The sequence below is a fragment of the Gossypium raimondii genome, chromosome 7, assembly GCF_025698545.1.
Source record: "Gossypium raimondii isolate GPD5lz chromosome 7, ASM2569854v1, whole genome shotgun sequence".
In the NCBI taxonomy this organism is placed as follows: Eukaryota; Viridiplantae; Streptophyta; class Magnoliopsida; order Malvales; family Malvaceae; genus Gossypium; species Gossypium raimondii.
Genome location: NC_068571.1, coordinates 49922214 through 49994138, shown reverse-complemented (window position 1 = coordinate 49994138; position 71925 = coordinate 49922214). Strand labels below are relative to the sequence as shown.

General features: G+C 34.2%; 5 protein-coding genes and 1 long non-coding RNA gene across 11 annotated transcripts; 3 read left to right on the top strand and 3 right to left on the bottom strand.

The window, feature by feature from the left end:
* The first annotated feature begins 16807 nt into the window (after positions 1-16807).
* Positions 16808-18708, top strand: LOC105774343 (WRKY transcription factor 18). The gene is made up of 4 exons (XM_012596852.2): positions 16808-16944; positions 17088-17360; positions 17726-17842; positions 18070-18708. The coding sequence occupies exons 1-4, from the start codon at positions 16915-16917 to the stop codon at positions 18433-18435; spliced, it is 786 nt and encodes a 261-aa protein (XP_012452306.1). The 5' UTR covers positions 16808-16914; the 3' UTR covers positions 18436-18708.
* An 8263-nt stretch (positions 18709-26971) lies between these two features.
* On the top strand, positions 26972-32937 carry LOC105774427 (DNA-directed RNA polymerase D subunit 2b). Its single transcript, XM_012596947.2, has 8 exons — positions 26972-27228; positions 27462-27958; positions 28167-28379; positions 28503-29386; positions 29849-30152; positions 30597-31550; positions 31637-31908; positions 32316-32937. Exons 2-8 carry the CDS (start codon positions 27473-27475, stop codon positions 32815-32817), a joined length of 3615 nt encoding a protein of 1204 aa, XP_012452401.1. The 5' UTR covers positions 26972-27228; positions 27462-27472; the 3' UTR covers positions 32818-32937.
* Positions 32938-34263: 1326 nt separating this feature from the next.
* On the bottom strand, positions 34264-38331 carry LOC105774505 (3-hydroxyisobutyryl-CoA hydrolase-like protein 2, mitochondrial). The gene is made up of 14 exons (XM_012597050.2): positions 38068-38331; positions 37766-37846; positions 37591-37659; positions 37325-37388; positions 36926-37005; positions 36736-36819; positions 36094-36178; positions 35894-35979; positions 35684-35805; positions 35533-35593; positions 35026-35124; positions 34844-34945; positions 34725-34766; positions 34264-34573 (listed from the first exon to the last, which is right to left on the bottom strand). Exons 1-14 carry the CDS (start codon positions 38188-38190, stop codon positions 34454-34456), a joined length of 1218 nt encoding a protein of 405 aa, XP_012452504.1. The 5' UTR covers positions 38191-38331; the 3' UTR covers positions 34264-34453.
* A 2071-nt stretch (positions 38332-40402) lies between these two features.
* On the bottom strand, positions 40403-43043 carry LOC105774582 (uncharacterized). Its single transcript, XM_012597156.2, has 7 exons — positions 42630-43043; positions 42346-42550; positions 41992-42193; positions 41722-41915; positions 41460-41613; positions 41106-41270; positions 40403-41022 (listed from the first exon to the last, which is right to left on the bottom strand). Exons 1-7 carry the CDS (start codon positions 42793-42795, stop codon positions 40564-40566), a joined length of 1545 nt encoding a protein of 514 aa, XP_012452610.1. The 5' UTR covers positions 42796-43043; the 3' UTR covers positions 40403-40563.
* Positions 43044-44476: 1433 nt separating this feature from the next.
* Positions 44477-50464, top strand: LOC105774655 (uncharacterized). Of its 4 annotated transcripts, none has more exons than XR_008198109.1 (6): positions 44477-45140; positions 45291-45359; positions 45442-45804; positions 45928-46020; positions 49816-49986; positions 50070-50464. It is a non-coding gene; the product is annotated as an uncharacterized LOC105774655 (long non-coding RNA). The 4 variants fall into 4 exon arrangements; XR_008198107.1 differs by having other exon boundaries at positions 45928-46030; XR_008198108.1 differs by lacking the exon at positions 49816-49986 and having other exon boundaries at positions 44479-45140.
* Positions 50465-50977: 513 nt separating this feature from the next.
* LOC105774719 (BTB/POZ domain-containing protein NPY1) lies at positions 50978-55836 on the bottom strand. Of its 3 annotated transcripts, none has more exons than XM_052633548.1 (4): positions 55110-55836; positions 53871-53940; positions 52244-53407; positions 50978-51794 (listed from the first exon to the last, which is right to left on the bottom strand). In XM_052633548.1, the coding sequence occupies exons 1-4, from the start codon at positions 55169-55171 to the stop codon at positions 51219-51221; spliced, it is 1872 nt and encodes a 623-aa protein (XP_052489508.1). In that variant the 5' UTR covers positions 55172-55836; the 3' UTR covers positions 50978-51218. The 3 variants fall into 3 exon arrangements, with proteins under 3 accessions (XP_052489508.1, XP_012452765.1, XP_052489509.1); XM_012597311.2 differs by having other exon boundaries at positions 50978-51773; positions 55110-55832; XM_052633549.1 differs by lacking the exon at positions 55110-55836 and adding an exon at positions 54070-54703.
* Between the last annotated feature and the right edge of the window lie 16089 nt (positions 55837-71925).

Below are 71925 nucleotides of genomic sequence, written 5' to 3'. Positions count from 1 at the left end.
TCTGTACCTCCAGATAAAAATAATTTAGTGACTCTGACTCGGATAAACAGCTTTGAATATACATGTTAGTGAATATTGAAATTATGGTTAATGTTGTTTAAGTGTGTTATACACATTAAGGATGTGGAATGGAGAGGAGGAGGAGGAAAATTGGGAAATATATGAATGATTCGTGTATAAATGGTCATATGTTTGATTATAACTCATAAACGATGAAATATGAATGATGCTTATTTTGTGCATTATTGGTCATGGTTTAAGCTCATGTGTGAAAATAAAGTTTCATAGTATGTGTGTATGGTATATTCAGTATATGATTTGGCATGAAATAATACCATGAATGGTTTATGAATTAACACATGTTGGTAAGCCTGATATATGAATAAATGATCAAATTGAGCGGACGCCGGATTTGAGTACTTCGATCAAGTGACAAAGTGATAAGTGATAGCTTCACTACACTTATCCGATCAAGTGACAAGTGGAAAGTGGAAAGTGATAAGTGATAGCTTCGGCTACACTTATCTGATCAAGTGACAAGTGAAAAGTGATAAGTGATAGCTTCGGCTATACTTATCTGATCAAGAGACAAAGTGATAAGTAATAGCTTTAGCTACACTTATCTGATCAAGAGACAAAGTGATAAGTGGCTACACTTATCGATCAAGAAACAAAGTGATAAGTGGCTACACTTATCTGATCAAGAAACAAAGTGATAAGTGGCTACACTTATCCGATCAAGAAACAAAGTGATAAGTGGCTACACTTATCCGATCGTAAACAAAGTGATAGGTGGCTACACTTATCCGATCGGGGACAAGTGATAAGTGATCATACGTAAGACCATAGTTATACTATGGCAAAGTGAAAGTGAAGTACTCAATTTTCCGTGACTGCTCCCTAATTTGATTAAGGATGGTAAGTGACAAATGGGCCCGAAAGAATTAAAGTAAATGGATAAGTGGTAGTGTATTTATATCGGAGACGATGTTGTTATTCAAACTAAAGTGATATTTTCATTGCTAAATTGAGAATTTCATAAATGTGTTATTGAATGGTATAATCAATAAACATTGAGTTAAATGGTAAATACGTATTAGTTTTGAATTTGATGTCATTGAATTGTACGTGAATTAAATGGAAATTGCTAGTGATATGATTTAAATTATGAGCATGAGAAATTGCGAATTGAATGAAATGGAAATGAAGCATTAAATTGCATGAGTATGTATCGGGTCTCGCAGGCCCTAATTATTATGATTATAATATTTTGAGGATATATTGTGAAAAGTTATAGAAACATGTTAATTATTTTGAAAGTTTTAATTTTGATGAAATTTTATAACTCGGTTAAATACGTTTACAAGTGTATGTGTTTTGGTAATGCCTCGTACCCTATTCCGGTGTTGGATACGGTTAAGGGGTGTTACACACCGGCCACCGCGCCGGCCGCCGTTCTCCGGCGCCGGCACCACCCTCTGCGGTGGCCGAAAAAGGGAAAAATGACCCCTTTCGGCTTTCTAGACCTTCCCAAGCCCAGATCTGGGCTCAAAATACCCAAAATCCAGCAGAAAACGCGAAGAAATCGCGAAAACCTTTCGGCTTCCGGCCACCGATCCTCGGGGGTGGCTCCCTCGATCTTCCAACGGCGTTTCAAAGGAAAACGAAGGTAAGTTCCTCACTCTTCATTTTATCGTGCTTTAGTAAAGTAAAAAAATAATAAAAAATAGAAGAAAACGGAGAAGTAATCGATGCAAAAATAAAATAAAATATCAACCTTTCGAGTTTTGATTGATTCTCCCTTTGTGTTTAAAAAAATTGTGCTTTTTTATTGATTTCGAAAATCCAGATCCCTTTACAATATTGTCTATGGCTTTATATAGCCGAATGAAAAAGAATTAAAAGAGGAAACAATATCTGTTTTCTTTTGATTTGATTTGCAAATCTCTGACTTTATTTCCATATACTGTTTGTTTCCATTTTCGTGCAGGTATGAAGATTCGGCTCTTGGCTGCTTGGAGAGCATGGTTGCGGCGCAAAGATTTCTTCAGAAACCCTAGGATTTCTGCAACTGATTTGGGCCTCTGAGCTTTGGGCATTCATTTCATTTTGGTTTGGGCCCTTATGGGCTTGTTTATACTTTGGGCCTTTTACCCGGGCCAAAATCGGGTATTACAATATATATGTAAAAACTTTGGGTTTGATTAATGATATGTATATTGTAATTGTATAGGTAATTTTTAAATAAGGTGATTATATGTGAGATGGAACATTTATATATATATATATAAAATTAAGTATTGATTATATTATAAGATATGAATGTTAAGCATGTATGTATAGTTTTGAATATGCATGGATGTACATAAATATGTTTTCATATTGAGCTTAGATATAAAATTATATATATAAATATATATATATGTTATGTTCGAATAGGTGTGTATACATAAGTACATGTAAATTATTTGTATTAAATTTAGTTAAGTATATTTATATATACATGAATAAGTTGTGAACTTAGGTAAAGGCAAGAATGTGTATATATATAATTCATATAGGTTCGAATATAAATAAACATACTTGTATAGGCTTTAATTTTTATTTAAAGGTATGAATGTTAAATATGTATATGGGAGTTTGAATATATCTATATGTATATTTGTATACAAGTTCTTAGATTGAATTAAAGACATAAAAGCTTATGTTTTATAAGTGAGGTTCGAATATATATTTATATGATTATAAGCTTATAAGTACTTGAATTGGATTGAAAATATGATTTACAAACTCATTTATGTTTGAGCATGGACTACGGTGAATATGTGTTTGCTGTTAATAATATTTGAGAAATTATTCTGTATATGTGAAATTGAGATTTTCAGGCTTAGCGCTTAGCAGACTTAATGCCGGTGAAACAATTTCAGACTATATGTCTAGCAGGCTAAGTTCCAGTGTACTGAATCAGGCTTCAAGCCTAGCAGGCTAAGCGCCGGTGAATCTGTTTTTTTTTAGTATGTGATTAAGTATACAATTACATGATTTTGGTCATTCTTAATTGGTATATATATACATTCGGCTAAGTGTGTTTAATGAAGTTATATAGATATTCGATCTATGCAATAACAGAATATACATGCATGCTTTTGGATTATGTAGTTGATAAATGTGTATGTATGAGTATTTAGTATATAAATATATATTTGATAAGTAACTACATATGCACTCGAGATGTGTATATCTGTATGTATAAGAATTTGATGGAAATGGTTGCATTCTTTCATATACATCGATTTGTATTTGGTTTAAGTTTATTATGAGTATACTTATACAATCGGTTATGATATGTGTATGGCAAATATATATTTGCTCAATTATATATATTCATTTGTTTGCATTCGATAGGTACACATATTTGACCATAAATAAATGGTCCGAGTTCAAGAAATGTATGAATATTAGTTAATTGTGTTAATTGAAATCTTAGTGTAATAAACTAAAGAGTTATGTTCTTTTTATATAAATATTTAGTTATGCTATAGACTTACTAAGTTATAAAAGCTTACTTTATTTGTTTATGTCCTCTTGTTTTATAGATTTAAAGATCAAGCTACAAGCTCGGGGATCATCAGAAAAATCATCACTCTATCTACTATCTCGGTAATGAAATGTTTAGATTTTAGCTTATGGCATGTATAGGCTGGATAATATTTTGAAGGTTGTACTTTGATGTACAATATATGTAATGAATAGCTATACGAGAATCACTGATTTTCTTATGGTTTAGTTGGATTGAAATGTTATGCTTTGTTGTAAATGGTTAAAGTAGAATTTATAAATTATGCTTATATTAATATAGAATTTAGAATGTTAAATGTGACTGTTAAAAATTATTGATTTATACTGAATGTTTGTCCTGAGTTGTGTTTTGATTAGTAATGCCTCTTAACCCTAATCTGACGACGAACACGGGTTCGGGGTGTTACATTTTAATTGGTATCAGAGCTACGGTTTAATCGATTCTAGGACTATCGTAGTACGTGTGAGTCTAGCTATACATGTCATATTTTGTATTCCGATAGTGTAATGACTTCTGACATCTGAAAATATATTTTCGTATAGTAATGGATCCCGATCGAGCTGTAGCTGATGACGTTGAGAGTATAGCGCCTGCTCCTATGCAAGGGGCAGTGTCAGTTGATTCCCGGCCTACCTCGAGTAGCCAAGAGGGGGAGGCAAAGCAAGCCTTCTACCAAATGATGAATGATTGGTTTATGCAATATATTCAAACCAATCCGGCTGTACAATAACCCCCATTTCAGAATAATTCGTCCCCGATACCAGTGATACCTCCGATGGTTGATCCGATGAGATTAAGTAGGCCCCCTGTTGATAAAATTAGAAAATACGGGGCAGAAGAATTCAGGGCCACAGTTAATGATGAAGCTGAGCGGGCTGAATTTTGGCTCGATAACACTATCCGTGTATTTGAAGAATTGTCATGTACGCCCGACTAGTGTTTGAAATGTGCCATGTCTTTGTTACGCGATTCTGCCTATCATTGGTGGAACACTTTAGAGTCGGTTGTGCCGAAAAAACGGGTCACCTGGGAATTCTTTCAGATTAAGTTCCGCAAGAAATATATCAGTCAGAGATTCATTGATCAGAAACATAAAGAATTTCTTGAACTGAAACAGGGTCGCAAGACTGTCACTGAATACGAGCGGGAATTTGTGAGACTCAGCAAATATGCCCGAGAGTGTGTTTCGACTGAAGCTATAATGTGTAAACGATCTGAAGATGGGTTGAATGAGGACTAAATAATATGTTAATTTTTATTTTTAATTTTTTTAAAGTTGTAATGTGATATGGAACCAAAAGATTTTCTTTTTCTTTCAAATTGAGATTTATTAATGGATTATCATATGATGCATTAATAGTAGAATAATTTTAATTAGTTTTCTATCTAATGTGATCCACGAATTATTATTGTATTTTATAAAATTATTATTTAAATAACAGCATATTAATTAGAAATATCAATGTAATATTTAAAAATATATACTTAACTTTAAAGTATAAAATAATATTTAAAAAAATAAAATGTATGCAATAAATTTTAGTTGAGAATTTTAGTAAAATATAATCGAGAATGGTTGTTTTGTCAATCTAATTCAAAAATATTGTTACAACATTAATATAAAGTAGCATTCTAAAACTAATTATTCTGAATGTTTTAACTTAAATCTGAATTTATATTGTAAGAGGTAAATAATTTTTAAAAGATTACTATGTATTACATAGATTTCCCATACACGGATTTACTATATGTATAAATTATTTGAAACATAATATATAGCTTTCTTCCCTATCCATGCACGAATAGTTCATAATTTTAAAATTTGCGAGTATTTTTGTAGATATTAATATTTTTTAAAAGAAATATAATTAATAGTTGTATTTGATTTGAAATGTGATTACATGTTTCCATTACGTCTAACTAAAAGTTGAGTCAAACTAAGCCTTAGTTTGGATGGGTGGTGTGTTTACCTCCGGTGAAATTAAAAACAGCTGAGGCGGTGAGATTAGTTACAGTAGCAGTGAGATTGGATACTGTAGTGGTGAGATTAGAAACAATGGTGGAGTGTGTGTTTGGACCGGTGAGGTGAGAATAAAAAATGACTATTAATGACATCAGACTAGAATTGATATATAATAGAAATTTTTTAAACTATTTTACTTTTTTAAAATTATTAAAATATGTGAATTTATAAATTCATTTAATAAAATATTAAAATGTATCTTCCAATATTTTAATGAATTATATAATCAATTTAAATTATTTATTAGATAAAATGATAATTATTTTTAATTTTATAGTTAAATTTTTTTATAAAATGATAAATATTATTTTCACAAATAGTAACATTATACTTGGATCAAATTTTGAAGTATCTAAACGGATGATTTTAAATAAAAAAATATAGTAACATAAGACGTAGCAAGTTTTATTATTACTAGAAATTAGGTTATGATACAAAATGTTTTTAAAAATATGGATTCATTAAACTAGTTGCAATGGTTTCCCTTAACATCGTGATTTCAAGGTCACTTTCTCTGTTAGAAGAACTTGATTCACCTCTATCAAAATGGCTTGAAGAGACTGGAATGTCGGGTACATTATCAAATTCTCGAAAATCCTCATCATTTGACCAAGCATGTCTTCGAATGTAATTATGCAAAACCACTGTTGCAATAACTATTAAAACTTGCTTGTTGAATGAATAACTTGAAATATCTCTTAATATTGGCCATTTTTTTTCCACAATCCAAATATTCGTTCAATCACAGAGCGTAATGAAGAATGGGCATGATTAAAGATTTCTGTTTTTCCAAATACTTGATGATTACCTCGACGAAAATCATGTAAATGATATCGTTCCCCCCTATATAGACCTAGAAAATCTGCCATTTGTGGATATCCTGAATCCACAAGATAATATTTTCCTACAAAAAAGTAAAACATAATATCAAGTTTAAAAATAAATTAAAAATTTTAATATTTTTTATGTAAAAATTAATTAAAAAATTAAAGTTCAACCTGGTAGAGGGTGTGGAAACTTTAACTCTTGTTTTCTAAGTGCTTGCAAAAAAATTCTACTATCACGTGTTGTTTCTTCCCAACCAGGAAATGCAAAAATAAAACACATGTTGAAGTCACAAACTACCATAATATTTTGAGTTGGTTCACCTTTCCGTCCAATATAAAGTATTTGACAAGAAGGCGAAATGCGTGCTTTTATGTGTGTTCCATCTATGGCCCCAATACAATCCTTTAAAATAAATACAAGTAATGAGATAAAAGTTAGAAATAATTTATATTTTAAAAATATAAAGATTGTGTAAATTTTACCTTAAAGTAAGGTCAATATCTTGTATCATGTCGAATATGGTTCGGTACTTCCTCGAATTGACCTTCAGTGGGTTTAATCGTGTCTATTCCCATTCGAGCAAATATATGCAACATATCAGTAAAAATTCGACTAATAGTTTTCCCAGATCGTTGAAATTGTTCTGTTGCATTTGTATTTGATTCTCTATTTCCAAGAATGTACAATGATAATGCTAACTTCTCCATCGCCAATACTTTCCTATGCTTTAAGCCAAAATTTGTTTGCAAATCATGCAACAAGCTGTAAAATATATTTTTTGGCATCCTAAAACTATTCATGCAACGATCATCATGCTCATTTAATACTTTGTCCACCCACATTTGACCTGCATAATTTAAATCCATACGCAGTTGCATAGTGAAATAAGTTTCATGGTGTACCAATACACTGCTCAACACATATTCTTCCTCTTCATGATAATTGTTGTGCTCAACTTGGGTAACAATTGTGGCTATTCTTCGTTGAGCTTCTTCACTTAATTCAGGGGTATCATAATTCATATCAAAACTATTATACATATTGTTAAATTCATCCATAACCTGAAAAAGTAATCAATTGAAAATAAATTAATATTTCGTGACATTCTATACAACATAGAAACTTGATTAAAAGCATAACATAAAAACACCAATCATAAAAATATCATACATTAGTTTTACATATAAAAAAGTAGTATAGTTATATTACAATAATAATTCTAATGAGCTTATGGTGGAGGTGGTTGATGGTATAGTTGGAAGGGAAATGAGAATGTTGCTACCAAGGATGAAAATGATGCAATTAGATTTTGTTCAGCATACTCACGTCGAAGCCACCAAGCCCTATCATCTGGATCTAAGTTCAAAAACACTTCTCACCTCACCGGTATTTGGAACATTTTGATGGCAAAATAGTACAGTTCATCTTTTTTTGGAATTTCATCTCCTAACACACACAAAGCATCCATTGCATTTGAAATAGTATATTGAGAGTGAGGAAAAATAATTTCATTCACTGACTTCCTTGGACTAGCCATACTCTCACACAATTTCTCAATATGAATAGTTAATGTATTTCTTGATGATTTTTCTACTTGAACTTGATTTTTTTCCTTTACCATGTACAACCCTAAGTGTTTGCTTTCTTCGATTAGGAGTTTCATGAGAAGGGTTTGATGGCACCTCATTAGGAGGAATACCTTCATTCTCATTACTATGTTCATCTGAATCACCAAATCCCTCATTAGGTGTATCATCTCCCATATGAACCCAACTTGGAATAACACCAGATGAAGGTGCCCATGCATTCTCTCCAGTGGCTACAATGCCACCAAACATATGCCACATTAACTCATTCAATCATGGTTCAATTCATTTCTTCTTAAATCCTTTAAAATCAATATTTTCCTACATGACATGTTAAATGTTAAATGTTATACTAAGATTTTTATAATTGTAAATTATTAATTTCAATAAACTTTATGTATTAAAATAATGATAAATTTAACACTAACCTGTATTTTTTCAGCCCACCATTCTTCGGTAGCATCGACCGTCTTTTTAGATGGACACCATCCAATACCCGTAGATTCCTTAAGCAAGTTCCCCCATAACCTCCATTCCTTTTTCAATGTATCCTACTTATTTTTCAATTGAGGTTTTCCATAATTTTTTTGTGTTTTTGCTTGAAAAAGAGCAATGACATTTTCCCATCCTTTTGAGTTTAGATGAGTTGTCGGTCTATTACCAGCATTGACTTCATTCACGTAAAGTTCAAAAAATATCAACGTCAGCTCATCATCCCAAACAACTTTTGTTGCTAAGGTACTATCTCCCTCTACAAAATTTTGTGTCTTTACCATCTATTATTATTATTTTGATTTTAAATGTCAACTGACATAAAACCATAAATATATAATTAGATATAATAATATAGTTTCATAAAAAATAAGAATAATACATCATGAATGGATGAAAGCCATAAGATGAACACTAAAGAAAAAATTCTCAAAGATCCATGGTAAACAATAACGAGGATATAGAAAGGATAATTGAAACAAGAACTATCGAAAGAGAGAAAAGAATGATTACCAAAAAAAATGAAAAACAGAGAAAAGAATAAGGAATATACTTAGTAACATCATTACTTTTAGTTTGGAAAACAGACAGGGTCCTAGAAACATTCAGAATAAACATCCAAATAGAAGCTCGCAGGAATCAAACTTCTAGTTATTTTAATAATGACTCAGTCACAACTAGGATTTCTAATGCCAACTACCATAGGGCTATCTAGAGCATGGACTAATCTTAATGGAGCATGCATTGGAAAGAGCATGCATTGGAAAGCTATGGCAATGGAACACATATTACTGTGAAAATTTTGAAAGCTTAGGCTAAGGACGCACGATAAAGGCAATAGTAAAAGAAAACTCAGAATAACCACAAACGAAACTGCTATGTGGCTCTGCTATTAGTTTTCCCTAAAATTTTCATGTCAAGACACATATTTGACTCCTCAAAATGGACTCTGTTACTATTGAAAGCATAACCTTGTCTAAAGTTCGTACCACATCAGAGCATTATACGATGAAGTGACAATCAGAGCCCAGAAAATTAAACTACATGATTTTGCACAAAAATCCATCTCTGTAATAAGAATTAAGAATATGCTATAGTTTCAGTCATAGACAGAGATAAAATGGTTATTATGTTGACAAAGGAGGAAAAAGAACATGAATTCACCTAAAAGGATGTGTAACAAACAATATGAGATCCTACATATACATTAATCTGAAGCAACTGAGAAGTGAATAGAAAACACAGAATATCTTATTTGAATAGAAAACACATAATATGTTATAGTTTCAATCATAGCAAGAATACTTCTCAAACTTTGACTCCCATTTGGTAACTTGAGGAAAGCATCCAAACTTTGACTACCTTGCGGTTCCGGATAAACACGTCGTCAGGCTTGATTCTTCCAAAATTCCTAAACTCCTGCTCAATTTCAGTAGCAAAAAAGAGGGGAGAAACCAGCAAATGAAAAACAAAACGTCTGTGAAGTTCCCAAATCTGAAAACAAATAAGGTTGGAAAAGAAATTAGTTTAACTTTCAAGGATAAAATGGTAAAATAATAAATAAAAGTATGGGCATTTTTGTCTACTAAAAAAGCTTACTGCCCACTGTGGATAGACTAGAGCTTTTAGCTCCGGTCCAAAATCAAAACCAGCAATGAGATTGAAATTTTCAACTGCACCTCACCATTATTTATCCAAACATCAAAACAATGCAGTGGAAAAGAATATTCTCTCAACATTCCATCTCACCATGGCTTATTTTGCATCCTAAGCGAGCCTAAGCCTAAGACCTTATTATATAATATATGTAACAGCCCGATTTTGGGTCTAGTCGGAACAGTGGTTTTGGGACCACAAATCCGACGAGGAAAAATGAAATGGCCTGAATTTTCAGGGGTGTCGGAACGGTGATTTGAGATCACTAAATCCAAAAAATGAGTAGAAAATATTATAAATTTAGTGAGCATAAGTTAAATGTGAAGTTAAGAAAAATTTTTAAATAGTGAATAGTGCACTAGAAATAAATATTAAAATAATTAGAAAAAACGAGGTATCGAGACCTCAGAGATTTTAAACCGAGCCATAAATATTTAAAAAGTTAGTATTAAAGTTTTGTTAAGAAATTTTAAAGTTCCAATAATTAATTGAACAAAAAGGACTAAATTGTAACAAATGCAAAATTATGGGAAATGATTAAATAGCTTAAATGATAAAAGGAAGAGGGCTTAAAAGGCAAATAGACCCAATTTCTATTTGGGCTGGACGGCAAAGGCATGAAATCAACAAGAAAGTAAGGAGAATTAAGGGCAAAATTGGAATATTGCAAAATTACTTAATAAAGCTAGGATCCAAGTGGTTTTTATTTTTCTGCATTCTCATCAGCAAAAACACCATAGAAGGGTTTCCTTAAGCTGGTTTTTCATATTTTTACTGCAAGTAAGTTCAATTCTTGATTATTTCTTGAAATTTTTTGTATTTTTGTGACTTTTACAACTAGGCCCACTTGTTGAATTCATTAGTTTTTGATTCTATGAAAGAAGTTGAAAGTTGCTATGAATATGTGCTGGAAGTATATCATGATTTAGCATGAAATTAGAGCTTTAAACTGTTTATATGCTGATTTTATTGAAAGAATTGAATAGAAAATGAATGTTTGGGACTTAATAGTAAAATAAGTTAGGGTTTTATGAGGAAATTCTAAATTTCAATAATTATGAATAACTCATAATGTCTAGGTAAAGTACTAATTGAGGAAAATTAGCTTAATTTAGGGGTTAATTGAGCAAGGACTAAATTGTATGAACTGTGAAATTTAGGGCAAAATGGAAATCAACATTTTGTACTAAAACAATTTTGGACAGCAGCAGTAGTTTAACTTTGAAAAATCACCAAAAATTGTGGGAGTCGAATTAGAGAATGAATAAAATATGAAATTAAAGCTTATTGAGTCTAGTTTCTCATAGAAGTAAGTAATGGAATTGTAAATTATGAGATATAATAAATTTTGTGAGACAAGGTTAGAATGAATTCAGGTTCCCTTGTTCTGTTTTTTGGAAAATCATAAAAAATTGAAGAAAAATAATTATGTTCTTAAATTTATATATTTAAAATCCTGAATGAGTCTATTTTTAAGAGAAACAAACGGAAACATCATCCAAATCTCGTACGAGGGGATAATTAATTTTTAGTGAAGAAGGGTCAGAACTGTCTAGCAGTGAAACAGGGGAGAATTTAAAGAATAAACTGTACTTATTGGCTACGTCAAATATTCTGAAAATTTCATGGTAAGAAGATATGTGAGTCTAGTTTCAGATAAAATTAACGGATCTTAATTTGGAGTTTTGTAACTCAAGATATAAATAATTTAGTGACTCTGACTCAGATAGACAAATTTGAATTTACTTATAAGTAAATAGTGAAAATATAGTTAATGTTATTTAAGTGTGTTATATACATTAAGGATGTGGAATGGAGAGGATGAGGAGAAAATTGGAGAATATATAAATGACTTGTGTATAAATCGGTCATATATTCGATCATAACTGATAAATGTTGAATTAGAAATGATGTAATGTTTTATTTCAAATAGTTACTATGAGATTGATGATGATCGATTTTATCTAAATTAAAAGCTAAAGCGATGTTTTCATTGCAAAATTAAGAATTTCATAAATGTGTTAATGAATGACGTAATCGATAAACGTTGAGTTAAATGGTAAATACGTATTAGTATTGAACTTAATGATATTGAATTGTATGAGAAGTAAATGGAAATTTCTATTGCTAGTGATATGATTTAAATTAAAAGAATTCTTGTGATATTGAAATGTATATTGGATTGAGAAATTGATTTGAATTGTGAACATGAGAAATTATGAATTGAATGAAATGGAAATGAAGCATTGAATTGTTAAGACTTGTGAATTGCATGGATATAAATCGGGTTTCGTAGGCCCTATTTATTATGAATATAATATTTAGAGGATATATTGTGAAGAATTATAAAATCATGTTAAAAATTTAAAAGTTTTAATTTAGATGAAATTTTATAATACGGTTAAATACGTTTACAAGTGTATGTGTTCTGGTAATGCCTCGCACCCTATTCCGGCGACGGATACGGGTAAGGGGTGTTACAATATATGTATGATATAATATAAAAGACTTTTGTTTTAAAATTATAATCGCTAAATAAATTTATCATATGGTATAATTTAGACCGTATATAAGAATATATTAAATGTGTAAAAATTTAGTTGTAAATTTAATATATTTAAGAGTCTTAATCAAGGGGTATGTTTGAAAGAATTATTGACTGATGTTAGAAAATATCATAATTGTGCTGACTAAATTTAGTTTCAAAGATTCAATTTGATCAAAAGAACAAGTCGCCATAAAGGCTTAATATGAAACCAATAGCTTATGTGATATCAAACTTAATTTATACTTTTCTTAAACATAAAGTCTCTTTTTTTTTGCGCTTTCCGTAAAGAGTCCGGAAAAGGGGTTGTTTAAATATGAACACACACGAGATCTGATTAAATTCAATACAAAGCTTAATTTCATTATTTCATGAAGTTGCCTTTGTTATGATTTATATTCAGGGTTTGTGATTGTTTTTCGTAATAAAGTTGTCTGTAAGATTTAAATATGCATTAATTCTCTCCTTAAAAGTGCAATATATTTTACTATTTGCACGCAACACTTATTAAGATTTACGATTATTTTGTGATGAGGTTTACAATATCTTCCCTTGTTTCTAAGATGTGGAAAAAAATTTCGTACTTTACAACCTGATTTTCCGTCAATTAAATGAATGATGATTAACATATATATAAAATAAATTATTAATTTCCATAAATTTATATTATTATAAAATATTTTATTAAATTGGTGTCATGAGTTAACTGGACACCAATATAATTAGAGAAATGATAAAATAAAACATATAAAATCATAAGAATCTTTTAAGTTTTTATTTATTTATCATTTTAATAAAAAATTAAATAATTTTATTTGAAAAAAACAAACCATATATTGTTAAACCTATTTTTCTTTGTATTTATTTATAACCAGATAAAGAATGAAAATTAAGAAATATAAGAAGAAAAATGAAACATATATAAATATATTTCGAGATATTTTTGGGCTGGTAAAATTTATTGTGCTTAATTGTTGTTAAAAAGAAGGAAAAATAAAATACAAAGAAAGGAAAACTTGTTATTAAAATTATATAAAACATAAAATTATTAATAAAAGTTATTGTTTATTTTATGTAGTTAATTATATAAAATAGGTAAGGAAATTTATTTTTTAAAATCTATAAAATAATATAATTAATTATAAATATAAAATATTTTAATTAAAATTTAAAATTATTTATGAGAAAACAAAAGAACAAACACTAATATAAAAGGGGAAAAGAGAAATATGAAAAACATAAACATTAATGGAATGATTGGTAAGACTTGGCTAGAATAGTATTAATAATTTCAGGATATAATTGAAATATTTGAAAATTTTAAGATTAATTTATAATTTGAAAATATTTTATTACTGTCGAAACCTTTTCTGGAAATCAACTTTTATTTAAAAACAAAAATAGAGTCACCACCAATCTTTTTTAATTAAGTGTGATTGGACCACCTCAAGGCTTTGTCATTTTAATAAAATGTTAGACTTATTAAAATTATTTTTGGTATACAAAAACCCAGGAAATGGGTTCGGGAGTCGGTTACGTATGAGGAAGGATTAGCACTATCATAACGCCCAAAGTTGGTACCAATTTGATTACTTGATGTCTTAGTGTTAAAAGTTAAAAATTCGAAAAAAAATTAAAATGCGATCCCTCTTTGCGTGATGTTCTTTTTAAATTAAAATCACTTAGTTAAATTAAAACTTATGTAAAAGGCCTTCTTATCTCAAGATAACCAAAACGAAAAGGCTATGTCCCGTAAGTTAGGGCATGACATATCGAATCCTTGAAAATAAAATTGCTCATTATTTAATTATTATTTAAATTTCATGTGTTTTTAGTTTTAAAAAGGATGTTCGGTTATTTAAGTTCAAAGAGAAAGTCGAACCCCATAAGTTAGGGCAAAACTTCTCAAATCTCTAAATAAATAACGTTGCATCGGTTTTAAAATTTCTCTTTTTATGCATCGAGTAAAAATGAATGTAATTTTTAAAGCGATGTGCATTTAACTTATTTGGGCATAGTATGAAAATGGACAAATATATTTAAACATGATACATGACATGGAGATAGCAAAATAATATAAAATGGTCATGTGGGTAAAACATCTATATTTGAATGAGAAATAATAAATAAATACCATAATAATGTAACTATAAAAAATATTAATAGCAATAGTGATATCATTATCATAATACCAAAATAAATAAATCAATAAAAATATGTAATAACTAAAAATGCACAAAAGGAATATAAACAGCATAAAATTTTAAGTGCTAAAATAAAAAAAATGTAATTAGAGGGTAAAATTATATAAATGAATAATTAAATTGAAATTTAAATGGAATTTAAAGTATGAATTATATAAAATAAATGAATAAATAAAGCACTAAAATAGAACATGCGAAAAGGAATAGGGACCAAATGGGTAATTATTCTAAACCCAGTACTCATGTTGTTTTTAGGAGTGACTAATGGTCAGAGGACCAAAATGAAAATAAAATAAAATAAAATGGTAAATTTAAAAGAGAAAAGAAAAATCAAATCAGGACTATATCAAAACATACTCAAAAGCGGGAGGACCTGGGCAACAAATTTCCCACCCCTTTAAAAACACGCAGATCTTAAGGAGTTTGGGTCGTGCATTCAAGTCATGTCTTAAAACGACGCCGTTTTGGGACTTCTGGAACTTGGCTAAAATTAACAACGTCGTATCATGGTCCCTATATATACCCAAAATTTTTTTTTTAAATCATTTGTAAGCTCAATTTTTTAAAAACAAAACTTTAGGACCCACTTTTTTTTTCTCTCGTCCCTTCCCTTATCTGGCCTTGGTGCCGGCTTGTCTCCGCTGTGGCCACCAATCATCAACGACGAAGACTGCCGCCTTCGGTGGCTTGAGACCCCAAAAAAACTTTATTTTTATCCCTATTTTTTGCGGAAACCGAATTTGGGGTCAAAATCCCTAGGATCTGGTCAACGCTCAATAACAAAAAAGAAGACTTTTCGGCTTTTATCCTTTTTCGGCGTGGCTGTAGGCGAACCCCGAGGGATTCGGCAGCCTTCAAGGCCAAAAGGACCACCGACAATGGCGACGCATGTGAAAGCTTGAGTCTTTTGTATTTATATATATGTTTCGAAATAAATAAAAATAAAAATGAGAATACCTTCTTTCTTTTTTTTAAGCACTTGTAGTTTTTTGCTTTCTTGTATTCTATTTTTTGATTTTCTGTATTGAAAAATTTACATGGCTGTTGTGGCTTTTATAGCTGAATGTGTTATATTATACTACTATTTTTCTTTTTTCTTTTTTGTCGTTCTTTGCGTGTTGTGTTTCTATCCTTTTGTTTTTTTCTTTTTTGCAGGTTTCCATGGCAAGGTCAACTGTGTTGGGGAGTTGCACCTTGCCATTTCGGTGAAAGAGGCAGATAAGGCGTCAAACCTTGGGACGTGAGCATGCCGACGTGGTGGGAGAGCGGCGCTAGAGGCCTTAGGAAATCTAGGGTTTCTATTATTTTTTATGTTTTGAGCCTTTTAAGCTTTGATATTAGTTTAGGCTTGTAATTTGGGTTTAGGTAAATTGAGCTTTATTTATTTTGTTTTTGTTTTATCTTTGTTTAAATTTATGGGCAAAATTAGGCTACTACAATTACAATTAATTAATTTATAAAAAGGAAAACAAAACAAATTAAAGTGATGGATAGACGAGGGTAAATTGCTAGGTTGCTTCTAGACTGACGTTTCCGTTTGACTTTGTTATAATCATTCACTTGGTAGGCCATTCTTATGTAAGCACTACATGTTCCTATATTCGTCATGTTGATGCAATTATTATATATATATACGATTAATCTATATCAGTTTTTCTTTTTCGTTTTTTCTCGGGAAACAAACACCGGCGAAGACCCAAGTCCACGAATTTGTCTGAATCCACTGACACGTGACTCGTCACAGTAAACAGAATGGTGGCTGTGAAGATAATGAAGGTTGAACAAAAAGGGAAATTTTTAAAGACTCTTGCTGACCTCGTTTTGATGATGTCATCCGGATTACGAAACCCAGAGTTCGTGAGTCTCAATTCCAAATCCCACTGTATTAAATACCGATGACCATCATCATCATCATCATCATACATTACTTTGCTTTCTAAATTTGCCTGACTGAGAAAACTAAAAGGGAAGACCAAATACCCTTCTGCCAGCCTCCATTCATGGATGTTCCCAGCTCTGTTAAAGATAAGGTTAATATAAACAGTTTTCTAATTTGCATCTTCATTGTTTTTCATAGTGTTAGAGTATTCTATGGCCAAAACCAGCATGATGTTATAACATGTAGTGTTCCAAAAGGAGAGAATTTGAGACATTGAAAACTGAAATATTTCAGGTGGAAGGTGTTGAGGCGGAGCTGGAACAGTTGCAGAAAGAGAACGCAGCTCTTAGGTTAATGCTTCAAGTAATGAGCAACAAATACAAAATGCTTAGTGAAGCCTATTTCAGGGAATCAAACTCTCAGGTACCAACAATCTGCCGAGGCTTAACGCGATTTGATTTGTGCGAAGATCAGCACTCCCACAAAAATATTCTAATACCTCAACTTCAGTTAGCAGCAAATTCCTCACAAGTTTTTGTAGAAACTGACCCTAGGGACGAGAGCCATGTAAGCTACTGATCTTCTCTTTGCCCTACTATAACTTCTTTGCGTGTTTTAGTCATCGATTACTTGGCGTTGTTTAGGAATTGAGTCTACTCTCTTGTAAACCTTATTTAAGTTTGATCATGCCTTGTTAGCAAGGTTGAAGCTTTAGGTTACTAAGCATCTAGTTTCAGTACCACCGTGCGTGATTGCCATGTGGATTTTCTCTCATATTTACTCCGGGTTTAAGCACACCATGTGTGGACCTTATTTAGATGTATTCCAAATTTCAGTTTAATTGTACTTTGTATTGATTTCATTCTAGCTATAATTGTTACAATATTCATGTATATATAGTAACTAACTTGTAATGTAAATGGTGATTTCAGATAGTTAAAGATGGATTTCAATGGAGGAAATATGGCCAGAAAGTTACTAAACATAATCCTTTTCCCCGAGCTTATTTTAGGTGTTCAATGGCTCCCGGATGCCCTGTCAAAAAGAAGGTATACATACATACATACATACATACATACATACATACATACATACATACAGAGGGAGAGGATAATATTTTATGCTCAATCGCGTTTAGAAGATCCCATCTGAGTGTTAATTAGTGCGGCAAAGTTGAGGGGAAATTCATCTATATGTAAATTGGTGATTTGGATTTTCAAGACATGGAAAAATGAATAACAAGGAACCTCCGGATCTTTGTTTTTTTATTTTCCAGGTTCAGCGATGCATGGAAGACAAGAATTTCTTGATGGCAACATACGAAGGACGACACAACCATGAAGTTAATCCTTCAATAGGACAATCTTTGTGTTCCCCCACCAGCTCCGCCACGACATCCATCTCCGGCTTTCCCAATTCAGTTCTTGATAACCCGTTACGATCCGCCATCACTCTTGATCTCAATCTTTCAAGCGAAAACAGCAGCGGCAACGGCAACGGCAACGATGACGATTATAACAACAAGAGATCAATGGAAGACCATGTTGCAGCATCCTTAGCAAAAGATCCTAGCTTCACTCTAGCTTTAGCCGCAGCTGTTGCTCGCTCCATTACTGAGCACCCTAAACCACCAACAAACTAAAATAACATTTCTTTAAAGCATTAGGTTAAGGTGTGTATGTGTAGTTAATTCAAGTCGGTCTTAGTTGTCATTCATATTCTTGAAGCAATTGAGGGAGCAAATATAAAATAACTTCAGAAATAAAAGGGAGGGACTTAATTGAAAAGAAAACAAAACTTGCTTAAATGTCCAAAGGAGCAATAATACCAAGCATATACAATGAGAAGAACCATAGCCTAGCTTCTCTTATTTGGTTAAGGCTACATATTTATACGTACATACATTTTTTACTCATATTTTAATATATAAATTAGCAATAAATTAAGTGAATTGGAAATAAAAATATATTAAATAAAAACTAATTTATTAATAAAATATATATTAAAATGATTTGACATTAAATAAAACTAATAATTAATATTATGTTTATTTTAAAAATAATATAATTAAAATAAAAATTAAATTAGAAAATAAGTAGCAGTGAAAGGGGTAAAATAGAAATTACCCCCTTCCACTGGAGATTTGTATCTCCACTGATGGCCTTTAACTTTGAGGTTGAATTTGGATGGGCGGTGCGTTTATCTGCAATTAGTGTAAAAATAGTGGTGGTGGTGAGATTAAATACTATAGCGATACTGTAGCGTGAGACAAAAAGTAAGCTAAACACACCGCATCGCACCCAATCGCCCATCCAAACCAACCTTGAGTCACTACACCAAAACAGGCTTTTAGCGGCATCTTTTGTGGCGTTTGGACGACAAACGCCGCTAATAATCGCGCATTAGCAGCGCAAAAAATAAAACGCCGCTAAATATCATGCATTAGCGACGCTTCTTGCGAAACGCAGTAAAAGAACATCATTAGCGGCGTTTACCATAACACGCCGCAAAATCTCAAGACCAAAACACATCGTTTTGGTCTTGATGTATACTAGAATTAGTGGCGATTATGATAAAACGCCGCTAAAGGAAGTATTAACGGCGCATTGTCGAAAGCGCCGCAAAAATCTTAACGAAAACGCATCGTTTTGTCTTGCTGTATATTAGCATTAGTGGCGCTTACGAAAACCCGCCGTTAAAGCAAGTATTAGCGGCGCTTACAAAAAGCGCCGCAGTATATGTTAACCAAAACACAGAGTTTGGTCTAGAGGTATATTAGAATTTGTGGCGCTTATGGGAAAACGCCGCAAAATATCCTAACCAAAGCGCACCGTTTTGGTCTTGGTGTATGTTACAGTTAGTGGCGCTTAAGGGAACACGCCGCTAAAGCATAATATTAGCAGCGTTTTGTGAGAAGCGCCGCAAAATATCTTAACCAAAACGCAGAGTTTGGTCTTGAGGTATACTAGAATTAGTGGTGCAAAGGGAACACGCCGCTAAGGCATACTATTAGCGGCGCGTTTGGAGAAGCGCCGCAAAATTTCGTAACCAAAACGCAACGTTTTTGTCTTGATGTATACAGTAATTAGTGGCGCATAAGCGCCGCAAAATATGCTCACCAAAACGCAGAGTTTTGTCTTGAGGTATATTAGAATTAGTGACGCTTATGGGAGAACGCTGCTAAAGCATACTATTAGCGGCGCGTTTTGAGAAGCGCCGCAAAATATATTAACCAAAACACAGCGTTTAAGTCTTGATGTATACTGGAATTAGTGGCGTCCACGAGAAATCGCCGCTAAAGCATATTATTAGCGGCACTTTTTGAGAAGCGCCGGAAAATATCTTAACCAAAACGCAGAGTTTTGGTCTTAACCATGCATTATATAATGTAGGTTATTATATATTTAGTTTATCGTATTTGGTCTATGGTTTATGGTTTAAAGGTTGGGGTTTAAGGTTTAGAGGTTATGTGTTAAGGATTTATGGTTTACAGTTTAGATTAACTAGTGTTTTCTAATTTATATATTAATTAATTTCTTATATAATTGTAAAAGAGAAAATATTAATTTGGATCTTTAAAATTGTGTGAAGATTTGGTTCTTCAAAATCGATATAAGCTATATCCAAAAGGATATCCCCATCTTATCCCATCTCGGTTCAGTATTTTTAGTGCTCGGTTCATTATAATATATATGATTATTAATTTAAGATTTTAGCTAGGTCATATTTAGGGTCGGGTTACTATTTTAAGGTTATTGTAATTGATCAGGAGTGTATATATATGATGTAAGAGCTGATCAAATTTAATGTTTAGGGGTCAGGAGCTGGATTAGACGTTATGGGTTAGGAGTTAGGGATTTATGGTTTAGCCAGGGATTTAGGCGGGTCGGGTTAGGGTATTAGGTTTAGATCTTACATATGTAAATGGAATAACAAAGCTTGGTGGACACTTGTATGAATTTAGGGTTAGGGGTTAGAAGTTAACAGTTAGGGACTTAGGGTTTAGATCTTATTTAGTTTTTTTAATTTATATTTTAAATATGTTTCTTATATTTTTGAACATAAATAAAAATTATTAACCAACCAAATCTGAAATAATTAATAAAACACCACATTAAAGCACGATAAAACAATAATTCTTAAAGAAATAGAAAAAAAATCAATGGTGAACTTTGACCGATTGATTCACACAGGACAACAACTAATAGATGAGCCGTATGTATTCTCATATCAAGTCAAACAAGTTTTTTACTTAAAAGATCCAACTGATGAGGGTTGGTACGTTGTACTCCGTAACATCCCTAGAGACTTGTTTGACATGGGCAGTAGAAGTAGAGATAACATCGACGACAGATCAGAAACTTTGCCCTTTCCAGAACAAAACTTAAACGATAATATCCCTAGTACTAGTGCACAATTTCAATGGGTTCGCAGGATACGGATAAAGATATTTACGAATAATGATGTAGTAAGATTTTACGCTTGTTTAATTATATGTAATATCATAATTTAAATCTTGGTCTTATTATATATTTCAACTATTTTATATGTGCTGTTATTGTTGTAATTAGTTATTAAGTTTTCAACTATTTTATGTGTATTGCAGATAAAATGCCTAGAAGAAAAATTCTAAGGGGAAGCATTGTTCAAAACTATCCAAACTCGACAGAAACAAATAGTACTGAACAACAGACAGCAATTGGATCTTCGAATGTTCCGATTACACCTGAGGATCCTACAGAAGTTCAAAGTAAGTTTACATTTAATTTACATGTGTGTTGACTTATAATTGATTTATTTCTCAAATTCTTATATTATAATATACCATTTGTAGCTGAATATGGTGGGACGCGCAGAGGTCGAGGACGTACGCTACTTAGAGAGTTGTACAAGTTAGATCCAGTCGAGCGTGTCAAAGTTGGACGAAACAGTTTTGGTCAGCCTATTGGATCAGAAGCTCGACTTTTAGCAGGATACATGGGTATTTTAGCACGAAATGCGAATATGTTGCCTATCAACTACAAGTCATGGCATCAAATGCTCGATAGCAACAAAAACCAAGCCCTCGATAATATTAAGGTAACAAAATGTTAATGTCATCGTAATGCTTGGGAAATAGTTTCATTTATATTTACTTTATTGACTTGTGTTTTTTGTAGGCGAGGTTTGCTTTAGAGGTCTCGGATGCTTAAGTAAAGAAGGCATTGGGAAAAAGATAGAGAGACAATAAAAGTACTTTGAAGAAAAATTATTATAAGACAAAAACAACCCTCGATGAGAAATTGCAAAATGTCCCGCCGGGTATGTTGAGGTACCAATGGGAAGATGCGATTAGATTTTGGCATTCGAAGAAAGGCGAGGTATGACGTACTTCCAAACAAATGTAATTATTTTGTTTTATAGTATTTACTATTTACGTACTAAAAATTTCATAACGTAGGATCGTGAACAAGTTGGAAAAAGCAGCAGGCAGAAACAAAAATTCACTCACACAGCCGGGTCGAGAAGTTTTGCATGTGTAGCTGAGGCGAAGGTATTTTTAATTTTTTAATATTGTCAAATATGTATAACTTTCCATTAAATAATATTTTTACTACTATATTGTAGGAATCGTAAATGCGGTCAAAAGTTGGATGCCTTCAACTTTTGAAATTACATAGGAAGAAAGATAGATCTCCTATGACTTCTGAAGCTGGTGAAATAATGGTACGTTTACTTAATACGATTTGACTTGTTTTAGTTATTTATAGTGTTTATTTTCTAATGGTTTAATTCATTGCTTGTAATGCGACTATTGTTATGTTGCATATGTTTTTTAATATATATTGCGTTCCTAACTATGTGATTTATTTATTAGGAAAAACTAAAGGATAAAAAGGCCAAGTACGAAGGGATTGGTTCTAGTGATAGTTCTATTCATCTTGAAGACATTAATAACCGGATTATTACTGAAGTTTTGGGTCCTGAAAGGTATGGTCGGGTTCGATTTCAATGATCTTTTGTTAGCCCAACCCAATATTTTGGATCCAGCTCGTAGCAATACATGGCTTCGGGGAGTCAGGCTCAAGCTGAAGTTCAGAGGTTAAAAGACCAGATGACTCAGATGCAAGCGACCACAGCTGAGGTTCAAAGGAAATATGAAGAACTCCACTACAACTTAAAGCAGAGAGGCAATGAGGGAAGCAGAGGTGCAGCGAGAGAAGCAGAGGTTCAAAAGAAATATGAAGAACTCCACTCGACTTAAAGTCGATGCGGCATCAAGAGAAGCAGAGTGAAAGAGAAGTACGACGAACTCAAAGACAGCCTTCAGAGTATGATGAAGATGTTTCAGTCGCAACTTCTGCCGTCATAGTGTATTGCATAAATATTTTTATCATTTTAACTTTTAACATTTTTACAAAAATAATATGAATTCACTTTTATTTATTGATATTAATATTATTTTATTCGTTTAATTTGAAATATTATATAAATTTATTGCTTTTGGCTGGTTTAGATGTGGTACCTTTTGATTTGTTGCTACAGGAGAGCTGAAAAAATGAAAATTTTAATATAAAAAAACCCAAAAATAGTGGCGTTTTTGTAGTTCTTTAGCAGCGTTTATAAAAAAAGCGCCGCGAAAGATTATGATCTCTAGCGGCATTTTTATACAAAGTGTCGTTAAAGAACATGTTCTTTCGCGGCGCTTAATAAAAAACGCCACTAAAGATCATGTTCTTTAGCGGCGTTTTTTTTAAGCGCCACTAAAGAACATGGTCTTTAGCGGCGTTTTTGTTTGTAAACGCTGCAAACGTTTGCGACGATTTCGTTAGCGGCCTTTTTTGCGGCGCTTCCACAAGTGCCGCAAATACCTTTAGTGGTGTTAAAAAGCACCGCTAAAGGCCTAAAAAAACGCCGCTAAAGACCTGTTTTGGTGTAGTGAGTCCGAAATTGAGAACTAGTAAGATGCATTCCTTCAACTGTTGCTCTTCTAAACAGTTTCACTAGTGAAAATGCGGTGAGATAGAGAATAAATTGTATTGATGGCCTTAAATCCTGAGTCCAAAATTGAGAACTGGTGAGACACGTTCCCTCAACTGATGCTCTTCAAACAGTCTCACTAGTGAAAATAAGGTGAGATGGAGAATAAATTGTACTGATGCCCTTTAACCCTGAGTCCAAAATAAAAGTCAACACAAGAAATTAAATAAAAAACAAATACTTTGAAGAAAATATGCTAAGGTTAGAGGTATCAATCGGATAATCTAGTAATGTACATCTAATAATTAATCATATGAATCTATGAGCAAAGATAAGACCATCAAAAGAATGTCCAAAATGATTGTTCAATAAGTTCAAGAGTTTAGCAAATGAATCCATAATCAAAGGATGGTGTAATATGACAGTTTAACTGCTTGAGTTCAAGAAAAAATATAACATATAGTATTATAATCACTTGATAACTTCAAGACTTGTAAAAAGATTTCAAATATTTTATGCCAATTTTATGTCTACAACAAATCAAGGTTAATTTATCCAAGCATTCATTGTGTCATATATTGTCTATATCAAATAAAATATATTACTTTACAAGTATGATTATAATAAATGATTGATAATTAAATTTAGCTCAAATGATGAGTATGGAATTTACCTTAATATTTGCCAAGAGTTTCACCCTTTCACCTCACCATTGAAAACTTAACAAAATTAAACAACTCAAACTTATATAAAAAGACATATTAGATATAAGAAACTTGAGATTTTACAAGGATAAAACTATGAAGAAATACTAACAAGAAAATGATCTTGATCTCAACTTCAAGATGCCTCCTATTCTGAAATGAAAAGCTATTTATAGAGGTTTGTGAAGAGAAAAATGACAATGCAAATAACTTGCTAATAATAAATTTTTAGACCTATTTCTTTATCATCTTTTGAGTCATTTTTCACATGTTAAATGATGACTTATTTTGTCCAATTTAATGTCTCCCAATGGAAAATGTCTAAGAAAGTTCATTGATGGTCTTCATCTTGTCTATTTGTTGTAGAAATTTTAACTCCAAACTCCATGTATGTTAGGAGATATGATCCAAACACAAAAATGTGTCAAAATTATCCATCAATGTGAAACTTGTAACTTTATATTTACTTTTGGATTTCTTCCTAATGTATTTTGGTGTTGGTATTCCAATATTTGAAAAGATCTTCAAATTCCCTTTCCGACGATATAAAGTACACTGAAAACGGAGTCTTGAAGCTCGAGACATGATCGAAACACTAAGAAGTGTTCCGACTGGAAGTTCTAAATTCGTACAAATTATAAATTTTGAATCTTTGAGCATTGAACTTTCACTCATCATATTGGATCAACTTTAGGCTTAGTGCATTTAATCTCATGGTTCCATGTATTGACATTTTCTTCCCAAACTTGTTTTACTTGCTACTTCCACATAAAATATTTTATTCAAACTAAATGTGTGAAAACCACTAAAACATACAATATTTACAAACAAAATAAATTTAAAAATATAAAAATACTCAAGAAAATAAGCAAATGTGAGCAAAATATAATTCAAAATAAAGAACTCATCAAAGATTGAAAGAGAAATATGGAAATCTAATATAATGACAAAGATTACAAATAATGTCAAGCTAATTTCCTAATTTCTTAACTAATCTTAATTCCTCTCCTCTTTCAAATAATGTGGCCCAATTTAAAGGGATAAAGTTTTAGTTTTAAGAGAAGTTAAATTTTATCTATTCACCTGGTTATTTAATGTACGTACTAGATTAAAAGTTGATCATCATAAATTAATTCTCTCTCCACAAAAAAAATTATGGCTGCCATCACTTAAGGTTTGTGTGGTTAAGGAAAAAGGATTAAGAAGGGAAATCAAATTTATATGGTATTCTTCTTCGTGTTCTTCGTCAAATCTAGTGGCCAACTTCAATTTCACATAAGCTATGTCTTAAGTTTGTAAAAATCATATTATTCTAAACATCTAAAATAATTGTTTATACAATATTAAAGATTTATAATTTGCATCATAACTATATCTAAATCTAAAGATATCATATCAAAATCTTATTAAAAAAGTGGTATTTATTGCCTAATTGGAAAAACCGAAATATTTTGCAAGTGCAATGGTTGTTGTGGCATAATGATAAACAAAATTTAACCTTAAAAGCAAGATTTTTAGAACGAATGGTCGAAATGATTTAGAGTATCGATTTTGCAGTCAATTAAATTAATTATTAAAAAATAAAAGAAAATTGATTGAATTATTTTATTAACTTGATTCAATTGGTTTGTGGGTTAATTGGTTTAACCATTTATTTCGAACAAATATCTTATTCTATCCAGTCCAATTCTAAAAACAATGCTTGAAAGTGCTTAGACATTGTGATGTTAAGTCTTTTAAAATTATTTTTTATTTTTACAAACAAACTTAAATTTAAAAATTAATTACTACAACGTAATTAGACCTAGTCATGAGTCGGGCTACTTGGCTCAGCTCGAAGACTCGCCCAAAAAGTGGGAGGGTTTAGGCAAAAATATAGGTCTGAAAAATGGGTTTGGACAAAAAAATGAGACCTATTTTCTAAAAGGGATAGGCCTTGGGTAAGCTTTTTTTGGCCCGGGCCAGTTCAACCTGAATTTGCAAAAAATTATGCCTATTATATTGCTAAGCATTTATTTTAATATTTGTAGTGTATTTGATGTATTATATTTTTTAAACTTGTTTTTATATAAAATTAAAAATATAAAAAAATTAATATGAACAGACTGAGCTGAGCTCGAGTTTTAGCATTTTTATCCTAATTAAGCTTGAACAAAATTTTAAATCTATTTTTCAAGCTGGACCTAAAAAATAAACCTAAAATTCTATTCAAACCTGATTAATCCTAACCTATAATTAACTCTAAACATAACCGAACAAACTCAAATTTACAAAATTTTACTTCAATTTATATAAAAAATGATTTTTAAATTCATTATCACTCAAATCAAAGCCTAAAGGACCCATGCGTCTTTTACTACACCCGTCAAACAGTACAGAATCACTTTTTTATGGTAACAAATTTCCTAGTTTTACAATAACACCCCTGAGTCTCACCAAAATAGAACAAAAAGAGAGAAGTCAAGGCTATTTACGTCATTTCAGTTCGTCTCCAAAACAAACCCACATGTCAATTTTCATTGCTGTTTGTTCTTCGTCTGATCGTCTCCGCCCAATTTTTTTTTTTTTTAAAAACTCCCCCCTAAAACTCAAGACTTCACTCCTTTGAGACTGAAACACTGGGAAAACCCACTGAAATTTGATGCACATTGCTTTACAGAGGCTGTAAAACCCTTAGAAATCACTGAATTTTCACATCTAAGCACCGAGAAGATTAGGGTTTAGGGGGGGTTTTGTTCTTAATTTCTCCTTCCTCTCCACAAACTTTCAATGTAAGTCTTTCTCAGTTCATCCATTGCTTGTGTACGTGTTGCTAATGTATATATATATCTATACTATTCCACTGTTTATCTTCGCTGTTCTAATCTTTCTTTTTGTTGAAGCCTTATAAAGTCTGTTTTCCTGTTTTCTTTGTGATTTTTTTTTGGGGGGGATTGTTTATGTTTGTGTAAACCTTATTTTTACGGGGTTTTACTTTACTTTTCTTTTTTTATTCTTGTTTTAGATTTTGGTGCAATGGGGGCTTCGCCAGATGGAAAGGGAAACGGGGGAATGGGCAGTACTAGTGGTGAAAAGTTTGCAAATGGAACTGATTTGAATATGGATATAGATGAAGATGATGATGTGTTTGATGAGCTGGTCAGTGTGCAAGAGCTGGGAGAAGAGTTTTTGAGGAATTTCTGTAGGAAAGCTGCCGTGTCTTTCTTCAATCAGTATGGTCTAGTAAGTCATCAAATAAACTCTTACAATGATTTCATAAAATACGGTCTCCAGAACACCTTCGACTCCTTTGGGGAGTTTGTTATTCATTCTGGTTATGATCCATCGAAGAAGGGAGAAGGTGACTGGCGTCATGCCAGAGTGAAGTTTGGGAAAGTCACCGTTGAGAGGCCAACCTTTTGGGCTGTCACAGGTGGCAATGAGCTCAACATGCTTCCTAGGCATGCCCGCCTTCAGAACATGACTTACTCATCCAGGATGAAGGTTACTGTTGAGCTTCAGGTGAGTAGATATCACCAACAGTTTAAACTTCTAGTGATTTCAATGTCACGTGTTCTTGTTGATGTTTGACGTGTTAGCTTTTCTGGTAATTTTAATAATCTGGAATCTAAATGTGCTGTGTCTTAGTATCTTCATTGCTTAACTGATGGTTTTGGCTAAAAATAAGTTCCTTAAAGTATGATATTTTTGTGCCCTGGTAATGTATCAGGTATATACAGCAAAAAGTGTAAAGAGTGACAAGTTTAAAACTGGAAGAGAAGAAATTGTTGAAGAGGAGATCGTGCATCAAGATAACAGGGAGATTATAATTGGAAGGATCCCTGTGATGGTTAAGTCTGAGCTGTGCTGGATGAATGAGGTTGAAAAGTCTGATTGTGATTTTGATCACGGAGGTTATTTTCTCATCAAGGGCGCAGAGAAGGTCAGTCTGGCATTTTTTTATTCTGTTAGTTGACTTGTTATTCAGTGCCCATACACCATTATTGCTGAACAGACTTGAATTTGCTAACCATAATTAATAATTTTTTGCCATATTTAATTGTAGATATTCATTGCACAAGAGCAAATCTCTCTGAAGAGGCTCTGGATTTCAAACATACAGGGCTGGACTGTTGCCTACAGGTCGGAGGTGAAGAGAAATAGGCTAATTATCAGACTAGTGGAGAATTCCAAAGTAGAATATATCAAAGGGGGGGAGAAAATCCTGACTGTTTTCTTCTTGTCGATTGAGATCCCCGTTTGGATTTTATTTTTTGCCCTTGGTGTACGATCAGACAAGGAAGTTGTAAGTCTGATTGATTATGGAAGCAGTGATTCAAGTATATCAAACATACTGTTCGCGTCGATTCGTGATGCTGATTGGAAATGCCGCAATTTTCGTGAAGAAAGTGCTGCTCTCAACCATTTGGATAGGTTACGCAAAGAAACTAGATTTCCCCCCGAAGAAAGTGTTGAAGAGTGCCTTGGAAAGTATCTGTTTCCCTCTCTCAAAGGATTCAAGCAGAAGGCTCGGTTCTTGGGGTACATGGTCAAGAGTCTTTTGCAAGCATTCACCGGTCATCGAAAATGTGACAATAGAGATGATTTTAGGAACAAGAGGTTGGAGTTGGCCGGTGAGCTGCTTGAGCGTGAGATGAAAGTTCATATTGCCCATGCAAGGAGACGTATGGCAAAGACTCTGCAGAGGGATCTTTATGCGGATCGTACTGTTCGTCCAATTGAGCATTATCTTGATGCTTCCATAGTTACAAATGGGCTCTCTAGAGCATTTTCTACTGGAGCTTGGTCTCATCCTTACAAAAAGATGGAAAGGATATCAGGTGTAGTGGCAAATCTCGGACGAGCAAATCCATTGCAGACAATGGTTGATTTGAGAAAAACACGACAGCAGGTTCAGTACACTGGAAAGGTCGGAGATGCGAGATACCCGTAAGTTTTGTCAGACTCGTATCTTGTAAATTGTAACCCATTGCTGCAAAAGATGCAATATTTGTTTCACTTCATAGCAATCTATTTTTACATTCAGAACTTTGTGATATCAACAATATGAGTTTCATATCTTTTGTTGGTTTGGTATCTTTGATAGTTTGATTATGCAATTGCATGGACATGAATCTTTGCAAACTGTGTATCTCTTATACTTTATCTGAAAGTCATTTTTTTCACTTCAGAACAGTTGGATTAGAAGTTAGTTAAATGTTTCAATGATTCTATCTTTAGTTTTTTGCTTTCCTGTGGTAATTTTCCTCTAGAATCTGTTATTAGTAGTGTTTGTATTTTAGGGTTTGAAATATGGAGTTGATTTATCTTTAGAGCATTTGGGTCTGTTGAGATGTTTGTCAGCAATAATGTTGAGATGTTTGTCAGCTCTGATATAATTTTCTAATGCAGACATCCTTCTCATTGGGGAAAAGTTTGCTTTCTCTCTACTCCTGATGGTGAAAATTGTGGGCTTGTTAAGAATCTGGCTACCACTGCTCTTGTGAGTACGAACATAGTGAAATCCGTAGTGGAATCCATAGTCGACACGTTGTTTGATTCTGGAATGGAGAAAGTGGTTAATGATACTTCAAGCTCACTTGATGGGAAAGATAAGGTCTTTCTGAATGGGGAATGGGTTGGTGTTTGTGAAGATTCTCTTTTCTTTGCCGCTGAACTTAGAAGAAAACGACGCAGGAAAGAATTGCCGTATCAGGTGATCGCCATCCCATTTCATAGACCTTATAGCTTTTGAATTTCTCCACTTCGAAATTTTTATATGCATACCTGCTTGTTCACTGATCAACGTAATGGGCTTGAACCATGAAACAAAAATTGTGTCTGTTAAGGTTGTATGTGTCAGGAGGGCTTTGGACAATTTTAATCAGCTGTACTCGAAAACTCAGCTTTTCTTGATGTTTTCATCTTTTTCTTATTAGTAGTTGGCATGTTTGTGAACTTCAGCAATTAGAAATGAGAAGTGAAGCCCTAGGCTGAGAATCTTTTCCTTTTACTAAAATGGAAGAGAGTAAAATTGCTTAGAAGTCCCCCAGCATCGATTCTTGTACAATATAGTTTTGTGAAATTTAAATTGCTTTTATTCTGTTGTTCATTATTATTGGTCTCCTCATCTTTTCTCTAAATGATTTTCATCTTGTAGGTGGAAATTAAAAGAGATGAGCATAAAGGAGAGGTGCGGATCTTTACTGATGCTGGGAGGATTCTACGCCCGCTTTTAGTTGTTGAAAATCTGTTCAAACTAAAAGCATTCAAGGGCAAGGAAAATTATGCTTTCCAGCCCCTTTTAGACAAGGGGATTGTTGAACTCATTGGAGCTGAAGAGGAAGAAGATTGTCGCACGGCATGGGGTATCAGGTACCTCTTAACCGAAGTTGAGGGGAAGCAACCTGTCAAGTACACGCATTGTGAGCTGGACATGTCATTTCTTTTGGGTTTAAGCTGTGGAATCATTCCATTTGCCAATCATGATCATGCGCGGAGGGTTCTTTACCAAGCCCAGAAGCATTCTCAGCAGGCAATTGGGTTCTCTACAACGAACCCAAACATCAGGGTGGACACTTTGTCGCACCAGATGTATTATCCCCAAAGGCCACTCTTCCATACGATGACTGCTGATTGTCTTGGTAAATCTGGATTTCCTCTTGGTCAGAATAGATTGGAACCGAAGCCAGAACTCTACAATGGCCAGAATGCTATTGTGGCTGTAAATGTTCATCTCGGTTACAACCAAGAGGATTCCTTGGTAATGAACCGGGCCTCGATAGAGCGTGGGATGTTCCGCACCGAACATGTAAGAAGTTACAAAGCTGAAGTAGATAACAAGGAAATCCAGGAGAAGAGGCGGAAGGCTGAAGATATTGTAAACTTTGGAAAAACAGAAAGTAAGATTGGACGGGTGGACAGCCTTGATGATGATGGTTTTCCTTATATCGGTGCTTCCCTGCAGTCTGGTGACATTGTCATTGGGAGGTTTGCGGAATCTGGAGCTGATCATGGTGTAAAACTGAAGCACACCGAAAGAGGCATGGTTCAGAAAGTTGTGTTATCTTCAAATGATGATGGGAAAAATTTTGCTGTGGTGTCTCTGAGACAGGTAGCGTTAGCATGTTTTGTTCTGCAAAATAGCGTCTACTGCTTTTAAGTAATGTTCATCAGTTGTCTTTCTGATATATTTTTCAGGTTCGTTCTCCCTGTCTTGGAGACAAGTTCTCAAGCATGCATGGGCAAAAGGGGGTCCTTGGTTTTCTGGAGTCTCATGAGAACTTTCCTTTCACAACTCAAGGAATAGTTCCTGATATCGTGATTAACCCACATGCATTTCCTTCACGACAAACGCCAGGTCAACTCTTGGAGGCTGCCTTGGGAAAGGGGATCGCCTGTGGTGGGTCGAAGAAACATGCCACCCCTTTCTCCACTCTCTCCATAGATGCCATTACAGAACAGCTTCACAGGTAATGAATTGCCCTGGAACAAGTTGACCTGCGTGCTTACTGTGCATTCATCATGGATTTTTTCATTATAGAGATCTTAGGTGGGCCGTTTCAGAGTTGTTTTGGTGTATCAATGCCTTTAACGAATACTATTGGATTTTCACGCTTTGTTGCTTTGTTGATCTGCATGCTTACTGTCCTGGAACGATTAGCGAGCATACATGCTGGTTTTCAGACTTTGATCACACATAAGCTATAGCTTTGTTTTTTGTGTCTCTAGGCTATTTGATATGTTCTTGAAGCTTGACTCACTGTTTGTAGTGATTATATATTTAAGTTGTCCATTTCGTTGTCTAATACCATTATTGGGTTTTCTTATAGTTACTGTTATTTACAATGATGGCTACTTTGTCTAATATCTCCCACAGGGCTGGGTTTTCAAGATGGGGAAATGAGAGAGTTTACAATGGTCGGACTGGTGAGATGGTTCGGTCACTCATATTTATGGGTCCAACATTCTATCAGCGTCTTGTCCACATGGCTGAAGACAAAGTGAAATTTCGTAACACTGGACCTGTGCACCCACTTACAAGGCAGCCAGTTGCAGACCGGAAACGTTATGGCGGGATCAAATTTGGTGAGATGGAGCGGGACTGCCTTATTGCTCATGGTGCATCAGCCAACTTGCATGAGCGCCTCTTCACGCTTAGCGATTGCTCACAGATGCATGTATGTCAGAATTGCAAAAATGCTGCAAATGTTATTGAACGGACCGTAGCAGCTGGTCGGAAGATTAGGGGACCCTATTGCCGGGTTTGCCAGTCAGGGGATGAGATTGTGAAGGTTAGTGTGCCGTATGGTGCCAAGTTACTGTGCCAGGAACTATTCAGCATGGGGATTAGTCTGAAATTTGAGACACAGCTTTGTTGAGTTAGCTGCTAAACTCTTTATCAACTGTTATAACTTCTAATCGCAAATACTTGGGTTCTTTTGGTTGAATGATGATGTAAATATTAGCAATCGAAGTTATTGCAGAATTTAACTTGTCAATTGCCTTGCCTTTAATACTTATTATGCCTCTTTAACACAATCCCTTGGTCTGATTTTAAAAATCAATTTAATTTCTTATTACACCGTAAGATTCGCGAGGAAGTGTTAATAATATTTAAATAATTTAATATAATTATATATAATATAAATTAACTTAAACAGGATTGGACCAGTTTTGGGAACTGGGTAGTTGAAACAATTGAACTGGATGAATTGACAAATCGATGGCATGATCGGTTTGACCATTGATCTGATTTTAAAAATTTTAGTCAAAATATTTTATTCAAAGATATGCTAATAGTTAGATAATGAAATTTTGGTTTGATAGTATTTAACTATACCAAAAGTATTTTATATCATAGAATGTTTAGCAACCAATTTTTAACTTTTTAAGGTCTAAACTATTGTACTATACTGAACTGAAAATATTGGATATAAAAATTTTAAAATAAAATAATTTATCAAAAAAGAAGAGGGTCCTACAATTAATATTGAGAGAATTTTATTCAACATAAAATGATCTTAATCATTATTCATTGGTTGGTGTGATGCTATGTTCATCATGATTTTAAGAGTTCAAATGACACTTATATATTTAATTTCTTATTTTTTATAAATTTTAAAAATTATTAGAATTTATATATTATTTATATGTTTTATAAAATTTTAAATATATTTTATTGATTTGATTTTTTGGATTTTTTTATAATTTTATAAGTTTTTAAGATTTTTTATAAAATTTTAAATATATTTTATTAATTTTATTATTTTTAATATATATTTTAGATTTTTATAATACTTATAAGTTATTATTATTGTTATAATTTTTATAAGTTTATTCAATTTTAATATATTTATAATTTTTATAATTTTTATGAGAAAATATTAGATTAAACTAAAATTGTCATGTGTCATCATCTAATTAGCCCGTCAATTTATTTTAACAATTAACATGGTCAATGACGAAAATCATTAACAAAGGAACTTAATTGATTTTTTATTATGGACAAGAACTTAAATTGAGTGTGAATTTAATACAAAAACTTGATTGATTTTTTGCAATTTTTAAGACTTTTTTGACATATAAACCTTTTAAAATCAAGTTTTCTTTTCCCTTCTCTTCCTCAAAAGACAAAATGACATTTTAAAAATAATATTTCAATTTTACTTGTTTTTCTTTTTTGGCCAAAACAATATTACTTATTAGTAAACATTGATTATTTTGTCCACCCAAACATTTTTGTCTCCAAGTTGTATTCATAAACAAACACTAGGAAATAAACTTTTCCATGTGATTACACTACCCAACCAAACTAGACATTAAGCTATGGAGACTCAAATAGCATGAGATAATTAGTACCAAAACAGAAATACAGTGTGATGACCTTACATGACCAACGAAACATCTCTCTATAACCTCTGTTCCTTACAACAGAGTATAGTTTGTACAAAGAAACTGATGCACCGAAAATTTATGGGATGTTACACCAAAATTTTGTGACAAAAGAGATCCTTGTCATATATAAGGTTCTCTCAATGCTGTTGGCAGCAGCAATTCCGGCTCTAATTCCCCAAGTGGGGTGAAATAGTACTCTACCATGTCTTTGCTCACCTCTTCCACCCTTGGAGGATCCCACTGCAATTTTGGTGAAACACAACCATACGAGTAAGATTATATATGCGTGCGTGCAGTTAAACGAATGGATTGTGGGATTACAACCCCACTACTGCTCTTACGTAGGCTTTTCCATGAAATAGTATAGTAAACATGTGTAACAACAGAATACCTTGGGAGCAAAATCCTTGTCCACTAACCGGGCCCGGACACCCTATTGAAGCAGCTTGATTTAAATTCACAGGAAGAGTTATTCTGGAAATGCTTTCTATGTAAAAGAAAAGACCATACCTCGGAGAAATCATTAGAGACCTGTTTGGAGATTGCAGCAAGGGACATACGATATTCACGTGCCAGACACTGATCAAGAGATTGAAATCTACCTTCTCGTATCTAATACAGCAAAGAAACTGAAGTAAGCGACTACCGGCCAAAAATGGAATTTAAAGCAATTGTAAACATTAGTCACTCACAGATCGTAGAGTAACTTTCAAGCTCAATGGTGAGGCTTCTTTCATTTTTCTGAGCACTGTCCTGCACCAATCATCATAAGCACCAGCGGCCTCATTTTCCTGAGTGAATTAATTTCGAAACCAAGTGAATCGGAAGCTCAATTGAACATCAGAGTGACAGGGTAATTCAGTAAAGTGAGACTAGAGAAATACATCTCCTAATGCTACATAAAGGGTCATTGCCAAGATGGGCTGAGGAAATTAGGGTATTGGAACCATAACACAAACCCTACTCTTAGCATCTCTACATCAACTGTTCATGGCTAAAGACTGAACGTCTATTCTCATGCATCTGCTGGGCTAAGAGATTACCATTGAGCTAGAAGCCCCTAATGCTAAATTTAATGAGGTATCAGAATCTTAACTGACAGAGCAGATACACCACATGCAATGACACACATAGCCGTGTGTGTATATATGCACGGTGTACAAACAAATTACATCACATCTATGCAGAATTAAGCGTACCAGAGAATCAATAATTTCCTCAATAGTGTCATGGCAGAAACATTTATCAATTGTCTCAATCCTGAAACAAGATAAGGAAAAACAAATCAATCGGACAAAAAATCACATAGAAACTGTTTCTAAGTGCCACAGTCCATGAACCAAATGTTACCTGTGAAGAATGCTGCTCCTATCTGGATAAACAAGGTCACCATATTGTGCAAGAGAAGATTCTATGACAGTGGGATCATCATTCATCATGTTACCAAGGCATTCTTCGACCCAAGAAAGTCGCTGTCATGGACAGTTCATTCAAATAAGAATATAAAGAGGTGCTGGAGAAAATGTACAAAATACATATGAAGGAGCAGAAATAACAAACAGCATTTAAGCAATAATGGGTAGCCAGGCCACAGGCAATCATTTCGACACCATTCAACTTTTCTCCCGTTAGAGCTAAGCATTCCCCTAATGAAAACAACACACATCTTGTTAAGAAAAATGGACAGTGCAAATCCAGACGCGAGCAAATAATCAAGGAATTTAGCTATGCATTGGAAAACTTGTTAGAATGGTTATTACCTAAGTAACCAGGTAGGCGAGAAAGATAAAATGAAGCCCCTGAATCAGGATGGAACCCCAATTGGGCCTCTGGATGAGCAAAAACCTATAAATGTTACAACAGTAAGTTACAGTTATTTAAGTCCAGACACAAGAAAGGAAAAAAGATGGGGGCGGTGCAATAGGGGAAGATTAGTTGTTGAATTTATATTCCTGATTTTGAGCTCGGATTCATTGAAATGAACTTCAATTCTCTTTATCAAAGACAACAGTAATATCATAGTAAATATCTCAAAGAACAAATACATGAAGAAAAGAATGGTTTCATACAATTCTAATTGAACAAATAACAAAGTTTTGTGCAAATGATATCACCCTCCCTTCTTCAGGCAACTCATCCGGGAGCATGAAGTGGAATTTATAATGCATAGAGAGTATATTGCCTTGCCTTTAACAGATAAAGTTCAATCTTCATACAAGAAGAAAGAAAAACAAAACCTTTTTCTTATATGTGGGCATAAAAGTTCAATCCTCGCATGACAAAAATGAACTAAATTAAAGTGTATGCCATTCACAAGAAACAAGGTGGATTCATTAACTCAAATGCGGATTATTACACAAATCCTAATACAAGAAAAATTGGTGAAGGTATGGCACACATACACTTTTATCGGTCACTAAATGAAACATCCCAGGGAGAGATATTCCACCTCCACATCCCATTGTTATACCGTCCAAGATTGCAACCTGCACGTATGGCCAGTGCATTATAGTCACAGGTTCATTTGAACCAAAATCTTCAACTCAGAAGTAATTCACATGGGTATCAATCACTCAAAGGTTCAATACTTACATGCGGCTTCAGATACGTTCCTTGTAAGTATACAAACTTATATAGTGTCTCGAAAAACCTTTTACAATCTTCAACTTTCCCTGCACAAATTTAAGTAGTTGGACCATGAATTAAAAAGCTAGTATGGAATCATGATTACAAAAAAAACTATAAAGTAACTTAACTAGAAGAAAATTCCATTGAGATGTTTGATGTGATAGTTTAAGGTATTAATAAAACATAACTTGGAACACTAAACACACGTGTTTATGGAAAGTCTAGCGCAACCAAGTTGCTCTTATTTCAATTTGGTCATAATGGGCACATAGTTAACATATCATTCTTGAATTGCTTTCTGAAACTAAAGAGCCCTAAACTGACAAATCAAATGAAAAATAACAACATCGATAGGTGACTAACCTTCATTAAGTAAGTGATAGAGAGCAACAGCATCAACACCAGAACAGAAAGCCCTGCCATTACCCTTCAATAAAGTTCAAAACAAAAGCTTAGACACAAATGAATATCAAATCCGAAATGTCAATGTGGTGAAGCTCCTTTATCAAAAAGTCTTGACAAAAAAGAATATTCAGAGATTTTCCTATTGGTACACAATTCATTTCAAATATAAAATGTTTGTGTAAGTATGGTGTGTTGCAACTTCAATACGCAATAAAATGTTATACCTTCATTATGACAAATCCAATGTCAGGGTTCTCTTCCCATGATTCATACAATTTCTTCAACCGAGATGCCTATAAATCGTAAAAACACCTTCAATTTATTCAAGAGGTTACCACATGGGGTCAAGATTAGAAGTTCAAAAGCATGGACTTCAAAATTAAAAGCAAAAAGTTTTACCATTGAAGTGGTAAGTGAATTGAGAGCAAAAGGTCTATTGAGAATGGCAGCTCTTGATTTTGCTCTCCCTTCCACTAAAACCTGAAACGTTTCAAGCACCAATAAGCAATCTGTGACAAAAATATGCACTTGGGTCTTCCATTTCTCTCGGAAAATGAACAAATTTAAGCACAAAAACCATACTTGACACTGAATATTTGAAGTTCCCTCTCTCTCTCAAAAACAAAAATGAATAAAAAGTTAATACCATACAAAAGATAAATATAAACCCAGAAGAGATATAATAATAAATTTAAAAATACCTGGTCCTGGAAATCATTATATGGGGCATAATTAGGCTGTGCAGAGAAGCATCTCTGATGGGAGAGGAACCTAAGTGTTTGAAAGGAATGCCTTACTTTTATTAAAGCTTTCACTCTCTGCATCTTTGATTTCCTCTGCTTGTCTCTTTCAATGTTACTCTGCCTTTGGGCTTTGTGGACTCTGCTACTTTAGCTTTGCCTTCCTCTCGGCCAGTGTTACCCCCCTTCACTGTGAGTTTTTGCGGTTTATGTATCAGGGATTGATCCTAGCCGTTCAGTTTGTTGACTCCTTTAGTCTATACAAAATCTCGGCTCGGCTCGGTTCGGTTCAGAGCTTTTCTCTCTTCTATGTAGGAGAGGTAGGGGTGAACCACGGACTAAATTCGATAAAAATTAAACCAGTAATTTCATTAACAATATAAGTAAATTTCGAATAAAATAATATAAATACAATATATATTTGAAAACTTAAAAAATAAAGATAATTATTATCATAAATTTGATTTCATAATTAACTTATTTAATGCACAAATTTATATTTTTATAAAATTATAATTCAACATTTTATATATTTTTCAAGATTTTATAATAATTGTTAATTTTTGAATTTATATATATTTATAAAATTTTGAGAAAAAAGTGTTCTATAAATATTTTAAATTTTAAAATATTATTTTGTTTTTTAAAGTTTTTTGAGTGTTTATATATTTTAAAACCATCGTATTTATATTAATTTGTTATTTATTATTACAATTATTTGAATTATAAAATTCAATTATGCTCAATTTAGAAAACCAAATTACTTATTTGAGTTTATTTGAAAAAATCGACAACTCAATTTGATTAACTTGAAATTAAAAAAATTGACATTTTCAAATCGAGCTTTGCTTAGTCGATAACAATATAACTAAAATTGACATTATTAATTTTTTTAGTTTGATATTTTCAAATAAAAGAAATACTTACTCGATAACAATATAACTAAGCAATTAGCATTATAATGAATTTATTTAACATTGCTAACAATTGGAATTTCAAATTTATGAAAATTCCAACCATCTAAAAAGAATTATACACATTGAGGAATAGGCCAGACAAAACCCCGGCCTCAAAGAAAAAAAAAGATTTCCGTTGCCGAGACTTAAGCCCGGGTCTCTCGGGTGAGAGACGAGTACCCTAAGTTGTGAAATAAACAAAAAGGTTTTCCACTAAATAAAACCATACAACATTGAACTTAGGCAAAACGAAACGAAATGAAGTAATTGCATTTTAGGTTTTCTGGACTCGAGCCCTTTTGAATTCATATCCATTCGAGTTAGGCAAGTCCTGACGGATTCAAATAATTTAGAATTCTCTAAGTTATGAATATTTTAATTTTGAATATAATAATTCATTTTACTTTTTCAATTTGATAATACAATTTAAATTCTATATATATTTAATAGAGATCATTGTAGTTGGTATGGTACCGGTCGAAATGTAAGAAGTCATTCCTCAACTTGTACCAAGTAATTTAGGTTCCCTTATGGTCAATATTTTAGTGTGTTTCGACCATTCCAATGTATTTAGGCTCGTTTTGATCAATACCAGCTTGTATCTGTACATTCCGGCCCAAACCGATTGCTAGAAAATTTTGATATTTTAAACCTATTTTTTTATCTTAAACATTTTAAAGCTATCGAACTTAATTAATAATTTCAAAATTTATATTTGCATATAAATATATTTGCATTAATGTAATGTATTAAAAAATTAAAAAAATAATAATTGAGATATGTTTGCATATATATTATATATAATTTATGAAGAATCTAAAATTAGACTATAAATATATGCATATATATGTTAAAACAAAAATATCGATAAAATCGAGTTAATTCATCAAATTGAGTCAATTCAATCAAATCGAATCGATTAAGTTGATTTTGATTTTGAATTGATTAATAGTCATACGTGTGTGTTTTAATAGTTATAAAATATATTATATTATGTAATACTATATAATATGGTAGACTATATAATATATTAAGTATTATAAATGTATTTTTTATACAATATGAGATTAGGGGATAGGATTCATATAGTTTGAACCCATGTCAAATGGGTGTCTGATAAGATCCTTAACCATACTCCATACAAGTATGTCATTATATCAATTTTTTAAAGGGGCCAATTTGCACATTTTCAAAACTATCAGGATATTTACATCAATTATTTACATCAATTTGTTATTCGAATGGTAAAATATAAAATGGGCTAATGCCACCGTTAATCAGTTTTTCTTTTATGGAAACAAATTGCTTTCATTGTTGACCTTGAAAGGGAAACGAAGAAAGAAATGAAGATCATTGGTAAATGGATTCCATTTTTCATACAAAATTATGGGGTAAAAATGTTTCCAAGGTTAGAGGTGATCAACTTGGAAGCAAATGGATTATGGCTGATAAAAACTTGGTATTACAAAGCCATTGATTTCAGTGTTTTGAGGGAACTAGATCAACTAGAACAAGCATGACCATCACTCAAGCCCTCAACTGGAACAGCATATGGAGAATTCCAATCTGCATCGAAGATTTCTTGAAGCTGAGCAACAATGGCCGGATTATACGTCCCGAAGCTAACACCGGCTGTTGTGTAGAAATAATCCCATATCAGATTGCTGGTGCTAATGTGACCACGTACGTCACTCGCCGCATATTTACCATGGTTGACTCTGGTGAAAGCTGGATAGAGATTTCCGGTTTTCTTTCCGTTCATGATAGCCGGTCCGGTCATGTTGTAACCTGGCACCTTGTAATACTTGATGTCGACTTTGCCTGAACATTCGTTGTTCTTTGAAGAAGTGCAAAGGACATTGGAGTAGAGAAGTGATTTCAAGTAGAGATCAGTGTTGTTTATAAAATGTGCCCAGTATGCTACAAGTATCTTCACTTTTGCATGCTTGGAGAACACAACCTGCCATTGTTATAACATCATTAAAAGACTTGTAGTATGAAGTTACAAGAATTTAAAGTAGCAACAATGGTGTCTGGATGTACCTCTGAGATAGCAGTTGAAAGAGATGACCAATAAACCGTTCGGTCCATGTATTGGGATTGACCAAGCCAGTCCATCGTACTAATCCTTACTGTCCCTCCGTCGGAGACAGATTTAATTGTATCCAGCCATCCTTGTTCATCAGGTTGGAACCTGCCAAATGATAGCTGCAGACAACAATTGGTATCAAATTGGATGGTGCATACAAAACTAATCACTCAACACCACAAGGCTAAAATGAAACATGAAAGCTGATTAGCATATGGAATCAATCATTCAATAGTTGTCTGCAATCCAAAGTCTCTAATGCTGGCTCGACCGAGCGATGTGATCTGGTATGAGAGTTGGCCATTTACCTCTGGCGGAGAGAAAGATAGATAGCTTGATTGAGGAACTGAACTGGTATAATCATATCCAGGAGCATCAATAATCAACTTCAATATTTTAGGGTCCGATAATGTAGGATAGCCGGCAACGTAAGGAATCTCCTCGAAACGAGGAAGTTGTGGCCTGAGATCAATAAGCAAGGTCGTTAGCCGGAAGTACAATTGTGACACCGGCACCATACAACTTCTTAAAACAAGAACAAAGTTTAAAAAAACAAGACTGCTAACATACGTGCATCTCATGTCAGATTCAATGAAATGTGACCAACAGGGAACTTTTCTTTGAATCTGCCATTGTTGGTCTAAGATTGTTGTTGTGTAAGCTGAATCATCAAGGTGTGCAAGTCTCCATAGGTTCTGAAAATAGACCCCAACTTTCCTTGCTACTTTAGGACAACCAACAAGATAAATTCCAACTTCCTTCACCTGTAACCATCAACACAACATGTTATTGCACTGGTTCAAACAGGAACATGATATAATCTTTGCATATATATAGTACCTGAGTAAGAGATTTCCAGTCATTGTTTGCAGATCCTATATATACATCTCTATTATCTGATATCCAAACTTTGGCATGAACAATGCCTGAACCCCACCATTTATCAAGTAATAAAGTCACACTCTTGACATTTGGTCTTCTTGCAGCTAGGCTGGATGGTTCTTTGGTATAGTCAGGATACACTCCAGAGTGCTGTACTAACCTGTGAAAAAGGTAACTTATTTTTCTGTATATCTATGGATTTTTGCAGATACAAACCAGCTTCAAATTATAGACATTGATCAACGGAACAATTAATTTCACAATGGGTTTTGTTTTAGAAACAAATATAACATATGTATATATGTGTAAAACCTGATATCAACATCACGATCAGCAGCATTTTCCAGCGCAGTATAAACAGAAAAACCTTGATGGGCACCAAAACGATGCATATCAGCCTTTGAGTATCCATAATCCCCCGAACGAGAATCCTCTGGATGTGCTTTCAATTGCCAATATTGAGCTATTATATCAAGCTTGTCGGTTGAATTGTAAGCCAACCACTTAAAAACATCACCTATTAATAAACCCAGAGAAAAGAAATCAGTTTTCGTCTTCACTTTGGGGCAGAGTTTCTTGTAGAAGATTACGTTTACCAGTGGAAAGAACACCAGGGACTGGAGGGAGATAGGGCATGTCAGTTGGGATGGATTGGACCAACCAAGCTTTGCATCGTGGCAGTGACTCAGTGAAACGTGGGTGAGTCAAGTTGACCACCAAAAACAACAAGAAGGATACGATAATACTGTACCTAAGCACCATGTTGATGTTCCCCCACTTTCTTTTCTCTTGATTGAATCGTTTCCTCGCTTTCTGGGTTTTTGATTTTTTGGGTGATTGAATTATCCAGAATGGAAAGTGAAAGGCTCCAGTCCAGCCGTCCAGCGGCAATTATAGAAAAGTCAAACAAAATATGAAAGGAATCATGTTGCCTTAATATCCGTTTTAATAGATTCTTTCCATCTAACCAAACAGAACCCCAAGAAGAAAAAATATATAATCATAATAAAGGTCGCTTGATCCTTTCTTTAAGGAGTTCATTTATCAGATTTTTCACATGGGCATCGTACTGGTTTTCCAACACGAAGGAGTGAAGTGAACTCTTTTAGATAGTCAGCTTGAAGAACACGAGTGTGTTAAACAAAGTTGAAAGACAAAACTAAACCGATGTCACAAAAGGGATAGTTCCAAATTGCATGCAGAATTGTAGAACCATATCCATTGTTAATGGAACATAACAAGCTTTTACTTAAAGAATTAAGATCATAGGATCTTGTAGTAACTATTCGGCAAGAAGAAAGAAATATGCGTATAGATATGTGTGTGTATATATATGTCAATTTTTTGAGAAATTTCAGGAAGCTTCATGGAGGGGTGATATACATGGAATTAAAATTGTTGTATAGCGTGTGCTGATAGTTATATTCCATGTATACATGTATATGATGGGATGTAAGAGGAGGGAAATTTCCAATGGAATATGTAGTCACCATTTCTAGCATATTGTGATGAACAAGAATTTCGTGGCATTGGGGTTTTGCTTCTTTTAACAAGAATTTCATGCATAGGTTGCCTGACCATATTTATTCTAAGTAATCTTTCCTTTAGAAATGAAATCGGTCCTTATAATGTCATTTTTTAAATGATTTTTTTTAAATTATAATTAATGCATACAAATAAGTATAATAAACATTAACATGACAAGTTTTAGTTTGATTGTATTGGCATGGTTGTCAATGCAGAAGGCCGTGGATTCAAGTACATTGAAGTGCATTATCTTCTTATTTAAGAGTTGGGGAATGAATGACTTGATCTGTCCTATCATAGGTCCGATGGACATCAGATTAATAGTAAAAATAAATTTGGATAGATTTTACATGGGGTGAAGCTTAAATCAAAATAAATTAAACTAAAACCACACATAACTTACATGGGTGAGAGTCAAACCTAAAATCTTAAAGTTGATTTAACTAATAAACACAAAATATAGTAGATTATGCGAGTTAATAAAATTATATAAAAATATATTTATAAATGATGTTTTAGTTAAAATGGTAAAATGTTAAAAATCATATTATCTTAAGTTTAAATCTCATTATGTATATATTTTTTTATTTTTATATAAAACATACCTTTAAAATAGCATAATTTATATTGTCAAGTAATGGTATTTTAATATTATTTAATTATCTTAATACTTAATTAACTCGTACCACCAATTTAATTAAAGGCTTAACATAATAAGTTTAAAAGATAGAATTTTTTAGAGTTGATTGAACTTAATAAGTTTTTTTTTTTTTGAAAATAAGACTGAGATTTTATTGAAATAGACTAAAAACAAAGCTAATAGTCAGCCCAATTAGTGGCCCAACTGTCTGTCAAAATTAAACTACATTAAAAACCTATTGAAAAAAGACTATCAACCTTCTGACTACCTTATTGGAAACTGAAATGCAATAAAAGAGAAAAATAATTTAACACCTAACCCAGTCAAAAGGAACAACTAGACTCCAATAGCGTCTGTTGAATTATCATTTCCAAAGCTCTAACGTTCCATTAATAGCAGTCCCCAAAGCATTAATATATCACTTCTGCTATCTGTTTTGATTTCTTTTCCTGTGAAACATTTCATCAATCTGGATTTCTTGACCAAATTCCTACCGAGGCAGAAGCGTGGCTCTCCAGATCTACTCCTCTCAGATAAGTATTTTCTCCTTTCTCAAGCGCATTCTTTGCTAATCTGTGAGCATCCATGTTCTCCGATCTATGAGTGTACTGAAAAATGAGTTCTTGAAAATCGGCTTTCTTGTTCTGAATATCTCTAATAATGGCTCCGATGACTGATTTATCTATGGAATTCTCCTGGCATTTTTTTATTACTGTTTTTGAATCCTCCATAAGAATTACCGACTGGATCCTTAGTAAAATCTCTAGCTTTGCACCGTCTAAACATGCATATGCCTCTGCAGCAAACGAATAAGGAACGTTTCTATGGATAACTGTCTTTAAAACCTTAACATTTCCCCTCAGATCCCGTCCTACAAGGCCAGACGCTGAACTGAAAGTTTTACTGTTGTACGCTGCATCGAAGTGGATCTTGACTCTCGGTAGGGCCTCTTATACCCTATAGCTTCTGTATATGCTCTCATTTTTTTAAGGCTTTCAATCATTCCTATTATGCCATGTATCTTTGAATATTAAGTACTAAATCCCTTCCTGTTGTGATTTTCCTCTCGTGAATAAATTGATTTCTGGAGAACTATATCCACCATAACGCGTAACAGAATAGTAGACATTGGCCGTTGTCGCTCCTCTTGAAGACCCAGGTTAGCCACTCCCACATAGACTGACTCATGTTATTCATAATCCAAGAGAAGTTTAATAAATTCCAAACTTCGGCTGTTATAGGACATTCTCGGAAGACGTAGAGGCTACCTTCAACCGTAGAACTGCATCGAGAACTTCTGTCATTTGAAACAACTCTCCTGATTCTGAGGTTAACAAAGGTTGGTAAAAAAATCCCAAGAGATCCGCCAGATTGTAAATGCAATTTTTGATGGCATCTGTAGGTTCCACAGTTTCTTGTAAAATTCTTTTATTTCGGTTTGTAATAAATAGTAACTAGGATCTTAGTTAGCAATTTGTAATAGTTTATAGGCACTGCGGACTAAGAACTCACCAGATAATTCTCCTTTCCAAACCTGAAAATCTTTATGCTCAATCTCTGCAACGGGAATTTGAAGAATTTTCCGAGCAATGTCCTCTTGAAAGGTATTATTAACCAGATCCAATTTCCATTCTCTATTTGAAGAATCAATAAGGTCCGAAACTAACTGTATTTCACCTCTGTTTGTTCTGTTATGTGCTTCAATTTTGTCAACCCCCTGAATTTAGCTATCATCCCATATAGATATCCTATCTCCTCTGCCCACTCTCCAGCACATCCCTCTTTAGAGAAGACCCTTTGCAGCCCATATACTTTTCCAGGTAAAAGAAGGTAAATTTCCCAGCTTCGCAGTTAAGAAACTAGAGTGCGGGTAATACTTTACTTTTAAAATTCTGGCTAATAAAGAATTTGGATAATTAATGAGACGCCAGCCTTGCTTCGCTAATAACGCAGTATTGAACTGACCAAAATTACGAAAACCTATACCCTCGTCTTCTTTTAATGAACAGAGATGTTTCCAACTACACCAATGAATTCCTCTTTTACCCTTTCCTTTCTGCCATCAGAACTTAGCAACAATACTTTCCAACTCATCACATAGTATTTTAGGAAATAAGAAACAGGCCATCGAATATGTTGGAATAGCCTGTAAAATGGCCTTTATATAAACTTCTTTACCACCTTGTGATAGAAATCTGATGCTCCAATTGTCGATGCATTTTTTGAACCGGTCCTTCATACTTTGAAAAGCAGCCTTCTTTCTTCGCCCCACCATAATAGGTAATCCCAAATATCGTTCTGGATCATTCGACCTCCTTACTCCTAATAAGTTAACAATCTGTCTTCTATCTTCTTCCTCCGTATTTTTGCTAAAAAATACTGAGGATTTTTCAAAGTTTACACACTGTCCCGATTGAGTTTTGTATTCATCTAAGATTTCCTTGAAAATGCTAGCACCCCTCTTTGTTGCTTCTCCAAACAAAATACAATCATTAACAAATAAAAGATGGGAAACCTGTGGCCCTTTCCTACTTACCCTCACTCCCATTAAAGTGTCTCTTTTCATTGCCTGCCTCAATAAGCTCGATAAGCCCTCACCACATAAGAGAAATAAAAACGGGCTAAGTGGATCGTCATGTCTCAAGCCTCTAGATGGCGCGAATTTAACCCCGCTATGTCCATTAATAACAACTAAATAGGAAACGGTGGAAACACATTTCATGATAGCCTTCACCCAGTTAAGATCAAACCCCATCTTTCCATTAACTTCTTCAATAAAACTCCATTCAACCCTATCATAAGCTTTACTCATATCAAGTTTAATAGCCATAAATATTTTTTCCCCAGTCTCTTCTGTTTTAACTTATGCAGTACTTCGTATGCTAGCATCACATTATCTGAAATTAATCGACCAGGCACAAAAGCACTTTGGGCCTCATCAATACATTTTCCAATAACCTTTCGAAGTCTACTTGCTATTACCTTAGCAATAACTTTATAAAGTACATTGTATAGACTAATTGGCCTATATTGCGACATTGACAAAGGATTATTAACTTTGGGTATAAGAACTATATTTGTAGAATTTATTTAACTAACCTCCATATCTTCGATCAAAATTTGAGAGCAGAAAGAAATAACATCTTCTTCCAAAATCTGCCAACACTTCCGGTAAAAAACCGCTGGAAAGCCATCCTCCCCTGGTGCCTTCGTTGGTCCCATCTCAAAAACTGCTTCCATGATTTCCTCCTTTGTATATGATGTTGTAAGAAATTGATTATCATCCTCTTGAATACATCGCTCAATCCCTGATATTATACTATCATTATTCATTCTTCTTTTAGTCGTGAACAGATTCTGAAAATAAGATCGTGCAATTCCTTCAATATCCTGCTGAAGCTTCAACTCTCTTCCTTCTTCGTTCATCAGCTTATGGATAGAATTTTTCCTCTTCCGTTGTGAAGCTTGACTATGAAAGAATTTTGTGTTTTTATCCCCAAATTTCAACCAATTAATCTTGGCTCTTTGTTCCCAATAGCATTCATCTTTTTCAATCTCAAAGTTCAAATTTATTCGTCTCTATCAGCTCAGTTAAAGTCTTATCATCCCTTTCGACTTCAACCAACTCCTCTAGTTTTTTTTGTAAGAGCCTGTTTAGTTTTCTTCCTATTTTTTTGAATTTGTCTAGCCCACTTCTTCAACCCTGTTTTCAAAATTTCCAACCTTTGTAGCAATTCCCCTGACGATTTCTCCCAAATACCATTTACCACCTCAATAAAAGATTCCTCCATTAACCACCAAGCTTCAAATTTAAAATTGTTGTTCTGTACCTTAACTCTATTTTACATAGTATCGATAAGAAGAAGACAATGATCTAAGAATGATTGGATAAGATGTTGGGCCTTCACCTCTAGAAACAACGTAATCCAACCCATGTTAGCAACTCCTCTATCAAGTCGTTCTCGTATATTAGTCTCTGGAAGATTACCTCTTTCCCAAGTGAACCAACTACCCTCAAAACCCACATCATACAATTGACAATCTTCAAGCTTTTTCTGAAAGCATTCCATTCTTCTCTCATCTCTGGGTAAGCCTATTTTTTTTTCACAACCATACATTATTTCGTTGAAATCTCCACAAACCAGCCAAGGCATTTCCATTCATGTGGCTAAGCTTCTCAAAATCTCCCATGACTCATTCCTATGCTAAACGTATGGAGATCCATAAAATCCTGTGAGTCTCCATTTTGCTCCTATTTCGTTATCTTCAACTAGCACATCAATATGTCTTTTAGAGAAACTACACAGAATTATATAACATTAGTTCTCCAAGCTAAACATAAACCTCCCATTGTACCTTCAGGATCAACTTCAATACCATTGAGATGCCCACATCTCCTTCGAACTATTTCCATCTGCTTTCTTCTTAGTTTTGTCTCCATGAAGAAGACTATTTGGGGATCTTTTATCTTCAGTAAATACCGAAGTCTTCGAACCGTCCGTTGTCTCCCCAAATCACGGACGTTCCAGCTTAAGATTTTCATTGCGCCCGGTCGGCTAACCTCTTGGTAGTCGCGCATGATAAAAAATTTTGACCTTCCATCTCACCCCTGTTTCACTTTTTCCCCTCCCCCCTATTAGAGCTTCATCTTCCAGGTCATGATCCATTAACGCATGCGTCTGATAGGGCCATGATTTCTTTTTCTGTTTATCCATAGCTAATCCTCTCCCTTCTAGGCTAAACCCTAATATTGAATCAATGGTTTTCTTTTTGCTTTCTTTAGGATCCCTACTTCTTGAGTTCAACCCCCTGATCTATTCTCCAACCACCCTCATTCTTTATCCCCATCCTCCTCTTCTCGTAGCCAGATACTATTCATTGATAGAGCTCTACGTGATGGTGCCCGCAAAGATAGATCCCAGCCCATCTCTATGAAATCTGCTCCAATCATCATTTTTGTCTCACAATAAAAGTCATTATGTCCCAAACAGCCACAGAAAAAACAGAACAACGTTAGACGTTCATACTTAAACTTGACATACGAACATACTCCGTTTGACATAACTTGCTTCTTTCTTCTTAATGGCTTCCTAACATCAATCTGCACTCTCACTCTCATATAATTGCGATTTTCCTTACCCAGATTTGAACCATCATACTCTAAGAAAGCTCCAATAAAGTTCCCCAGTAGCTTCGCTAGATTCTCAAAGAATAAACCAATTGGAACATCATGGATTTGTACCCAAAACGGAACATAAACTAAAGGTATTTTAAGCGGATCTTCACCTCTTTTCAATTTGCTCAGAATTAATAAATGATTGTTAAACGTCCACGGAAGACCCTTTAAAACTCTCTCCATATCCATGCTATGAAAAAACTTGAAAAGATACATTTTCTCCCCCAAATCTCGGATCTGTACCCCACAGATGGGATGCCATAAATTTGCTAAAGTACTCTTCATAGCCAGAAAATTAATGATACTAGCGGTTAAGAAACACCCCACAAGCTGGTAATCTCCCACATCTGTTTGCATCCTTGAATCAGCTTGGGTCTGCAAAATTTCTTCTTCTTCTTCATTTATCGATAAATGTGCTAATTCAGTCTCCATGGTTCAGGACTAAAGAGCCAGAGAACACTACCACTAGCCGATTGACTGAATGAAGAGATCCTTGATAGACGTGGAAGATCAAACAATACAAATCAAAAATACCTAGAAAACTAAGAAAAAGAAACAATCACAGAAACCTAATACTCGTGCCAGAAGCGGCAGGCAGAACCGTGCTAGGGTAGCAGACTATTTAAAATTGATAGTAGTATTGAACATAATAAGTTTAAAAAGGCTTAACATATTATTTAATTATCTTGATAGAATTAAAGGCCTAACCACCAACCGCACGCAACAAGGGAAAGAGGGAGCGTGGCTGGGAAGGCTCGAACAATAAGGGTTGCCATACTCACAACCAGCAGATCCACCACTAAGGGGAAGCCAAAGCCACAGCAAAGGGTTGGAGAAAGATCATCGTCACCATTGTGGACATTGTTAGAGAGATTCGAAGCATTCGGAGCGGCATCGATAGCCAGCCTATTAAGGATTGAAGCAACTAGATCGACATCACCATGTGCGAGCCGACAAGGCTTATCGACAAGTGTAAAACACATCTACTTTTGAAAAATACTTGCTTATCTCGTTGAGGTATGAGATAAATCCCATAAACATCTTTTAAATAAGAATATAATTATACCATTGTTATTATTCATCATTTATTATTTATTCACTCTCTCTATTTTTATTACAAAATAATAATAAAAATCATTGAAGCACTATAAAATTAAATTTTAATTAAATTCTATTCGACTTTTAAATAAAATTAAGTATTTAAAATATTTAATTCAACTAGGTTAATCTCCGAGATGAATTTATTAATTATTTAATAAAAATGATTAAAATGTAAAAATAAATTTATCTCAAAGTCAAAATATATAATGGAATTAAAATAAATTAAAATACTTAATATGTATTTGCAAACAAAATATTAATTTTACTCCTGTCATTTTTAAAAATAAACTCAAATATTAATTAAAATAATAATTAAAATAAATTATAACTTCTTAAAATTTTAAATTATTGCATAAAAGATATTAAAGATGGCAAATTCGATTTTTATTAAAAATTCATTCAAAAATTGTGTCATTTTCATTAAACCGAGTATTCTTTTCCCGTTATTATTATTCCCAGACCAGGCAGGTGAGAAAGTAAATTAAAAAAAGAAAAAAGAGGGAGGTCATGTAATCCATGAATTATTACAGGTAAAAGGAATAGAAAGTTTGAAGAAAATGTAATCCTCCAACTAACAACTACAATAACCAAGAGAAGCACTCATAAAACTGATTACAATCATCAACTACAACAATATCCTATTCCTAGCACTTCTTTTTTACACTTACACAACAGTTAGCATATTCTTTTACCTGTTGTAAGCTACTTCATTTAACACATTCCATTCCTCACCTGCCTTCTCTATGAAACTGAATGTCTCCTGTGTCTTGAAGGAACCCCCGAAGACTTGGTAGTGTTATCTCGAACCACAACCGCCGAACTCGGGCTTTGAGAACTTCCTGACGTCTCCGAACTTCTGTTCTCCACATGCCCCTTTCCCACTCCCACTACCCACAGCTTGTCAAATATTCTCCTAGACCGTGATGGCAGCAGCTGCACCCCACTCTTACTGTTTCTGCTCTTCTTCTTGCCCATTTTACTGTTTTTCTGGCCTCCATCCTCATTTGTCTCGACTTCACTCATCTTTTTTTTGAGGGACCGACAATCTTCACCCATGGTCTTGTCCCATTCTTCATCGGGGCTCATCTTGGAAACGCAAGTAGTGCGGGCATCGGAGTTACGTGATTGAGCTCTAGTTGCAGCCTTAACCTGTTCGAAGAAGAGAACTTGAACTACGACTCGTAGCGGAAGTCTATCGTTCTGTGCAGCATGCATAGATGCTTCCATTGTCAATTTCTTCACATCCATCAGCCCACAAATTTTCTTTCTTTCAGCCTTAGTCAAGCTTGGATGCTCCTGCAAACAAAAATAACCCATCTTTACGGGTTTAGGGTTTCCTGCTTTCATTACATAATATAAGCAGGCATGATGACAAAACCAATAAACCACTACTTTGCACCATCTAAGAGTGATGTATTTCGCACTTGACACTGTGTCACATTAAAGACTGTAAAAACCAAGATCCGAACATGGTTTAACTTGATTGCAAGGTCTTAGTTGAACTAACAACAATTTGGTGCTCTACACTAGTAAAGCAATTGGGATTACATATTTGTAAAATTACAAATCTCACAAAGATCTCCGAGACCAAGGTTGTCACAGGCTCATAAAAGGTGGTCAAACCTATCCAATGGGTACAAAGAAGTCACCTAGATATATAACTTTAAAGCTTTCACAACACAAACTTAATCGAGCATCGGAAAATGTTATCTAATTCTAGAATTTGAGAAGATCAATGAAATTGGCTCAATAGTGTAAAAGCTTACCTTCAGGTAGATGTCAATGGCTTTATAGAGTCCATCATGAACTGGTCTAGCAAGCTCGGAGACAGAACAAGACAAGTCAATGAAACTGGTAAGAGAAAGATTCGGGTCGTGTGCAATTTCTCCAAGATACCCGTCAATCAGTTTACCAACACTCAACAAGGATCCATGCCCTAGTACAAAACCAGCACTCTTTCCAGGTTCTACATCTTGACTACGTTGTTCATGCGTCATATACTGGTTCACTATAGACTGCACCATTCCAACATCATATAAGGTAGTTTGGGGAGACCGTGCCGGGATTAATAAATCTTTAACCGAAGCTTCATGCAACTTTAAACTTATCCTCTTCACTAAATCTTCCTTGGATGAATCATCAATCCCAGCCAAAACAGCAACTTTCAACAACTTCAGCAAGAAACTACACGAACAACCCACACCATTATCCGAAGGCAACAAGCACGCAATTGTTTCCACTAGTAATTTGTTTCTCCATGAATGTACACCAGAAACCAACGCATCGACAGAATCCGGCAACCATCTGACAGCATAAGTTTTCAGTGCCTCACCAATGACTGCACCATCCATTCTTCCCTTTGATTTCACAGCAGTCATGACTCGCTTGTACAGATCAATCTCTAACTCACATATATCTTCAACCCACCAATCCTTCGGGACAGACTCAATCTTCTCTTGAAGTTTCATACTGTCACCAACTATCTTGTCCTGTACTGATAATTTCCGGTTATAGGTGTAGGACCATGTGATGTTCGCCGGATCCACAGAGGTCTTAGATGCAATGGAATCAATGCATCTTCCAACAATCTTCAGGTTTTCAGACCATGGTAGAAGAGACTTCGCGGTTCTTAGAACAATAATGGAATCTTTCCAACTGTGGAATATACTAGAGATAAGAAAGACTTCGATTTTAAAAATCAGATTACCTCGATCAACATCCTCAGTCATCTCTAGGTATTCGGCAGCACAACGTGCAGCGACAACATTGTAAGCATTTAAAGTAACAGCCATCCCATAACAGAATTTTGCACAAATTTCAAATGCATTTGGCCCACCAGGAAAATCAACCATATTAATTTCATCACAGTTATCTTCACTGGCTTTCTGCACTAGTTTTTGCATGTGGTTGCTCTTAGACAATAAAGGGAACTGCAAGGCACATAAAACTGTAATTAATAAATAAAAGTTAACCGGCTGCTTTCCACAGACAGAGCATTCTAGAACTTATTCATAAATGTAAAGCTTCGGTTTAGCCGAGAGGAGATCAAAATATAGAGAAAAAAAGATGTCAGCTCTCCCACTACATTGCTGTAGAGTCATCTGAGGCAACGTCTGCAAAAACTATTGCATGGTATATGACTATTCTACAAGATTCCATGGAATAAACTAAAGCTTCATTGACAAAATTCGGCATGCTTAGACCCATGAAATGGTAACAATAGCAATATTTTAGTTATTTTGAAGAAAAAAAGTACATTTAGATTTTTCATGAATGTCAAGTGGAATTTAGAAAGAAAACTACGTAAACATCAACCAAATACCAATACCAAGCTAGAAATACAGAATCTATAGAAAAGAAGCATGAAGATTAAAAAGGGATTGTTGAGCAAACCTTGTGAAGGTAAAATTTCAGGTCGCCAACCTTAATGATGATATCAGTTGCCAAATCAGATGTGACATGCCTGCATCAACAGACATTTTCTGTTACGGCTTACTTACACCAGAAATTGCATTCATAAGGAAGACAATAGCAAGATGAAGATAAGACTTAAAAATAAATAAATAAATAAAAATGAGAGAGCTAATTTTGCCTAGTGGCTCTAGCCAAAGAACCAAGGTTATAGATGATATGTCAAAAGTTTTTCGCCATCCACATAAACCGAAGTTAGCTATTAATCAATGGACTGGATCTTGAGACATTATATGATATCTTCTCAAATAAGTTTTTAGGTTTGCTTATAGCCCCTTTCATAAGAAAAACATGTATAACAAACCAAAAGCCCGGAAGTATAGTATTAGCATTATTATTCAAGTATTTTACTTTTTGCACAAAGAGTGTATGGAATCCCAAATCAAAGTGTAAAGTCCAAGGCACTAAACTAACCCTCCTATACAAATTATTGTCCTTAGCAACACACTGATAAACTGATTGAGTTATGAGAAGTTGCTGTCATGGGGAAGATACTTTAGGACATGTAATGGGGTAGAATCCGAGCTTGCTCCTCGTTGGGAGATGGGAAATGCCTGGAACATGCAATTATTTACAGGTAAAGAATTCTTGCAACGATTAAAGGCCTGCTCACAACATGCCTTTTCTCCCACATTTGGAGTTTGGACCACTAACTGATGAAAAAGAGGACAGGTTACAACAGCTGGACCACTTCCCACATAAACCCATCTCTTTTTTCACACTTCAATATTCCCCCAACAAAAACCAAACCAAAAAGAAAGAACTATACTTGTAATGAAAAACACCCATGTGCTTTAATCTGTCACCAAGCCGAAAGGAAATCAAGAAAATTACTTGTTAATAAAGTTCCTTATGGGGTATAAACTAAAAGTTTCCTTTATTCTTAAGGAATATACGATATCATAAACCCTTCAAGGAGTGTAAGAATCAGTTCTTATAACAAAGATAAATTTCCATAAACAGCATGCAAAATTATCAAGTTAAAAGTAAAATATAATGAACTAAAACATAACCAAATTTAATCAAAGATGAATAGCATGTTAAGAAACAAGCATGGGGAAGAGTAGCATTGTTTTGTTGAAGAAGAAACAAGCATGGAAGAAAATTTTGAAGTGATTTGTTGTAGAAGAAAAGGAATGCAAGTGAAAGCCATATATTTACCTGATACATTTGCCATCAACTTGGAAGGCGTCAGGCTTCGAGCCAAGCTTCATAAACTTCATTTTTGTTGTTCTTTTGCCGAAAATAACTTAAAAATGAGAAGAAACAATAGAGGAAATAATAAAAAATAAAAAAAAACACCACCCTTCAAACAATCTCAAGAAACTGAGCTATGTTCATAACTTTATGATGACATTCATGGCATTTAATATTTAATCACCAAACAAATTATCACTCTGGAAAATAAACAAAACCCAGAAAAATAAATGGAAAAAGGGACCAAAGTCTGAAAAGAAGCAAAGCACAGAGGTGTCGTCAGAGAGAGAGAAAAGAGTGTTTTGTTTGTGGAAGAAAGCAGGCAAGAAAGCCAGAAGGAAGATGAAATAAAATAAAAAATATAAGGGAGAGTGAGAGGGGTAATGTGTATGAATGATATGGGGTTGCTGTTTATATCAGATACATCATATCAATAAATTCTCGCCGCCTTTGCTTTTAAATCAACCTGATTTTGCTGATATAATGAAAGATCTTCCTCTCTCTTTTGCTCAAAGGCGCAAATCTCCATGAATTGAATCACACTCTCTCAATAGACTATACTATGGTAAGTATTTAGTAACCATATATATATATATATATCTGTAGTCTGATATACGCCAAATATGAATTATATTCTCAATCCTATCCTTCAATCCTTCCTCTCCTAACGTTTTCATATTTTCCCATTGCTTTCTCTTTCATTTGCAAACAAGGGAAAAATAATTTATAAAATGAGATCAGTGGACTAATATCGGGATTTTTGTTAAAAATATAAGGGTCAAATGTTGCTATTAATCCTTTTAATATGTGTAAATTATACATTTAATTTATAAATTTTATTTTGATCACTCTTTCTTTGTTTTTCTTAAATTTGAACTTTTAATCTTGATAAAATTTATTAAGTTAAATTCTATTGTTTCAAATTTTTATGCGACAAGCATATTATCATATTCTTAATATCATATTAGCTTGCATTTCCACATAATATTCACAAAAATTCTCATTTTAGTTAATCAGTTTAATTGCTACCCTTTGAGTTAAAATTAGAGTTAGAATTGAAATTTCAAAGTTTAAAAAGTATATGGATTAAAAATCAAATTAAAGGCTAATTTGATGACAAATGCATAGTATAGGATTAATTTGAAATTTAATTTAACAAATTTAATACCTATCATTTAGGTCAATATTAAATTTTAAAATTCGAAAGGTACAATTTGGCAGAAAATATATATTGGGATTTTGTAATATAGGTCAAATGCTATATAAAGTCCTTGTGCTATGTGTTTTAATGGATTTAATAATTTAATCTTTTAGTCCTCTATTTTTCGAAATGTATATATATGAATAAAAGTATATCACTACATATTTTAAAAAATTTTAATGTGCCATTTGATAAACTGGAAAAATATATTGAAAATTAAATGCTGAACTTAATAAATATTAAACCTGAATTTAAAAACTGCTTAGTCTGTTATTAAAATTAAACCTTGGATATAAATAAATTATTTGATAAATGTGAATCTTAAATTTTAAAATTTTCATCTTATATTTTCATCATTAATTTTAATTTAATATAAAAATATGTAGTAAAAGTTGAAGTGCTACTATGAAATTATCATAAAAATTTTAAAAAAATATTTTTAACAATATCCAAACTAATAATACAAATTATTTAAATTAGGCAATTTAAAAGTAAAATGGGACGTCTGAATATATTTTCCATGGTAAATTACCCTTTTATCTACTTCATATTTTGGGTTTTTTATTAAAATAATATTAAAAAAATCAAAATTGCATCTTTTAAAAATTATGTACCAAAATGGTACATTTAGAGTGGTGGAGGGTGGTGCATAGGCGGCACCACCCTAGTTCTGACAAAAAAAAAAACAAAACTGTTAAAAAAATAAATTGACAAAAAAAAGTGGTGATGTGACGGGACAGCACCGGTCACGCCTGGGGAAGAGGCGGCACTGATCACGCCTTCCCCAGAGGTGGCACCGGTTACTGCACAATGGGACATGTCACTTTGAAGGCTCGTGACTTGTTTGGGGACCATTATAAGGTCCCCCAATGGCCGTTTTTTGCCAGTCGAAAGAGAGAAAGAAGAAGAAAAGAGAGAAGAAGAAGGAGAAAGAGAGGGCGGGAAGGGAAGGGAAAAAGAAATAAGGAAAAAAAGAAAAACATAATCAAGAGAGGGAAAGAGAAAGAGAAGGGAAAAAAATAAATAGAAAAGGAAAGGAGAGTTTGTTGTTTAGAGAAGATTAGGTGTTTAAGAAAAGGTATTTTTTTGTTATAAATTAATGTTAATTTAATTTATTTTTGTTTTTATTATTGTTGATTTAATTGGATTTAATTTTTAACTTTATTTTTGTAAGGTATTATTTGGTTAAAAAGAGCTATTAAGGTATGTTTGTATTTATTTTATATTTTCATTCATTCATAATTTATTTTTAATATTTATTGAAGTAAAAAACCTATTTATGTTACCAAATCTTATAGATTCAAAAAGATAAAGATAATATATAATTTGGATTCAATTTACCAAATTTTATAGATTCAAAAGTAGATTTTGTTACAAAATGTATTATATCAAATAACTTGCTTCCCAAATATAAATAGAGAATAATCTTTTTAATATATTAATTGATGATAGAAAATTTTTTAAAATGGCCTAAAATCACTCCTTGACAAAACCTATAATAATAACATAATCAATAATGGGATCCACTTACCTTAAAGTTGGCATGTCAAGCATATTATATATTATATATTATGATTACACTCATGATATAAATAAAATATAAGGTAATAATATTTTTTAAAATTTATATATAAATATCAAATTATACTTTGAAGGTAATATTATTGGTTTAAATATTGTTATAAATAAGTTTGTTATTATTCTGTTAATTATTTTTCCTTCTCAAAATTAAAAGATTTTTTAATCTTTTTTAGTTGCTAGTAATTCCCAAAGATCATTCATTAGATTCCTTGATAAGCTCTCAAAAGAAAAAGTTGGGAAACAATATTTCCGAAATAATTATTTATTAAATTAAGATTTTTTAATTTTAAATAGATTAAAATAAAGTTAGAAAAAACTTTATTTATTATTTTTTATGCAATTTATTTGTTATGTGTGTTTTAGGTTGATTAGATATATTTTTATGTAATTTATTTGGCATGTTATTTTGATTATTTTAATTTTTTATTTTTATGTAGGTAAAAGATGAAACCATTGATATGAAATTTGTGAATCGGACCATTAAGTTGGAATTAATGAGATAAATTAGGAATTAATTTATATGTTCTAATTTTTTAAGATTTTATAATTGAGAATAAGAGTTTATGTATTTAGATTTTATTTTATGTTTTTTATAAAATATTATAAATGAATTTTTTATTCCTTCTATGCAAAAAATAAATTATATTTTTGACAATAATTAAGTTGGTATGTTATTATATATATATATATATATATATATATATATATATATTTTAAACCAATACCTTTTACTTATTATCATTTTAAGGGAAAATTACCATTAAAAGCCATTTTTTTAAATAATTACCGAAATGGGCCCGGTAAATAATTATTTACCGGAATGGCCCTTACCGTAAAAGCGCGTCCACATCAGCTCGCTTTCTACTAACGTGGCAACAAAACGCGTCCTCAAGGGCGCACTTTGTCCACGTGGACAGAAAACGCGCTTACGTGGACACATTTTCCTGCCACGTCAGCACATCCCTGGGGACGCGTTTTCCCTGCGCGTGAACAGTACCAACGGTCATTTTTTTGACCGTTGGCCCCCCAACAGTAAAAAAAAACTATAAATACCCCCACCCCTTCATTTTTTTCACAAATTAATCCTTTCTCAATTATTCTCTCAATTTCCTCTCAATTTGCTATCAATTTCCTTCCAAATTTCTCTCAAATCCATATTTGCTCTCAATTTCCTCTCAAATTTATCTTAAATCCCTATTTTTAATTATTTTAAAGAAAATTTAATTTTTTTAATTTTTTTAAATCGTAAAAATTTGTACGAATTTAGCAATGGCCGGAGAATTGATTCGTCTTGATAACAAGCACATATCCGTCGAACAAATGAAAATGGTAAGTGTTAAATTTATTTTTTAAATATTTTTTAAGATTTTTTTATTTATGCAATTTTAAATAATTATTAATTTATTATTTGTTATAAAAGTCTATAGATCGGATATTGGAATGCTATATCCGTAATAAGCATGGTCCTCCATCACCGTTGCTAGAGAATTACCTGCGGGAAGCGGGTTTTTGGCACGTGGCGACGGTAGGCCGGAGATGCAAGTTGGACCCGAAACTTATCAGTGCGTTGATTGAGAGGTGGAGACCCGAGACGCACACATTCCATCTTCCATGTGGAGAGTGCACTATCACTTTGGAAGATGTCAATCTACAATTGGGATTGCCGGTGGACGGGTACACAGTCACCGGGTCTGTTCAATCTGGCGATTGGGGAGCAGTGTGCTACGAGCTTTTGGGCGCTATTCCAGAGAAATTTAACGGAGGTCGGATCTAGATGGGCTGGTTACGAGACACATTCCCGAATCCGGATGATGATTCAACCGAAGTAGAAAGAATCTGATATGCTCGGGCATACATTCTTCAGATAAATAGAGGTTATCTGATGCCGGACTTGTCACGGAACCTCGTACATCTAAGATGGCTGCTGAAACTCGTTGATTTTAGAGCAACTGGTGAATTGAGTTGGGGGTCTGCCGTGCTGGCAACATTATATCGGGAGATGTGCGGGGCGACGCGACCGAGTAAAGCGAAAGTCAGAGGTTGCCTGTCACTACTGCAGTCATGGGCACGGTTTCGCTTTCCATTTTTACGTCCTCGAGTAGATCACCCATATACATTTCCACTCATAACGAGGTAAATTTTATATTAGATTTTACAATTATTACGTAGATTTTTAAAATAATAGTATGCTAAAAATTTATTTAATTAGGTGGAACCATCCGGCAAGTTATGCTCGATTACCTACCTCTCTTGAAGATATATGGCTTCTATTAGACCAACAGTCGGAAGCACAAGTAAGTATTAAATAAAATTGATATTTCCATCATGAGCTAGTCGATTGGTATTTAGTATTTAGTATTTAGTATTATATATATAACTAATATTTCCATCATGTTCATATAGTTTCAATGGACACCATACGAGGATCCAACAATTCGGGTAGTAATTCCGGATGAGTACTTCTAAAATCCAAACGCTTGGCAGGTGAAAGTCGCGTTGATCAACTATGCGACCGTGGAGATGCACCAGTTAGATAGAGTGTTACGACAATTTGGATGTAGACAACTGATTCCCGTGGCACCTGAGGTGTTTGATGATCACTACAAAATCGATCTACGACAATTGCATACGGATTGGCCGAGATTCTAGTCGTACTACATCCAAATGTGGGAAGATCGGTATGATTATATACCTACTAGAGAACCGATCATCGTTCCGGAGTTAGCGTGCGTGCTGAAAGACATGCCATAGTTTAGGATCCATGGCAAGCCGTATTTACTATCGGCAGAGGAGGGGTAGCAGCAATTATGTGTCCAAAGGGAATGACGTGGGCCTTTAAATCTAAGACGAAGGGACGACGACGCAGACCCATCAACAAGGCCCAGACAATCACCCGGCCCATCATCAGCGGCCATTCAATTACCAGGCCCAACGAGAGCACCGACACAGTCACCCGACCCAACAGTTCAACGAACGATACCCACGACACAACTTTTTCAAATGATGCCAGGTGCGTATCCTAACCCTTTTATATATCCTAACCCTTATATGTTTCCTTTTCCGAGTCCTATGGCAGGTTGGAGTCAATGGCCCGGTTCATCTTTATTTTTAATTACGCCGATTGGACCGCCGATGTATATGCCAGTATCGCACGAGGGATTGCAAGAGGGGCTGTCGAGGAGCTCTACTTTTTACCAATCCCCATCACCATATGGGTTTCAAACAACTTCGCCATTGGTGATGCAAACACCTCCACAGTCATTATTCTATCAAGGTGGCTCATCGTCCTAACACCGACAACCAGATACCCTACCGGAGAAACCAGAATCCCCGCCGGATCAACCACAACCCCCTTCGGAAGCTGGACAAAGAAGGAATCCAGCGCGTAACCTTCGACGGCCGCCATGTGGCACTGAGTCTGGCGGCCATGGAGATTGAGAAGCTATTTTAATATATTTGTACAAACATTTTGAATATTTTGATCTTATTTAATGTAATAAAATAGAAATTCTTTTATATTATTTTATGTACTAAAATAGAAATTTACTTTTACACTTTTAATAAAATAGAAATTCTTTTAAATAAGGCAATATGTTGAATATTTCTATATATTTCATTTAATAAAATAAAACGTTGTTTTGAATAAACTAATCGTAATTTACTTTAATATTTTTAATAAAATAGATTTTCTTTTAAATAAGTCACTATTTTGAATATTTGTAACAATTTTTGATTTAAAAAATATAAATAATACAAAGTTTGTTACAATAACGTTCAACTATTGCGATTTGGGCATGATCAGCTTGTATGGTCTGGGTTCCTACACCATCCGCACAACTTATGTTGACTGGCTATTTCTCAGATATCCATATTGTTACGTATTCTAGTCGAGCAAGGTCGACCCTTTGGTTTGCGATGCAATTCTCTATCCGGTAACAGCTTAAAGGGAGCACGCGATACAGACGACCACTTACGTTCATCTGGGACCGGTGGGAATATGTGTCTTCAGATGTTATACATGTTTTCTAATTTGTACACTGCGTGGACATAGCTCATCGGATCCAGACGGAGATTCTAACAAGCTGCAATTACATGAGCTCATGGATAATGAAGTGCGTAAAACATCCCACAGTCGCAAGTTATATTTCGCAAGTGTACCCGATATTGCCCGCCAATAACACGTTGGTGCTGCCTGTCAAACTCTGTCACGCGAAACCATAAGTTATCTCGGTCGTGACAGACTGTATGCATGGTGTTCGCCCGCGCATTAGCCTTGTTAATTTCTTGCATTACCTTACTACACCATACATGGCCTCCCTGCATCTGGCCTGCATAATTCTCTACTCGTTTTGGAAATAGCGCCGCTAAACGAAAATATGTCTCTCGCACAACCGATGTTATCAGTAGATGACGCGTTCCTTTTAGAACATAATTTATATATTTAGCCAAGTTTGAGGTCATATGACCATATCGTAGGCCGCCATCGTATGCTTGTGCCCACTGTTCGAAAGGTATGTTGCAAAGGTAGTCCGCGCTTTCGCCGTTAATTGAACGTAAAACTGTCAACATCTCATGAAAACGATCTTTATTTGTTTCATACCCTGCCAATATAAGTTCATAGCAAATATTACATACCACTATTTCAATTAGAATAAATTTAAAATGACAAACGAAATTATATTAATAGAGACTAAATACCCATGTTGGTCACTTGTCGTCGTTCAGTCTTAGATGGATATTGTCTATAGTAGTTAGAAGCAACGTGCCTTAGGCAATACAGATGGTGTGTGCGCTGCCATAAGCTTTCCTATCGATCAATTGCAACTAGTATGGCGGTGCCCCGATCCGAATAACACAGATATCAGGTTGGGGGCACACATACCTCATTAGCCTAGATAGAAAGAAATCCCAATCATTAGCTGACCTGGTGTTATTGCAAACGCACGGAAGAATTCTCCCACTGCTATCATGTGCCACTGCTACCAATAGTCGATGGGTATATCTACCGAACATAAAGGTACCGTCAAATTGTACCAATGGCTCGCAGTATGAAAATGCGTCTCGGCATTGCTTAAAGCTCCAAAATAGGCATTTGAATACTTGGCATCCACGTAGCAATCAGTCGTTGTAGTACGCATGTTCGGTTTGAAGGTCTGTTATGTAACCTGGGACGTATCTCTCTAGCACTTGACACCACTGCCATATTTCATTATATGAGGCGTCCCACCCACTATGCATCTTCTCCAACGCCTTCTGCTTAGCTATCCAAGTCTTACGGTAAGAGGGCGTATACCCTATTTGGCTACGAATATTGGCAATTAACACCGGTACTGAAGTCCTAGGATCTGCCTTCAATATGGGCAGTATCAAGCTAGCTAACATAGCTGAATCCATCTTGGGATGATCTTGTAAAATACCTATAAACGGAGTACATTAAATAATGCAACATTACATAATAACAGTATTATTTAGAAACCCTAAATATTGTACCTGCAACACATGTATGTGGACCATTGTACTTTTTAACCTCCACAACTCTGCGTATATTTTCCATGAACAAGTACCATCTTGTACTACACACTTAGCCTCAAACTTATCAGTTTTGGACTTAACGACGTGGTAGTTTACGCTGTTATTGATGCTATGTTGTTTCAAAGCACCAATAAAACTATCATTGTTGGAAAACTGATTACCAACTTCAAATTCACCCGAATCTAGTACCGAACTTGTATGATCACGCAACTGGTGTAGTAGGTCTAAAAACTCCAACGAATCATCTGCAGATAGATCGACATTATACATGTGGGCTGGAGGTGAGTATGCCCTGAATCGTGGATCTTCTTCTTCATCTAAACCCCTTTTAACATCTTCAGGTTCGGTTGGAATAGGCTCCGGTTCAGAAAATAATCCAACTTCTGCACCATCGGTCCCGGGCTCTCGAGGTGTATCCACATTAGAGTCATATTCTAAGCCACCATCATCTGCAACGTACGAGGTCCTCTCACCGGTGGACGTCGTAGGGGAGCACATCATCCATTTTTCTGGGCGTTTCATAATGTCCCCAATTGGATGTAGATTGCCAACCAGTAGAAGTTGATGCTGTTCCCTAATACGTATTTTCAGCATCAAATATCGACCCACCGAGGTGCATGTCTCATCCACCGACAGAGTGTCGTGTAGGGGTTGTGTATTCGACACCGCTACCAAACATGTGCTGCACCGTGTTTTGTAACCCACTAACCGAGTGTCGGGCAGGGGTCGCGTATACCTCTCGAACACCAGTCGCAACTGCATCATTTGGTGATGTAAATTGTACGTATAACTTAATATACGGTGCTCCACTAGCGAGATGAGTCTGCACCATTGCCTCCGAGCTACGAGCACCTCTTATGTTGAACGAGTCATATGTCACCGGATCAATAGAAGAACAAAGTCGATACGTAATAGACAGAACTTTCATTAGTGTCGTTCCAAATATTTTGCGCCTAATGCTTTTACGAAGTTCTGTCAAATCTATGTTCTGGTTAAAAACCAGTCGCACTGTATTCTCCGATAAAAAAAACAACCCCGTTCTCGGTGTGACAAACCTCACCATTATAGTAAATAACAACACTAGTACGTTCACTCATCTTCAATTTCTATCATTTTTAGCCTCTCTAATTTTTTTTTGCTTTAACTTATGCAATCTAAGGGAAAATTTTGCTTTATTCATAGTCAATCGGTAAACTCAATTGATGGACCAATTAGATAATTTAATTGACAAGAAAAGAACAAAATTTACTTTGAAAGCAAAGAATTATTCTTGTAGAAATGCTTTACTTTGTTCAGAATTTTTTATGAAATATAAACCTTACTTTTAATTTAATTTGCCTTTTCTTTTTTAAAAAATAATGTTTTCGGTAGATGGTTCTTTGAGTATAACACGTGCATAAGTTAAAGCACCCTGCTTTACTTTGTTCAACAAAGCTTTACTTTTTTCAGTACTTCTGCTAACAAAGCATCCTGCTTAAAAATACAAAAACCCTAATTTAATTAAATTTTTCTTAAAAAATAATACACAAGAAAACTAATCCAATTTTGAAAATTTTAAAAATAATTTAATTGACAAAACCTAAAATAGAGGTATTCATCGGCCGGGCAAAAAATATGGGAGGATTCGGGTAAAAATATAGGCCCGAATTACGGGTTTGAGCAAAAATGGGCCGGCCCTCGGGCACCACTTTTTTGGCTCGAGCCCGGCATGGCTCGTCCCGAATATATAATAAATAAATATTTTTATTCTTTAATTTTAAAATATTTTTTTATTCTTTTTATTTTTAAAATATTTTTTTGTGTTTATTAAAAAATGGGTCCGGCCGGGCCGGGCTCGGGCTTATAAATTTTTTCTCTTGCCAGGCCTGGACAAAATTTCAGTCACATATTTCGCGCCGGGCCGGCCCCGGGCCTAGTAAGCGGGCAAAAAAAATTTTTTTAGCCCCGCCCGAACCAGGCCCTACCCGGCCCATGACCACCTCTACCTTAAAGTATAATCTCTTATTTATTTAATTTTTAACTCTAAACCCTAAAAGCAGTGAATCGGGTAAAACGCGTCCCTGAGGGAGCATTTTGCCTATGTGGACATAAAGCGCTCCCTTAAGGACGCGTTTTATGTCCACGTAGGCAAAACGCTCCCTCAGGGACGCTTTTTCCTATCACGTACCCTGACATCGCGCTGGCGTGGACGCACTTTCTGGGAAATGGGCCCATTCCGGTAAATAATTATTTACCTGGCCCATTTCGGTAATTATTTTTAAAAAGGGGCTTTTAATGGTAATTTGCCCTTATTTTAAAATAATAATAACAATATTATTTATTATGTTGAGATAGTTTATGTTATGTTTTTGTTAATTTTTTTATTGGCATGTTATTTTTATTATTTTAATATAATTTTTTATGTAGGTAAAAGATTAAACCATTGAGATGAAATTTGTAAATAGGACCATTGAGTTGGAGTTTGAGTTCAATTTATAAGATATATTTATTTTGTTAATATAGTATAGCAAAAAATATGATGTGGGCAAAAGCTGCTTGGTATTTTTTGTAATTAAAAGCAATATATAAATTTTAGGTATTTTGATAAATATTTAAAATGCATCAAACTTTGAAATTAATAATCGAAATTTGTTTTGGAATTGTAGGTATCGCAATGAGTTCATTGATTAAGAACGATGGTCACATATCAAACACAGTTAATAAAATGGCAATATATTGTTATTTGTTAATCACAGGTTCCCTTAAAAAAAGTTCTAGGTCATTTACGGAAATAAATTATGTTATTATAACTATTTTCTGTAATAGTTATTGCGCATTAAGGGGTCGGGTGAATGGTATAGGATATTCTCGGGATGAACGGCTGATGTCGTACTTGGAGTTAGCTGGATTCAAGTCAGCAGCATTGATCTGGACGTTTGATTTGCGGTACGATTTAATATCCGCAGTGGTTGAGCGTTGGCGCTCGGAGACCCACACTTTTTATTTGTCGTGTGGGGAGTACACTGTCACTCTAGGGGATGTTGCATTGCAACTTGGGCTCCCAATCGACTGGAGTACCGTAACGGGCGTAAGTACTAGGAGTGTCGCCCAACGATGCTGAGTCTAATTTTACGGGTTTAAAATTTTCATAGCTGAAAGCCAATTTTAAACATTTATCAATTAATGCCACTGAGCATGAGGTGATATGCGCAGCTCGAGCTTACATTATGCATATTATAAGGGGTGTTCTGATGCTGGATGACAACAACAACAGGGTTCATTTGATGTATTTACCCCTATTAGCTAATTTGCAGACTGTTCGCTCGTATAGTTTGGGTTCCGCAGTTCTGGCTATGTTGTATCGTGAGATTTGTCTAACGATAAAGCCTGATGTCGTAGACTTAGGCGGATGCCTTATATTGCTGCAGTCATTGGCTCTTTATCGAATGTCATTCTTGGCATCAATTAAGCACTAAGCATACGTACTTCCACTAGTGAACATGTGATCGAATTTAACTTGTGATAGCAATTAATTGACTTTTTTTTCTAATGATACTATTCTAACGATACTATTCTAACATGTAATTCGTTTTGTAGATGAAGTTTTTATCCGAGTATCGGGAGGTCGTACACTGTCCCGATATATTGTCTGATGATTGAACAACATGTCGGGGAAGGGGTAAGCTATTCCAATATTCGTGACATGTAATTACTTTGTATATATTACTTGAACCTTGTTAAATTTTAACCATTTTATTAATCGTGCAGTTTATCTGGATGCCGTATCAGATACCAGAAATTGCGGATGTTATACCCTCGTCTACCTACATTCATTCTCACCTATGGTGCATTAACGCACCGATCATCGATTTTCAGACAATCGAGTGGTACCATGGGGATCGAGTACTCTGGCAGTTTGGTTGCATCCAGTATATTTCGACTCCGCCAGTGCAGGTGGGGAAGATTCACGGGATTAACAAGAGAGGAAAACATGGAAATAATTTGGGGGTTGTGCACTAGAAATATATTGCAGTGTAGGATAATTGGATGGCGCGGAGACCTCAGATGAATATTTCTTTCGATTTGCAACCATCGTTAGACTACATATAATGGTACTCTAGTAATGGAAAACCATGTTTACTTGGTGGACAGTCGACTGTAGTCCCCCCACACATGCATCGACTTGAGCCATACGAGCTAGTGCCCGACCCGTACCACCGTAGTACAACACTCCTCCCGACCCGTATCCACCGCATTACTCCACTTCTCCTCGGTCGTATCCACTATAGTATAGCACTCCTCCTGGCTCAAGTTCATCGATGGCGTTCTGGGCATATGATTTTTCTTCCATGTTTCACACACCTCCACCTGCGATTAAAGAGGATGTTGATCGCCGCAACCACCCACAACGTGAACGTCGACCCCCGCAGAAATATACCTCTAGGACCACACCATCAAGCCATCAATTTTAAGGGTTTTTTGCAACCTTTTTATTCTAAAAAAATATAAATCAAGAAAAAGACAACCTTTTTATTTATTTAATTAGATTAATTGCAACATTAAAACTTGGAATAAACTTTGTGGTCACAAATTAGATTATTTGCAACATTAAAACTTGAAACAAACTTTGTAATATAAATTAGATTAATTGCAACATTACAATATTACAACATTAAAACTTAGAACAAACTTTGTAATATAAGTTTTGTAATATAAATTAAATACATTACAATATTAAAAATCAGAACAAACTTTGTAATATAAATTAGGTACATTGGATTACAATATTAAAAAACTAAATTCCTACCCAATCGTGACGATTGTCCAACATGGTAGTTTCGCCACGGGCATTAATTCCGATTATGACCAGCTAATCTGCATAATCCAAAACGCTTACCATCGGATTTCTCCTTAATGTCCATTTCATTATGGATTTTGGATGATTGCGGACGACCTTTCGGATTCCTACACAACCCTTTGTCTGGGACAACCTCAAAAGTCGTCGGAGGCACTTCCCACGTAAACAGGTCAGGCAGGACAGGGAATTCATTCTCCCAGACACGCAACCTACGCTTGAGGGTGTATACATCATCGAAAAATTATTCAACATTGAGCGATACTTTAGTACACGCTGCCACGACATGTGCACATGGATAATGAAATGTTTGGAACCTCCTGTAATTGCACTATCTGTTTCGGAGATTAACTCTATAAGACCTAGGTGGTATACCGGGTTGACGACCAATGGTCTCCGTAACTCGAAACGTTTCAAGACATCATGAATATACTTCTACATTCATCGACCTCGCCATCCGGCGATTTGCAACCATTGCATCCCTGACATCTTCGACAAACACGTGTTCTGCCTTTGTCTGGTTGGCTTGTTGCTGACCTATTCTTGGCATCAAGGTAGCCAACCTGTAGAATATAGTCAGGAAGGCAGATGAAATCAGAAGATGTCGTATTTTTAACAATACAGGATTGATCCCCTCCACCAAGTTTGTGGTCATTTGACCATAACGAAAGCCCTCGTCAAAGCTTTGAGCCCATTGCTACGGCTCCATGGTACCCAATCACTGTCGGAAAGATGCGTTCGTTTAACTTTCTATGTCACTCTTTGGCGAAAAATGTGTGGCTCTAGCTTGTGCGCTGTATATGTATTAAGAAAAGATAAGTTATAGTATTTCCCTAAAACATTAAAACTTATATTGAAAAGATAAGGTTATCATTTACCCATTCTCACAACTTGTCTCGTCAGTCTGTATTCTTATAATCTCGATAGAAATTAACAGCGATATGCCGGATGTAGTAAATGAATCTCCATAGCACACTGGAACGCCTAATGGCGACAATTAATCATTTCCCTCTATTGAAGATGATGAAAATATTATCGTTGCTAATAACATACCTCTGCAGGTTGGTAAGGAAGAATTCTCACGATTCCATGTTCTCCTTATCTACGATGGAAAATACTATCAGGAGCACGTTTTTGTTACCGTTTTGAACAACCACAAGAAATATGATCTGTGTATATTTTTCGTATAGCCAGGTCCCATCTACTTGCACAAATAGCTTATAGCGGGGAAATGTACGCACACATAGATCAAACGTCCAGAACATTCGATAGAAATTTTTTTCCCGGTTCTAGTTGGTCATCCGGGCCGTAATAAGGTTGTGTCTGTAACTCAATGACAGTCCCCGGTACGTATTTCTGCATATCGGCTATCCATCCCTATAGCTCATTATACAATTTATCGAAATCCTCGTACAATTGCTCCATTGTCATCTGTTTAGCTATCCATGCCTTTCGGTATGATACTCGATACTAGAATCGTGCCTGCATTTCGGCAATCAATACCAAAACTTTAATGGTCGGCATGTCCTTCACCATTGGCATGATACACGAACAGATAGTTTTGGAATCAAGTTTTCGATGATCTTCTGTCATACGTGTTGATGTACATGTGTGATGCTCAACAAATTTTTGTATCTTCCACATCTGCGAATTTTGAATAAATGCAGCTCGTACCCGCTAATTGCAACCTTCCGCCGACTTCTAACACTCCCCAATATATAATGTCGGTTTAGACACTACGACTTTATAGTCCACTGGTATATTCATGCTATACCGCTTAATAGTAAATATGCACTCTTCCTTACTTTCGAATCTCTGCCCTACGAACAAGTCCTCAGGATCAGAATCTACAGCCAGCCGGTGAGCAGGTAGTATTTCAATGTACTTTAGAAACTCGGCTACGTGTGCCGTGTCGGGGTCTATGAGCGACATGTGTGGCCCAGGATTATTGTGTATCACAATACGTCAAATTTGGTTCCCCACTGAAGACGCATTAATGTTTCCATCGTTATTTACGCATTTGCCGTCAATGTCATCAGGGACCTCATCCACATCGAGATTACTATCACTATCGACCTTTTGATCACAAGGATCACTACTATCGTATCCATCATCACCAACCACATCAATATCGGGTGCAACATTAAGATCGATATCAATCCCGCGTATAGTCGATTCACTATCAATGTACAATATTGGAGCCACCATACACGGTTCTTCACCTCCATGTTCTTCACCAGATGCAATGAGATCTTCAGTTGGCTCCACACCAGCTAACTCAGCAAAAAAACTGAATCGGTGCATTTTGGTAACTCCGATTCCCACAATAAAGAACGATCATTGCCTCCACGTCTTCATCGTCTACAAGCTCCATTTCGGTAAATTTGATGGGATTTGTCGAAACTAAAAAACTTGTAGAAAAGTTTTGAGATCCTTCTCTCACAAAGTCTAACAATTTTTGTGCTAATATTTTCATTCATTGCATCGAACGAGACATTTCTATTAAATCTCATTGCTATTTGTTGTCGACATTCAAATATACATCCAATGGTTGTTGTCAAGATGATTCCATCGAAATAAACGCATACGAAAAACTGATTATCCATCTTCAATACTCAATCTGTTAAAAAATAAACAAAAATTCTCAAAACAATTTTTATTTTTTTCTGTTGTTATCACTAACTAACAATTACTTTATAATAGTTAATAACATAAAACTTTCAAATATATTAAAAAAATTAAAACATAACATTCGAATAAACACATAATTAATCTAAACACAAAACTTACTAACAAATCACAATAAACAAAATAACTTTAAACAAAACATACAAATAACACTAAACAAACTATATAATACTAACAAAATAATTTTTTCTTATCATAATATATTCTATTTGAAAATAACAATAAAAATAATAATATCTTTTCTTTATTTCTTCTATTCTCCCTATCTTATTCTACTTTTTTTTATTGATGCCTAAAAATAGAGCCGGATGGGGTGGTGGGAAGTGGGGTGCCGCCTATCGGGATGGCGAGATCGATGCCGCCTATGGGAAAGGCATGACTGGTGCCGCTTCTTCCCTAGGCGTGACCAGTCTGTGCTGTCCCATCAGATTATTTTAACAGTTTTGTTTTTTTTTGTCAGTTTATATATATATATAACAATTTTTTTTGTCAGAACTAGGATGGTACCGCCTATGTACCACCTCCACCACCCTAAATGTACTATTTTAGTACATAATTTTTGAAAGATGCTATTTTCGTTTTTAATATTATTTTAATAAAAATCCTTAATATTTTCAATGGTTTTTTATTGATGATCTATAAATTATTGAGTGTTATTTTTAATGAATTTAATTTCAATTGATTATCAAACAATGCCTAAGTTCCATTAAATTATTTAATGAAATCAACCTTTAGATAAAAAAATACATATTTTGAACAATTCAGGATTATAAATGATAAAATTATAGTCGAGAAACTAAATCTGCCAAAAATATAAAATATAGGATCTTTCATAGGATTTTACCTTCTGTGATATGTAAAGCGTGCATAGGGAGTAGGGACAGAGTTTCACAGTGACTCAGAAGAAGCTTTTATTTAATTGTTATAATTAAACTTATCTAAAT

Bases quoted from the DNA above. Each gene is read 5' to 3' on its own strand.
- LOC105774719 (XM_052633548.1), bottom strand. From the start codon at position 55,171: ATGAAGTTTATGAAGCTTGGCTCGAAGCCTGACGCCTTCCAAGTTGAT. The intron at 53,408-53,870 runs GTTTGCTCAACA...TGTGCCTTGCAG, and splicing joins TGAAATTTTACCTTCACAAG to TTCCCTTTATTGTCTAAGAG. The intron at 51,795-52,243 runs GTAAGCTTTTAC...AAACCCGTAAAG, and splicing joins CCATTGACATCTACCTGAAG to ATGGGTTATTTTTGTTTGCA.
- LOC105774427 (XM_012596947.2), top strand. From the start codon at position 27,473: ATGGGGGCTTCGCCAGATGGAAAGGGAAACGGGGGAATGGGCAGTACT. The intron at 30,153-30,596 runs GTGATCGCCATC...TTCATCTTGTAG, and splicing joins GGAAAGAATTGCCGTATCAG to GTGGAAATTAAAAGAGATGA. The intron at 31,551-31,636 runs GTAGCGTTAGCA...TATATTTTTCAG, and splicing joins CTGTGGTGTCTCTGAGACAG to GTTCGTTCTCCCTGTCTTGG.
- LOC105774505 (XM_012597050.2), bottom strand. From the start codon at position 38,190: ATGCAGAGAGTGAAAGCTTTAATAAAAGTAAGGCATTCCTTTCAAACA. The intron at 37,660-37,765 runs GTAAAACTTTTT...TACGATTTATAG, and splicing joins ATTCACTTACCACTTCAATG to GCATCTCGGTTGAAGAAATT. The intron at 34,767-34,843 runs GTATGGTCTTTT...CTGCTTCAATAG, and splicing joins TCTCTAATGATTTCTCCGAG to GGTGTCCGGGCCCGGTTAGT.
- LOC105774582 (XM_012597156.2), bottom strand. From the start codon at position 42,795: ATGGTGCTTAGGTACAGTATTATCGTATCCTTCTTGTTGTTTTTGGTG. The intron at 42,194-42,345 runs GTTTTACACATA...CCTTTTTCACAG, and splicing joins GATCGTGATGTTGATATCAG to GTTAGTACAGCACTCTGGAG. The intron at 41,614-41,721 runs GTATGTTAGCAG...TATTGATCTCAG, and splicing joins GAATCTGACATGAGATGCAC to GCCACAACTTCCTCGTTTCG.
- LOC105774343 (XM_012596852.2), top strand. From the start codon at position 16,915: ATGGATGTTCCCAGCTCTGTTAAAGATAAG. The intron at 16,945-17,087 runs GTTAATATAAAC...GAAATATTTCAG, and splicing joins CCAGCTCTGTTAAAGATAAG to GTGGAAGGTGTTGAGGCGGA. The intron at 17,843-18,069 runs GTATACATACAT...TTTATTTTCCAG, and splicing joins GATGCCCTGTCAAAAAGAAG to GTTCAGCGATGCATGGAAGA.